Source organism: Sander lucioperca, chromosome 4, assembly GCF_008315115.2.
Source record: "Sander lucioperca isolate FBNREF2018 chromosome 4, SLUC_FBN_1.2, whole genome shotgun sequence".
In the NCBI taxonomy this organism is placed as follows: domain Eukaryota; kingdom Metazoa; phylum Chordata; class Actinopteri; order Perciformes; family Percidae; genus Sander; species Sander lucioperca.
In genome coordinates, this window is record NC_050176.1 from 30910176 (window position 1) to 30974249 (window position 64074).

The 64074-nt window shown below is 39.3% G+C and overlaps 4 protein-coding genes across 6 annotated transcripts; 3 read left to right on the forward strand and 1 right to left on the reverse strand.

Annotated features, from left to right (window-relative positions):
• The first annotated feature begins 956 nt into the window (after window positions 1–956).
• On the forward strand, window positions 957–8874 carry LOC116034395 (hydroperoxide isomerase ALOXE3-like). The gene is made up of 11 exons (XM_036000606.1): window positions 957–994; window positions 1258–1361; window positions 3077–3243; window positions 3358–3501; window positions 5667–5870; window positions 6041–6127; window positions 6215–6384; window positions 7297–7418; window positions 7547–7647; window positions 8338–8508; window positions 8680–8874. Exons 1-11 carry the CDS (start codon window positions 957–959, stop codon window positions 8857–8859), a joined length of 1488 nt encoding a protein of 495 aa, XP_035856499.1. The 3' UTR covers window positions 8860–8874.
• Window positions 8875–12072: 3198 nt separating this feature from the next.
• Window positions 12073–14785, forward strand: ccdc86 (coiled-coil domain containing 86). Its single transcript, XM_031277038.2, has 4 exons — window positions 12073–12696; window positions 13847–13976; window positions 14061–14135; window positions 14384–14785. The coding sequence occupies exons 1-4, from the start codon at window positions 12194–12196 to the stop codon at window positions 14534–14536; spliced, it is 861 nt and encodes a 286-aa protein (XP_031132898.1). The 5' UTR covers window positions 12073–12193; the 3' UTR covers window positions 14537–14785.
• A 3706-nt stretch (window positions 14786–18491) lies between these two features.
• Window positions 18492–20659, forward strand: LOC116034376 (antifreeze protein Maxi-like). Its single transcript, XM_031277059.2, has 3 exons — window positions 18492–18633; window positions 18821–18875; window positions 20082–20659. Exons 2-3 carry the CDS (start codon window positions 18839–18841, stop codon window positions 20504–20506), a joined length of 462 nt encoding a protein of 153 aa, XP_031132919.1. The 5' UTR covers window positions 18492–18633; window positions 18821–18838; the 3' UTR covers window positions 20507–20659.
• Window positions 20660–25927: 5268 nt separating this feature from the next.
• Window positions 25928–58743, reverse strand: rnf24 (ring finger protein 24). 3 transcript variants are annotated; one of them, XM_036000051.1, is made up of 7 exons: window positions 45243–45497; window positions 42082–42231; window positions 40491–40602; window positions 39063–39108; window positions 38120–38162; window positions 37517–37558; window positions 30951–31030 (listed from the first exon to the last, which is right to left on the reverse strand). In XM_036000051.1, the coding sequence occupies exons 1-6, from the start codon at window positions 45314–45316 to the stop codon at window positions 37528–37530; spliced, it is 456 nt and encodes a 151-aa protein (XP_035855944.1). In that variant the 5' UTR covers window positions 45317–45497; the 3' UTR covers window positions 30951–31030; window positions 37517–37527. The 3 variants fall into 3 exon arrangements, with proteins under 3 accessions (XP_035855945.1, XP_031132656.1, XP_035855944.1); XM_036000052.1 differs by lacking the exons at window positions 39063–39108; window positions 40491–40602; window positions 45243–45497 and adding exons at window positions 25928–27128; window positions 58191–58743; XM_031276796.2 differs by lacking the exons at window positions 39063–39108; window positions 40491–40602 and adding an exon at window positions 25928–27128 and having other exon boundaries at window positions 45243–45482.
• Window positions 58744–64074: the final 5331 nt, after the last annotated feature.

The following is a 64074-nucleotide window of genomic DNA, read 5'->3' on the forward strand; positions in this document are numbered from 1 at the left end:
AAACCTTCTTCACTCAGCTGGTTTTCCTGACCGTTAACTCCATGTGCCGAGAGAAAGAGAGAGAGAGAGAGAGAGAGAGAGAGGGGGAGAGAGAGAGAGAGAGAGAGAGAGAGAGAGAGAGAGAGAGAGAGGGGGAGAGAGAGAGAGAGGGGGAGAGAGAGAGAGAGAGAGAGAGAGAGATATATGCTATGAGTTCAGGAGTTAAAACTGGTTCAGGTTAAATCCTCTGTGTGTGAGGAATGAATAAATACAGCAAAAGAAAAACATTAAACTTTCTTTTATTGTCTAGTTTGATAGTCAGCCACAACTGAAAAATAACAGATATAAATCTAGGAATGAATAACAATTCATTTAAAAAGCCACAGTGAGTGTTTTCACACATAGGCCTACTGGTAGTATACAGTGATATGTTTGTTTTTTCACTCTGGTCCAAACGCCAGGGCCAGAGTGATAGAGAAAGACTATGGCTCTGGCCAGGGCTTCATGTTTCCATGACGACTGACCAGAAAAGACGCACGTGATGTGCGTTGCTATGGTACTGATAAACAAACCTGCTAATGCTAATTGGTTAGCTAGCAACAGACACCGAACTATTGACATTATACCGCTATATCACATTTAACCGACGTGACATGTCAACGTCCTGGGCAACTTTTCTCCACGCAGCAGCCTTTCTGTTTATATCTGTATAAGAGAGGTCAGAGAGAATCGGACATTCAGACACTTATCACTCGTTCTAGTCTCTCTGCCTTTTCAACGGTGTAGTACAACGTCCGCTGGGGCGTATTGCGTATTACGGAGCGGATTTCAACTGCCAGTGTGAAGGCGGCGTTATTATAGGTGTACACGTGATTCAGGTACTCACCGATATGGTTTGTGAGACACAGCTTTGGAGCAACTTAGTTGATTCACAACACTACATAACGGGTTCTCACTCTGCGTGTGTTTCGCGCTGGATGACGGTCGTGCTGAGCGGTGCAGGTACAGAGGAGAAGTAGAAGAAGAGAAGAGGATGATACCATTTGCTAAGCGGGGATGTTTTCATTTTCATCCTTAACACATACATTTTAAACCACAAACTACGGAGTATGTTTTGGACATTATTTAACCTTGTCAAAGACGAACAAAAATGTTAGAATAACAACATTTCTTACTCCAAGTTTTAGGGGTGCTGAGCTCCTTTTTAGGGGTGCTTCAGCACCCCTAAAAAGGGGCTAGCCTCGTCCTTGAAATGTACCATTTGCTCTTATTTTCTAGGTTTGTTGAGCTGCAACTGAAGAGACTGTCTAATTCCAAAAAGAACTGGCCTGATATTGATGCTATCAAGGGGGTGTTCTGTTGCAAACGAACTGACATATCAGGTATAGTAATTTATTGGAATACTTAATACTGTATACACGATGATGATAATTTAATACCATTATCAATAATAATAATAATAATAATAATAATAATAATAATAATAATAATAATAATAATAATAATACTTATTATTGTAACTTTTATTTATAGCACCTTTAAAACTAAGTAAAAAGTGTTTTGCAGGGCACCTGGCTAGCTGACCTGGTAGAGTGCGCGCCTATATACAGAGGCTGACCTGTGGTTCATTCCTTCTCTCTCTCCCCTTTCAAATCTAAGCTGTCCTATCAAAAATTAAGGCCTAAAAAAGAAAAGAAAATAAAGTGCTTTGCAAAAAAAAAAAAAAATTATAAAAGTAAATTATAACTGCTCTGCCGCAATGGGCCAAGCATTTTGGATGGAGAAGAGGAGAAAAATGGCATATAAAGGAAGATTCTGTCAAGTGCCAAACAGAGACATTCCTGCTCATCTTTATGAGTATCTCCAAGGAACAGGCCTATGGGTTGGTGATTGGTGCATAGGCAATTTGAACTCCAAACCTCTCGCTCTGAAAACCAGTACCAACCTGGTTGAGCTACATCTCCTCTAAGAAACCTATGTCTCCAATCCGCAAAGCATAATGCCAGAGTACACAGATGCATGTTAATCTAGGACACAAACTAATGAGCTGATCATTTTAGACAGGTGTGTTGATGCTCAGAAACATCTCAAATATGCAGGGAACATGTACCAACCACAATGGCTGATTAAGTATAGGATGATCACCTTGTAACTCCTGGGGATTGAAGTCACTATCTTTGGGTTTGAAGGAAGGTGCTGATCTCAGTAAGCTATTGTCCAGGTGACAGTACCTCTAGCTATTGGGGCTATATTTTATTGAGTCAGCTTGGGTTGACTCAATAGCCTGGGTTGGGTTGACTGATTGGTAATCTGAATCAGGTGTGTTAATGCAGACACATTTAAAATATGCAGGTCAGTTGTCTACAGCACAATGCCTGATTAGATACATGTATGATCATCTTGCAACACCAGGGGCTCTAACTCAGGCCCTTTGACACCCTAGGCTGGTGCTGAAAATGCAGAATTTTAAACTACTAAATACTACTAATAAAATTCATTTCTCACTAGAAAATCCTGAGAATTTGTTTACTTCGTTAAGACTACATAGAGATGCCTGTAGTTTTCACAAAGATCAATAAATGACAAACTGATGTTTAAAATTCTATTTTGCATTGGCTGCAATGGCGTAGATGAGGACACATCAACACTATATAGATGATTTGTTGCGAATTTTTAAAGTTTAGGATTTTAGATGGCTGCTGTAGCACCACCATTAGGACTATTAGCATACAAATTGGATTGATTAAGTTTGGCACAGGACTGTCAAGTTGTGTCACGCCATGTGTAGTGTTACAAGTGTAGCATACTTTGAGTTGTATGTTAGGCAAGTACAGGTAAGCCTATAGGAGCACCTCAGTGGCTTGTAGGTTGTTGTTTTTTAGTCAAGTAAATCCCTTATAGGGGGTCTGTAGATCAAAACACATACAATTTAATTCAGTGTCCAATCATGTCTTTGACACTGCATTCTTTGTAACACATTGTTTGCCGTTTTCCAGTTTCACATGCAGAGTGCAGTTAACCTTAGAACAGTGGCAGAGTAAGATTTTTTAGACCAGAGTTTGAAATTTAATTAAGTATAACTCTGTTCTTTTTCAAGACTATGTCCAGGAACATTGGAAGGAGGATGCGTTTTTTGGCTACCAGTATCTAAATGGTACTAACCCCATGTTGATCCGACGTTGTTCAGCTCTGCCTGATAACTTTCCTGTCACTGACGACATGGTCTTCCCCCGTGGTCAGGGTAGCTTGAGAAATGAAATGAAGGTGATTATCTTGACCTTTATTCAAAAGATTCATGTTTATTTAGTGTATGAAATATACGCACACTATATGCATGTGAAACAAAAAATTTCTCATCCTCACTAAAATTTGAAACAGAAAGGCAACATATTCCTGTGTGACTACAAGCTTTTGGATGGAGTGAAAGCAAACACCATCAATGAAAAACAGCAGTACTTGATGGCTCCACTCGTCCTGCTCCACAAAACACCTGATGATAAACTGATGCCAATTGCTATCCAGGTGAGATTACTCAAATACCAGACTGATCTCACAAAGTGGCGTATGTATGACACGTCAATTTGTATGCCGTTTTTGAGTGTTATCAAGATGCATTATCGTTTTTTAGCGTGTTTATCAACGCCGTTTGGTCTCCATTGACCTACGTTACATGTGAATTATCGACGTAGCGAGTAGTATGAAAGGATGGAGGTTGGTTGGGGAAAACACAGGACTTTCACCCAGAAGAGCTGGGATTGCGTCCTGCGTGTGGTGTTTATCAACTGTTTTTTTTTTGTTTTTTTTAATAATGCCTTTCCCAATGTTCTTTTCCTAAACCCAACCATTTATTGTTTTCTTAAGCATGTGACGTTGGTCACTGTCGTGTTTTTGTCGTTTTTTAGTGTTACTAAAGCCATCCCCAATGTTCTTTCCCTAAACCCAACCTTTTTTTTTTTTGTTACACGCGTGTGACGTTGTTCTCGCGATAGCACAGCATGTTCTCACGATAACACGCCACGTGGCGACGCCAGTATCTAGATGGCAGCTATGAAGTCTCTTTACTAGGAGAGGTAGTTTATTTCATCCTGCCTGAGGGAGGGTTGGGTGCAGAGATGTTCACAAGTCATTTTTTGGAAGTCCAAGTCGATTGTCAAGTCTTTGAGCTCGAGTCCAAGTCAAGTCTCAAGTCTTTGAGCTTGAGTCCAAGTCAAGTCTCAAGTCTTTGAGCTTGAGTCCAAGTCAAGTCTCAAGTCTTTGAGCTTGAGTCCAAGTCAAGTCTCAAGTCTTTGAGCTTGAGTCCAAGTCAAGTCTCAAGTCTTTGAGCTCGAGTCCAAGTCAAGTCTCAAGTCTTTGAGCTTGAGTCCAAGTCAAGTCTCAAGTCTTTGAGGGGCAAGTCCAAGTCAAGTCTCAAGTCTTTTGCCACGAGTCCAAGTCAAGTCTCAAGTCTCTGGCCATCTGATCTGTCCCTAACACTGTATTGTTAAATCTTATGAATTCAAAGCATGTCCTGTAGCTACCATCCATACAGTACAGTATCAAAATCAGTTGTAGGATAACTTTATGGGGTCTACTGCAATGTAATCTGAAGAAACACAAATTAAGAACTCTGTTACAATTACAAAACTGTATTTTTCAACATTTTGGTATCTGCACCAAATAATACATGTTTGTCTGTGTTACTAACTGGCTGTAAAGCCCAACCTCATCATGCATTACATTATTCAGTGTTCAAAGTTTGAGGGAAACATCTGTATTGAAAGTTAATACACCAACCATGGTCAAACATGTGAGAACTGATACTTTCTGTATTGCTATTTAACAACAACCTGGTGAAATATTAACTCTAGGTCTGTCACATCATATGGATACAACTATAAAGATACAATTTGCTTGTTCCCAGAATTAGCACAACACTTTGGTTAGCTTGTTACCTGTGACAATATACGCTAACCTTAATGTCGCTTTCACATTAGCAAGTGACTGACCTATTTGGGTGCGTTTTGAGATGCCTGATGAAGTTCAACGATGTTGATCCGGCATCATTTATCTTGGTGCCACACACCTTGCATGTTACGAAGTTATTGAAAGCAAAACTAATGACAAAAGGCACAATTCCGGGGGGATGTCGCCATAGTCAATTAATTTTTTGATATGCAAGTGTGCTCACATAGGCATAGCGCCTGCGTTACGTTGCACATTATGGCAAAGGGCAGGGGACATGCAGCTCGTCCCCAACGTAAATGCGCCAATAAAAGAAAATAGAAATACATGAATGAATTTAGATTTAAAAAGCAATAATTGATTGAAAACAGGTTGTTGACAAGTCTCGAAGCTCAAGTCCGAGTCAAGTCTGAAGTCTTTCGGGTCGAGTCGCAAGTCAAGTCTGAAGTCAGCTGTTTGTGGAACTTAAGTGCGACTTGAGTCCGAGTCTCACACTTGAGTCCCCATCTCTGGTTGGGTGATATATTGAACTTGGATTCAATGAAAATATTAATTTCCCCGTCAGAAATCAACTTATTTTCTGACTGAAAAGCAGATAAAACCTATAGTAAATAGGCAGACCCCTCGGGCAGACGATACAGGACAATTCAGTCACGCACAACAAGACGAAAAAACAGGGGTCTTCCCCCAAGCTGTTAAGACTCATGAACATGGCCTGAATCACATCCCCCTTCCTTCTCCTGCAGCTGAAGCAGACTCCAGCAGATGACAACCCCATCTTCTTTCCTACTGATTCTGAGTATGACTGGTTGATGGCCAAGATTTTTGTGAGAAGTGCAGATTTTAGTGAGCATCAACTCAATGTTCACCTGCTGCGCACTCATCTACTGGCTGAAGTGTTTGCAGTGTCACTGCTGCGCAACATGCCCATGGTGCATCCACTGTACAAGGTAACTGAAGGGATAATACTAAACTTACTGTAGTTGTAGTTCTATCAACTACCAAACTAGTTTATGAATCGTAATGTTTGGTATATCATTCTGCTTAATATAGAAGCATCAACATTTCTGACTTTGTTACATGTAATAATGTTCCTAACAGAGTTCCCTCTTTTCCTCAGCTCCTCATACCTCACACCCGCGACACTCTTGAAATCAACTTCTTTGCGCGACATTTTCTTATATCTAAGAATGGAATTTACCCAAAGGTACAAAGCGACCAACATGCTCAGAAGACCATTAGCTAAACAATATATATTTTTTAATATCATAAACAGTATTTGACTCCTTTCTAGATTGCAGCTTCTGGTAGAGAGGGTATGATGACAATCCTGAAGAGATCACTGTCCTCAATGACCTACAGCTCCCTCTGCATACCAGATGACATTGCTGAGCGTGGTGTGGAGGCTCTGCCGAACTTCTACTACAGGGATGATGGACTCAAGCTTTGGGATATCATCCAAAGGTAGTACGGCCCGGGTGTTCTGGTATAGTAACGGGAGTAAGGACAGGACAAAGGTCAACAAAGGTTGAAGGTCACCATCCATCAATTTTTGACATATGTCTTGTTAACATCTGTCTTTCTGGTAGAATACAATTTAATCCTCATTTAAATTGTCTTACAAAAGAGTGTCTCATTCATAGAAATGAAATGGTTAGAAAGAACAGTTTGCCCTTGTTATTGGACTAGTACAAAACAAAATGCCGATTGTTGTTAGTTGTCATGGTGACAAGACACGTCAGTGAGGCCGTAAAGTGTTTTGCGGTGTAATGGGAGGAGACAGGCCGGCATAGCTCGGGACACATTCTCCGGAGCGCCGGGGAGTGAAGACGAGGTACAGTTAGACCCAGCAGCAGCGGGTCAGCGGACCATATTAAGAACCAGTCCACTGTTCAGCTAATTTTCTGTAACCAAGGCAGCACGAAAGCACAGTGGAACCAGCCAGCCAGCTGATGGCTGGCTAGTTAGCTAGCTTGCTTGCTAACTCTGCCATGCCCCAATACCACACCGGTCAAAGAAAACAATCCAAACAAAGTTGTCACTCACCTGGCGATAGCAATGTGTTTTCCTACGCAGTGTGGAAAAAACATTAAGTTGTTAAATTTGACTCATTTAGCGGCTGGCTCTCTATGCTTTGTTACTTTACTACTCCACTACTAATTTGGCTATACGGCAAAACCTCACCTTTGCAACTTTCCGCAAGTCGATTTTTATGGAAGTTAGTCCTTCACTCAATCGCCGCCACTCTGACCATTCGACTGGATATACCCTTTCTATCCATTTTATTTCTATGGTCTCACAACTGCAGTGTGTATATAAAATGTATAATTCAACTAGGAATGTGTTTTACATTTTACTTATCCATGGTTCTCAAAGGTTTGTGCAGGGAGTGCTCAGCTACTACTACAAGAATGACACTGAGGTCCAGACAGACTCCGAACTGCAGAAGTGGATTTCGGACATTTTTGAACATGGATTCCTTTCCCAAGCAGGCACAGGTAAACTTTAATGAAAAGTTGAATCTTAATCATTATTAATGTGTACATAAATGTACCATTATATTATCGTAATGCAAACACAAATTAAACTGTAGTCATGCAGTTTATACTTTCTACAAACTTCTCAGGAATTCCAAAGAGCTTTACCACCTTGTCTGAGTTGGTCAAGTTTGTCACCATGGTGATCTTCACTTGCTCAGGACAGCACTCAGCTGTTAATACTGGACAGGTGAAGCATTTTACTTTACTGGGATGATCAATTATAATGTTGCTATTTTTGTGGAATGGGTTTATTTGGTGTTGCAGTTTTTTTCTGAACTAGAGAAAGAGACATAAACATACAGAGTCTACAGCCATGCTAACAGGTCTGTGAGGCTGCACTTAGGCACAGTGATGCTTTGAGCTAAATGCAACAAATGCTAAAATACTCACAATGACAACGCTAACGTGCTGACTTTTAGTATTTCTAATGGTTACCAAGATCACAATCTTAGTTCACCATGTTAACATGCAAACATTTGGTAGTTAGCACAAAACACAAAGAACAGCTGAGGCTGATAGGAAGGTTTTTAGTTATTCCAAACTAAAGGACAAATAAAATTGTGATCTGATGATGGCATTGGGTGAAAGGTCAGAGGATCACCAAAGTGATCCCAGTTCATCCTGAAGTCAACAAGAATGTCTGAACTAGATTTAATCACAATCTAGCAAATAATAAAGTTTTAAAGTTGAAAACCACAAAAGTTAACCTCATGATGGTCAGGGGATCACCAAAGTCATTAGGATGCATCCTCTGGGGACCATGAAGGTCCAATAGTTGTTGGAATAATTCAGTGTGGACCAAAGTAGTGGACCGACTGACACAGCATGGCTTCAAAGAGTATTAAGCAGTCATCTGTCAATCATTCATTCATTGCAGTATGACTATGGTGGCTGGATGCCCAACACTCCCTCCACCATGCAACTTCCTCCACCAACGACGAAGGGGACAACAAGCGAGGCCAGGATGCTGCAGACATTGCCTAACAAGGGCACAACAGCTAAGACAATGGCCGCCTTGTGGCTACTTAGCAAGGAGCCCTCTGACTTTGTAGGTGCCCAAAACCTCATGAAAATTACATAAATCACATTCATGTATTCATTAGAACAAAATACCCTGCTAAAAAACTGCTTACTTCCTACAACTTTACATAATATTGACAATAGTGTATTTGATTTACATTTAAATGTTTAAAAAAATATTTTTTTATGTATTGATCAGGTCCCTCTTGGCCAATACCCAGAGGACCATTTCAGTGAAAGAATCCCCTGTGGCCTGATAAAGGTTTTTAAAGGAGAGCTTGAAGTGTTAAGTGCGGTCATCAACATCAGAAACCAGAACCTGGATGTCCCATACACATACATGGATCCAATGAAGGTAGAAAACAGTGTGGCCCTTTGAATATTAAGTGTGACCTCCTCAGCTGATGGCCAAATTCAGCTTATTACCAAAAGTGAGAAAGGAAAGAACATGTTTCTGTTTTTATCTGACTATGGTGTAAGGAAACTACTGCATGTGATCGTTGTATGCTGAGCTGTGATTTTTATACAACCTGTTTGGTTCAACTGTGGTGAAATCATAATCCACATCTTATCTCTCTATAAAAATATTATTTTGCATTATGATTGTAACACTTTAGAAGTAAACTGTGCTTCATGACTTATTGTCATAATGAAGTATAAATAATTATCGGAATAATAATAATAATTAATAATCGCAACCGTTTTGCTGAATTTACTAAATGCTATGTAATGTATTTGTATGTTAGAAAAATAGGCAATTACTGAAAGGAAGACTAAACATCTGTGTGAACTCCGTGTCTGTTTCATCTTGTGTAAAAAACAAGTAGCCTACTTATCACACAGAAGGTAGTATGCTTAATTTCGTAGATTAAATGAGGTTTCTGTCACCAGAGCAAGAGGTATTGCTTCAATGGTCTTGTGTTGCATGAAGGAATTGTTTCTGTCTGTCCTGACTTGTTTTTCTCTCTCTATAAAAACTAATTTTCTTAGTCTCAGAGAGAAACTGCACTTTCATATTTGAGGTGTGTTCCTCCCATGCTGCATGCAATAAAAATGATTGGATATGAGTGTTTTTCTCTTTCTATAAAAGAATAATTTCCCCCACAATTATAAATCTAAAATACAAAATGTGAAGCTGCTGCATTGAGAAGTTTCTTACTATATAAACACATATCTTTTGCGAACACAATGTGACAATTTGCACTTGTCTGCATCAACTTTATGTGCCACATCAAAACAAACATGGTGCATGTGAATATAAATGTAATGTGGCTGATTTGTCATTTAATAATCACAGCAAAGCCCTGATTAAATACTGCCAAACAAACTTGAGTTAGCACATTTAAATTAAACATCTTAACAATTTGTCTCTATATTCTACACATTCTTCATATTATAGAAATACTTGAAGCTTATGTTGTTGTGTTAATTTGTGTGTGTGGATTTCTGCATTTAATACTTTCTCTGTGTGGTAATTTTTTATCTATACTGTAACAGTCACTTAAATATACTGTAAACTGTGACCAATTCCCTCACCAAAATAAAGTATTGCCAAGCCTACATAATGATGAGTGCCTGAGAGATTATTATTATCATCATTATTATCTAACTACATCATCTGTCAATGTTTTTCACTGTTTTTTAAAGATTACTTTTTGGGCATTTCCACCTTTAATCACCAAGAGAGCTCAGACATGGAAGGGTAGAGAGGAGGGGAAGACCATAGACTGTATATAAGTCTATGGCGCGCCCTCAACCAACTGAGCTACCCAGGCGCCCCTCTGGCCCCGTTTTGACCATTAAAGCGCCCATATTATGCTCATTTTCAGGTTCATAATTGTATTTTGAGGTTGTACCAGAATAGGTTTACATGGTTTAATTTTCAAAAAACACCATATTTTTGTTGTACTGCACATTGCTGCAGCTCCTCTTTTCACCCTGTGTGTTGAGCTCTCTGTTTTAGCTACAGAGTGAGACATCCCACTTCTGTACCATCTTTGGTGGGAGTCACACATGCGCAGTAGCTAGGTAAGGATCACATCAGCTAGCTATCTGTTTCTCCAGCTTCAGTCAGTACAAAGCAGGATTAGCCAGGAGACTTCTTCTAAACGAGGGCGCACTTCCAACTTTGCGTGGAATACCTGCAGAACAGGGACATGTAAGTATTTCTTTTGTAGATTATGGTGAACTCGTGTGTGTTGTAGCAGTGTTTTGCCATTGAGAACGAGGGGGCTAACCGCTAGCATGCGTTTCGGCTAGTGATGTAGAAAACCCTGCAGATTTTGAACAGCTCACCCGGAGACTGAAGGCAGGTTACATTCAGAAACCTGTATCTCACTCAAAACAGCATGGGTGTTTTTTTCCAAGTTTGTATGCGTGTGGAAGCACCAGATTTTGAATCACCAATTTGTGAAAATATTTGCCACAGTTAGGGGGGCCAGAGGGGGGGGTCGAGGCTTAATATTCGGGGCCACTGGCCACCCTTGGCCCCCCCTAGAACCACCACTGCTTCTCACTCATGCCTCCCAACTCTGCCACAGACACTCTCCTCTCTATTTTGTCGCTTCCTCTGGATTCTTTCTGTCCTCTTACTTTTCGGCAGGCTAGCCCGACCCCTCCAGCTCCATGGTTGTCTAACTCAGTAGCCCGGTTGACACCAGACCCTTCTTTTGGAATTGGAAATTGGAAATTGATTTATTTGAAACAGGGACAATGCACAAATAAACATTAAACTTGTTAAAACAAGAGAATATGTCTTGGGCCAGGTTATAGCAACAATTGCTAATTTCCACCTGTAGTCCCTGGGCAGGTATGACAAATTAAAAAACAATTAACAATTTTAAATATAAATTTCACAGGATTATAAATGACATGGTGTCCATAGTAATTAAAAACAGGCAGTTTAGCAAAAAACGGGTGCCATCAACCCACTCACTCTCTCTCTCCCCCCTCCCAGCTCACACACTCAAACAATTCAGCAGCAGCTTAGGCACATTGGAATACATTTGTAACTGAGCGAATTTACCGGAAGTTCGTCAGGGTTTTCCTAGGCTACTAACTCAGTGCATGCTGAGATGGGCAGCTGAAAGAAAATGGTGAAAGCCATTAATCATCAGTTGCCTAGACCACTGCAACTCACTACTGGTGGATGTGCCTGTATGTGCCATCCGACTTCTGCAGCTCATCCAGAACGCAGCAGCCTAGTTGGTCTTCTACCTACTGAAGTTCTCCCACACTACACTGCTCCTCCACATTCTGCACTGGCACCCAGTGGCTGCTTGAATCCAACTTGTATTATACTCTAAGTCTCTTAAATGTAAGAACACAAAATATGTACAAGTTACTAGAATATTTTTTACATCACCTCTGCTAACCTTGGTTTTATTTAATTTAATTGTATCCGTTTTCTCCATCTTGTGTTTTATGGGTCTTCTGCTGCTATTGTGCCTTATTTGGCTTGGAGTTGACTTCGGCGTTATGATTGTTTGCGTGATCTTGATGGTTCAATAAAGAAAGGCGGTGGTGGGAAGTTTGTGCAGCATCGAGTTTGCAGTTCGCACTCCGGACCAAGAGGCGGCGGTAACGCACTCCCACGTTGTTTACCATCCGTCATAGAAGCGGAAGTAAAGCAACGTACACATTAACGCTGGCGGTGATCACACGTGGGTACAGAAGTTTATCAGAGTAATGTGGTGTAGTCTTAATTAGGAAACATGTCGAAGAGGCAGGCAGCCATGTCAGAAGAAAGTACCGTTACTGAAGTGGTACTCGAGGAGGAGGATGTCCAGGAACCACCGCCAGAGACCAGACGGACCCGCAGCGGCCGCAAAGTGCGCACTCCTGCCGCACTGTTGGACTCACAACCCCCGGCGAGGACTCCCAGCAGGCGGACCAGGAGGTCTGTCCTCCAGGAGCTGCCGGCTGTAGAAGAGAAAAACACGGAGAATTCAGGGCAAAAACTCGAGAGTCTGCCTGCCGAACCGGAGCCGTGTAACGTGTCCGAGCCAGCGAAGCTGCACACGGAGGCTGCAGCAGATACAGACAGAGTGGACGTTAACGGTAACGGGCCTACACCGGTAGAAACTGCACCCTCGAGTTCCGAGGCCGTCCCAAAGAAGAAGCATCGTTCGGGTTCAAGTGGGAAACCATTAACTCCGGTCATTCCGCTGGGAAAACCCAAATCTGGGAGAGCGTGGAAGGACCGCAACAAGCAGAGGTGTGTGACAGTATAGTGAAGTAACTAAGTACATTTGACGTTACTCAAGTACTGTAATTAAGTAACTTACTTGTTTTTATTTTATACCATTTGTCCTTCCCTACATTTAAGAGAAATGTCGTTAGGAAGATCGCGGACAGAGAATGTGACATTCATTATGGAAAGCTGCAGCATGATAACAGTCATGAATCTGTAACGTTAAATGATGCTGATATTTAAATTAGGATTGAGTATCAAACCTCAGTACTTTGAATACTACTGACCGCATTGTGTCCTTATCAGCGCATGTCAAATCAGTCATCCGTATTGAAAGTTGGCTTCTTAAAATCTATTTCAATCATAATTGTGTCACCATTTAGGTAACGTGATTGTTTGGCAGTTAGTGTTACAGCAAAAGATGTAACACATGAAGCTTGGTTTATTTCACTGAATGAAAAATTATTTTAAAATGTTTATACTGAGCAGAGCAAACACTTTTTTGTATCAAAAGTCCACCAGTATTTAACATTTGTGTTTGTTCATCTCACTTCAATTTTATTGCTGCAAAATGGGATTGCCAAGCAGACAAACTGACCAACACGTATAATAATCGATCGATACTTGGCGTCTGTGTATCGATGCAGTATTGCCATGGAAATTAACCGCAATATATATCGATTGAGAACAATTTCACATTTGCAACAACGACCTGTCACATTCACACAGTTTCACAGTCTGATCTGCTGGCCACTGAGCAGCTCCACTGGAGCGGTTGGGGTTAAGGGCCTTGCTCAAGGGCACCTCACTAGTGGTCACTTTCCCCACCCAGATTTTATTCTGCCGGTCGGGGGATTGAACCGGCGACCTCCCGGTCCTTAACCCCCTAGGCCACCACTGCCCCTAATATTATGCTGTATAGATTTTTTCCCCCACCCCTATATAATAATTATGAAATTCAGTGTTTCTGTATCAATTACATTTGTCAGTCTTTACTGCCACCGCAGTCCCTAGCCTCATGTTCCTTACATGGAAATAATTGCAGTGATGTTTTGGGATTGAAAGAGTTGGATCGGTGCATCCCTACTTTCATGGGATGCTTTATGAATGAGACACTGTTACAATTTGTCTTGTATTATCTAAAAACCTGCTTTATGTGATTTTTGTCTTTTAGGTTCTCTGCAATGGTGAGAGATAAACCGCTGTGCTCTTCTTGGGAAAAGAAGATGGAGGCCAAGCGGGAGAAGGAGCTGGTGAAACAGTATACTTTGAAGCTTAAAGAGGACAAAGCCAGAGAGAAAGAGGTACAGCTGTGTGAGGATTTAACCCCTGTAATGTTTAAGTATTTGCACCTTTTTTCATTGATGCTATTTTTCCGTGCTTTATAGGAAAAGAGGAAAAGGAGAGAAGACAACTTGAAACGTCGCGCAGAGAACGAACGCAAATCAGAGATTGTGCAAGTGGTATGTCAACTGTTATTGTCTACACAAAAAGGTCTATAGGCATCTAGTAGGTTACATATGTTTTGTGACACATTTGAGTCGCATTAAAGTTATGGAGAAGAAAATTCTAAACTGCTTCAGAATTTCATTTGTGCAATAAAAAGAGCTTATCAAGTGAAAAGTTGTTAATTAGCAACGCAAGCACACACAATCTTTCCATCAGTGATTTGACCTTTTGTTCATATTCTCCCGTCTCTTTTGTATCACAGATCAAGAACACAGCAAAGATCAAGAGGATGAAGAAGAAACAACTCAGGAAGATTGAGAAGAGAGACACTCTGGCTCTGCTGCAGAAGTCACAGAAGCATCAAGTAAAAGCCAAAGGGCAAAAAAGTCACAAGGTTGACCAAGATTTGACCTAAAGACTGTGAGATAATAAAAATGCACCTGTTCAGTACTTTGCCTACATGTCTTATATTTGGATGTCTGAAATACAACAAACGCGTTTCTATGGGAGGACGTATTTCCACATTAAAAGACAACAATGAGCGCTAAAGTGATCATCAATAAACTGTTAAGATTCAACCTTTTCTGTTTTGTTTTTGGCGTTATAAGTATCCTATTTTGCTTTGCCTGTTTCTGTTAAATTCTCATAAAAGCCTGTAAAACATAACATATGACCGACTTTGTTTCACTTGCAGGATTTTATATTAAATAAAATTTAAATTCTTACTGTTCATCAAATTGTCACACTAATTGATGACCGGGAAAGCTGCACACAGGTTAAAAAAAAACGTACAATGAAGGTATGCTCAATTTTAAATATGCATCATTAGCACAACAATAAGTAGAATATGTACTTTTCCTTTTAAGTTGAGGTGCTCTGAGTATTGTGACATCTAAATTCCTTTTCATAAATGGCATGGAATGTAACCCGTAAAACGCAGAACTCAAAAGATTGATCAAAACGACAGGATGACGGTCCTGGCAGAAAAGGAATTTAGTGGTCAAAGGCAAATTCTCGGTTGCCGTTGTCACAACAGCCTCAGTGTTCGCATCAAATTTAAGATGGTCATCAAAAATAGGACCCAAATATGATGAAATGGGTGCTGAGAAATAAGAATTTTTAGTCAACTGAAAGGAAAATTAATCAGCAATTATTTTTGAAAATGTATTAATTGCTTTTCCGTTGATCATTTCAGTCATTCATCCAAATATGAGAGTGAAATACTCATTGGCACCAGCTTCTCAAATGTGAGGTTTTGGTCCTTTTTTATTTTATATGATAGTGAATATCTGAGTTTTTGACTGTACGTCTAACAAAACAAGCAATTTGAAGGTGTAGACCTGGGCTTTGGGAAATAATAGTAAATGAAGACTTATTTTTTAGATACTTCATAGACAAAACTATGTATCTGATAATCTAACCCTGGTTTAGATTATCAGATACATATACACGTCTTCAACGTTTTTTTAGGCCAAGGACCCCTTAGCTGAAAGAGACGGAGCAGGGACCCCATATTGTATAAAATTAATTGCAAATTAAACTGGGCCTACAATAACAAGTAGAGCCCTTACACATACCTTTTTATGGTACATGTATACAATACTAAGCTAGTAAAATAATTATTGACATTCATATATTTATACATCATGTTTTAATGTTAAACATGTGAATCCTTAAGCTTAACTGTATCTGTCGATGGCTACCTTACCTACAGACCAGTAACCTGTCATCAATGTTATGTAAATAAAAAATAAAATAAAAAAAACTAACACTAATAGGCCTACTTAACTTTGCTAATATGTTGGACTCATGTTTATGTATATTTTCAGACATTTTAACTAAAAAAAATGTTTGATTATTGAACAATTACTTGGTGGCAATGGTCAGTTTGTGTCATTATATGGCTTAAGCTGATATAAGTGTGTGGGAGGTTTGGGTGTGGACACTGTCTCTAATGTCAGATACACTGTTTTGTTTTTTTCCCGAAATGTTAAGCAAGAGGCTGCTGTCATGGGACCAGATGACGGTTCACAGAATTGCAGACACTCCGCAGTAACTCAATCTTGATGTTTAGGCTCTGTACTCCTCAGTTGGATTTCAAAGTAAACTACGACTATGAGATTAAAGTGAGACCATAAAGACTAAGTAACACAATCTAACTCATATAAAAAATTCCAGGTTAGTCTCACTGAGATATAAAATCTCTTTTTCAAGAGAGACCTGGCCAAGATAGCAGAACAAACATATACAACAATTTACAATCACAAAACAACTGAATTCGTTTCTAAGAATTTCAGCATGTCACATAAGATTCCAATGGTTTTATCTCAAACGCACAGTACCTTAGAAATAAATTCAATATTCCATTATCCTGTAATTGCCACCGGTGTTCAGCGAAAGTCACTCTGAAAGTGCTAATGCTTTAAAGGTACAAACGGTACCACATTTCGGTACCTGAGAGCACGTAAGCGCAAGTTTATCTGCAGGGTTGGGTAGTAACGGATTACATGTAATCTGGATTACGAAATCAGATTACAAAAATCAAGTAACTATAATCAGCCCAGATTACAATAAAAAAATGTGTAATCATATTACAGTTACATTGTTGAGGATTACCTGATTGCATCTTATCATGCAAACAATGCAACTTTTTTTTTTTTTTTTTAGTTAGATCACACCGGAATGCTTTAATGAGAGCAAAAAGATTTCTTAGATGTAATAAAATAATGAAGAGAAAAATAAAATGATAATTCACTGATCAATTCTGTGGCGGTGTCTTTTATTTAAGGTGCATATTTATTGAAATGATATAAGAGTAATCCTAAAGTAATCAGATTACATTACATGTTTTGGGTAATCCAACTGATTACGTTACTGATTACAAAAATGACCATGTAATTTGTAGTCAGTAATGGATTACATTTCAAAGTAATCTGACCTAACCCTGCTTATCTGACCTCTCTGCATATTGACAGAGAGCGGAGCTCCGACACACACACACACACACACACACACACACACACACACACACACACGTGCAGAGGTGCGGACGGAGTAAACTCGAGCAAACTCGAGCAAACTACGTCAGCTCTGCAGTTTTGTTGAAGTCACAGTGAGTCACGGCAATGCCGACAAAGTGGTTTCAAGTGTGGTTACAGTTTTTCAAAACTTCATACAGACAGCGTTTGCTGCGATATGATGTTAATGGAGATGCGAAAGTGGTCGCGGTGCTGTTGACGTTACACTTCCTCTGAGACAAGCAGGCACAACAGTGGTTTCTATGCCCTGGTGACTGACTGACAAGCTGAGGTTGTAAGGCAAGGCAACTTTATTTCTACAGCAACTTTCAGCAACAAGGCAATTCAAAGTGCTTTACATAAAACATTAAAGAGCAGTTAAAAACATTCATGATGAAAATAAAACTAAAAAAGAATAATATACAAATACAAGAATAAAAGTTACAGTGAGTAAGAAATGAATAATTATTCAATTTAACAGGTTGCAGGGATGGGTTTGGGAGGAGAGAGGGAGGGGTTTTATTTTTATGTTATGTTTGTTTAATTTCTTTAGAGTGTAAAATATTCTAAATAAATAACATAATGTTCTAAGTAAATAGGATAAATAGGTTTGGAATTATTTTCACAACTGAAATAATTGTTTTGTAAAAAAAAAAAAAAAATCCTAAAGGAAACACTGTTGACACATAAGTTTGAGTGACACATAACTTTTGTAACACAGCATCTACTTAAATGAATGCATCACAAGACTCTGGTTTCAATCCAAAACGGTGTTCACCCAGAATAACAGAGTAAATTTGAAGAGCAGGTTGCACACAGAGACCCTGCTTTTTCCCTCACATTTATTCTCGTTCCAGAGACTTTAACTGATATTCAACATTAAAGTAGACACTACGGTCTTTGTGTCACATTGAGAGACAACTCCTTCAGTTCGTCACCAACCTGTTTGCTTCGTAAATTCTTTCAGTTGCAGTAGAATAATCTGCCATCCTTCAAAACGCACGGATAAACAAAGCAATTTGTTTCACTGAGGTGACAGATGTGGAAGGAATGATCATCCTTCGAACACTTTGAAAGCTGGGTCTTTCACATCATTTTTCATGTAGGTCATTCATTGTATAAAGGCAGCGACAAACTCACTACGGTCTTTGTGTCACATTGAGAGACAACTCCTTCAGTTCGTCACCAACCCGTTTGCTTTGTAAATTCTTTCAGTTGCAGTAGAATAATCTGCCATCCTTCAAAACGCACGGATAAACGAAGCAATTTGTTTCACTGAGGTGACTGATGTGGAAGGAATGATCATCCTTCGAAGCTGGGTGTCTTTCACATCATTTTTCATGTAGGTCATTCATTGTATAAAGGCAGTGACAAACTCAGAGCTTAAGTGAGAGGTGCACATCTGAAGGTGAACTAATCAAAGTGCGAGCTGAGAGAAAGCAGTATTCACATCACAGCTAAGGGCAGCTACACAAGTCAAACCCAGATACGTTTTGTAAGTACAGTAATTTTCTGTCTTTTAGTGTACTGGTTTTATTGCATTATTCAGATTTATTTTTTAGTATGATCTTCTTTTTTTTAGAAATGTCTGATAGACTTAGTCTTAATAACTGCATGGTAAGTGGAAGGAACTGTTCTGTTTGATCACGTGAGAAAATATAATTTTTCTTTTTTTCTTTTAGATGTAACAGAGATTAAAAATGCTTCTGCTAGTTCTGATACAGCTCCTGCTCATCGGTAAGTCAATCATGTTTTTATTGTTGTTAAAGTGTAGGGCTGTATTGTTGTTACGATATGCACAAAATATCTAATTGCAATTATTTTGACTGATATTGCAATTGTGATATGATTTACGATATTGGAGGGAATGATTTTTGTATCATTATTTTAATTTTCATTGAAAAATATTAAAATAAAAATTATTATTGTGTGATTTTTGCGAGGATCTGTACCAGACAAAGAATTTTTCTTTAGTCTGTAGGATATGATTTGTATGTCGGGGTGGCTCTGCAGCACCACAATACTTAAGGGGTAACTACTGTTTTTTTTTCAAACCTGGACCCTATTTTCCTATGTTTTTGTGTCTAAGTGACTGATAGGAACAACAATCTTTGACATTGGTCCAGTATTAAGCAAGATCGCTGCAGTCGGCAGCGCCGAAACAAGCTACAATTAAAGTTAATAGGGCAATTGTGCAGCTTGTATTTACCTTTATAAAAGTGCTTGTTTTGCCACTGACAGGCTCAGATTAATATTCTAAGTGTCTGAAAACATTATGGAAAGGATTTCTAAGGAGGCCGACCTTTCTGTTAGAGTAAGATTCTTTTTTTTTAAACATAAAAACATCCGCGAAATTGCGTTCCCTTAAGCCACCAGACACCATGTAAATAAACAGTAATTTTTAGGAAAATACACTTCATTCAAAGTCGACAGAAACAAAATATACATACATGTGAAAATATGTTGGCCCTATACACACTAAAAGTATTGTTTCTTTAAATGAAGTCTGGTGGGTTTAGTTTAAACAGAAAAGTCTCAAAGAGGTTTTAAAAAGTCCTCTCTCTGTAGGGATCCTTTCCATAATGTTGTCAGACACTTAGAATATTAATCGGAGCATATCAGCGGCAAAATAAAGCACTTTGAGTGGACCAAATTGACGATGCACATTTGCCCCATAAGGTTTCATTGCAGCTTGGTCTGTGGCTGCCGGTTACAGCGTTCACGCTTAATACTGGACCAGTTTCAAAGATTGTTGTTCCTATCAACCACTTACACGCAAAAACAGGGAAATAGAGTCCAGGTGGAAACAAATGGTTGTTACCCTTTAATTCAGAATGGTTGATAAAATTGCGATTAATTGTGCAGCCCATTACAGTGCATTACAATTTTTGGAAAAGGGACACAGTCTTCTATTATATTAATGTATTATTTATTGATTAATAGCATCAGCAAATGCTCAGATTTCATCAACTGCAGAAGCCACAACTGCAGCAGCTACGACCGCCGTAGCCACCACAGCCGCAGCTACGACTGCAATAGCCACGACGGCCGCAGCCACCACCGCAGCCACAACGGCCGCAGCCACCACCGCCGCAGCCACGACGGCCGCAGCCACGACGGCCGCAGCCACCACCGCCGCAGCCACGACGGCCGCAGCCACGACGGCCGCAGCCACCACCGCCGCAGCCACGACCGCAGTAGCCACGACCGCCGCAGCTACAACTGCCGTAGCAACGAAGACAGCAGCGATAACGACAAACACCACTGCCACTAACACTGCTGCTGCACATGCTGGGATCACGTACATGAGCAGTCTGGTTGTGTGTCACTTCAGTGTCATTCTCTACAAGTTCCCATTTGCACTGTAACTTGGTTGTGTTGCCTTTATCTATTTTTACAGAATACAGTCATTTATGTTAATATATAACCTAATGGCCATGTTATGAAGCGCTCGTGTTGATAGGTTTAGAAAATCTAGATGATTCAGTGTGTTAAAATGTTAATAATAAATGTTTAGTAGAACTCGGAACATCTCGGTTTGTGTCTTTTTATTGTCATCACTTTTAAAGTCATTAAAAAATATTCAACTGTGATTTTTCAAAGCTTCTCTTGCACAGTTCACAGTCACTTTTGTCCCTTAAAAAACATGGTAAAATTAGTTGATATACCGACTTTTGAAAAAAAGTATATACAAAGTCTGTCTGCACAAAAGTTATCATCTGCATACTTTCATCCTCGCTCAGTAATTGCAAAATCAAATTTTCCACATTATACGTTTCTTCTAATGTCTGTTTTGACAATCAGGCAGTGAGAAAAGGCTTCTATAATTAATTACCTCAGAATGTACCCTGGGTGTGTCACCATCCATCACAATGAATTGTTGAGACTGAGACTATTTGCCAAAGTGACACCGTTTCAAAAAACAGGGCTCACCCACATTAAAAGAACAGAAAGAATGAAAATAATGTTTCCTTTAACACACACAAAGCAAATGCTTGTCTACATTACAAATGGGGTGAAGTGTGTAATGATCAAGGACAAGTCCTGGCTAACATGGTCAGATAAACCCACTAAGGGCCTTGAGTCAAAAATCTAATGTGGGCCCCTTAATTGCAGCTCAATTATATTCTGACTAGAGTCCCAGAAACAAATCAGTACTCCTGTGCTGAAATGGGTTAATGTTTGCTGTGTGTCAATTAGTTTGTGGTAATTTAAACCAAAGTGAATGCCAATGAATCCCTCAGAGAAGATGAATGGCTCTTGATTAATCACTTTATATAGGTCCCCAAAGGACGATTCGATTGGTAGGTCAGTGAAACAACCACAGGATATAGCTAAACATAAGACACAACGTAAACAATGAGTGCAAAATAAAAAAAAATTAAACATAGAGTATAGGTGGGTTAGAACTGACATGTTAGCTAAATTTCAGGGTCACTGAGAAACTCAGATACAGGAATCATGGTGTGAAACTACCTGCACAGGTACAGTAGGCTATATGTAATGGGTGGGCGGTGTCAATAATCCATGTGTGACTTGTATGAACCGTCAACAGAAATTAAAAAGGCACGTTTGAAAAATGGAAAATCTCTGGGGGTGTGACGTTAGAAAGAAGTGAGCTTACCAGACCCATAGATATACATAATAAAAGCCTTTATTATGTATATCTATGACCAGACCTCTGTGGCCCGCTCCTTATCTATGCTTGAGACTAGCAGCTCCAGGCTACATTAGCCGCCCGCTACTAGCACACCTGACCCAACTATCGGCGGTCGAGCTGCATTGTGGGTATAGTAGAGGCCAGGTTTTTTTGGAATAAGAAAAGATGATCTCTGGTTCTGCTGATTTGAATTTGATACAATTTGATATATATATATATATATAAAATGCCTCAGCATTATAAAGCATTACACGTGTCGTTATCGATATCATGACATATTATATATATATATATATATATATATATATATATATATATATATATATATATATATATATATATATATGTCGTTATCAAATGTGGTGAAACCATTAGGAAAATGTGAATAAGGTCTTCATGGAGGCCTACACCAGTAGGCTAATGCAGATAATTTGGACTAACGCCGTTTAACCACAGGGTGGCGGTATGGCACAATCTTTAAGGATGTCTCTGGTCAACAGTTTTAAATAAAGTCAAAGATAACTTCTGAGCACATTTGTGATATGGCCATAAATGAATCGGTACAACAAATCATTTGTGTAACTTGTATGAGTTAGAAATATAACAACAATTTTGCATCAAATGTATACCTGAAGTATTAGATAACTGGATCATATTCAGGGTAGAATTGTTTTTAACAGTGGCCGTGTTGGCTCAGTGGTAGAGCAGGCGCACATACACTGAGAGGTTTATTCCTCGACGCAGAGGTCCAGGGTTCAAATCTGACCTGTGACAATTTCCTGCATGTCTTCCCCACCTTTCTTACCTAGCTGTCCTGTCAAAAATGAAAGATGGAAAAGCGCCCCCCCCCTGAATTTTTTTTTTTTTTAATGAAAGACATTTTGACTGTGTATGCAAGGAAAACACTCAAATCTTTCCAAAACTTGGAAATTTTATTTACAGTTCAAGTCAGTCACATGCAACATTTTCTTCAAATGAATAAACATGAAATTAGCAAAAACAAGAAAAGGAAAAAAAAGCATATTATTTTCTTTTAAAATAGCAATATACAAAAATAGAGCTTACAAATACTGTACAGCAATTGTCTCCAAAAATATTCTGCTGCAGAATTCTTAGTTTTACAAACAATGTCTGTGAGAGTCCACAAACATAATCAGTGTTAACAAAAAGGGGTGTGAGGGTAGGGGAAAGTGTTGGAAGGGCACTACGAGAGCTCCAGAGGAATAAATAACACACAATAAGAACAAGAGGAAACTTCACTTCAGGGAGGCAGTGATAGAGATTAATAATCATTAATGGTCTGGTCGCTAAAACCAACCATGTAAATATAATGAAACCCCTCCTCTACAGAGGATGTGGGTACCACATTTTTTTTTTTTTTTTTTTTAATAACACAGTATTGTCATATTCTTCCAGAACACTGTCTGCCATCAAATATTGTGCCCTAAAGGGACAATCGTATAAATGTTTCTCTGATGCCATCATTCATTTGCTTTCTACTCTGAGTATCAGTATACTTTTAATGTGAAGCGTGTGTTCCTGACTGTCATATTTCATCTTGTCTATTTATAATTACAGTTCACTCAGAAGCAGCACGGACATCAATAGTTATTTCAGTGGCGGGAAGCCATTTATTACTATGGCTGGCTCAGTTTCCATTCTTTTTTGGCCATAATGTGACAGAGACTCTCCCCTATCTCGTTTACATTTACAACATCCTTTCTTATTGGCTGGGACTTTGATTTATAACAGTTCATTTTGGGTTGGCACTTTGTTTACAGTGGGATTAGGACGGCACACAGGGAGGAAACGGGGAAGTTCAGGTGGAAAGGCTAAAAGTGTTTACAATCAAACACTTACGATGGCCAAATGGCAGGAAGTGTTCAGCTGCCATTTAGTTTATATGAAGGGGCCTTTTGTTGTGCACCCTATGTATAAATACACTACTACTGATACTATGGTCTACATACATTTAATAATGGTGATATCAGTGGCAACTGGACTATGCAAAAAGGCATGCTTTCAAATTACATCTCCTCCTATTCTTGTCTTTCTCTTGTGAACCTTACATTCCAAGACAAAGCTTTAAGACTTGTTATTAGCACTGAGCTACAAAATATGTTGTCTTTTAGGGATAGTGGCAGACATACTTGCCCATGTACAGTATAGTTTATATAGACATTTTGGGAATAATGGTATGAAGGAGAATGTTGGTTCTCATATTGTAAAATGTGCAGTGAGATATAAGTTTAACCAAAGACTTAGAAGCAAAAAGGTACCAAACACTGTACATCACACACCATACTGAAGCTTACATTGCTGATTTTCCTCAACATAAAGCCACAACCTCTTCATTAACAGGCAATAAAAATTATTTTCTGATCACAAAGTTAATTGTTAATTTACTGTAGAGTGAAAAGGGTTGGGATAAGGCCAATTAAAAACAACCCTGGTCTGGGCACCTGGATAGCTCAGTTGGTAGAGCGGGTGTCCATATATAGACGCAGCGGGCCTGGGTTCGACTCTGACCTGTGGCCCTTTGCTGCATGTCATTATCCCTCTCTCTTTCATTTCTTCAGCTGTCCTGTCAATAAAGGCCTAAAAATGCCCAAAAAATAATCTTTAAAAAAAACAAAAAACAGCCCTGGTCTTTTATTTTGAAATTGTGGCAGTTTTTTTGTTCTAATAAGGCTAATGTGGATAATATATTTCATTGAAGTTGCTCTAAAACAGTTTCTCATCAGTGGTGGCATAGTGCTGCATTAATGTCAGAGGATTGGACCTGGATAAGGGCATGGAACAACCCACTAATACGCTACATACAGGATAGAGAAATCCTGACTGAGCTCTGCTGACATTCTCACCTTGCTGCACGCTCTGACTCAACCAAAAAGGTCATCACTGTGGGGTGTGGGCAGACATTCAGCAGAGATGAAACATTCAAACCACAGAGTAATCTGCCATAGAAGGTGAAACGCATTGTCACTTTGTAAAACCATCCATGTGTTGGGACCCTGTGCAACTCACTTGACAGTGTTTGGTGTTAGAGAATAAAGTCTAATTGGGAATTTTGTGTTGTTAAAGGCACAATCAATGTTTAATTTTAAGTATATACGCAAAGATATTTAAGTAAGATGAAAATTGTTTTTTCTAAACCAATCAGAATTGAAAATATAAGCCTGTTTAGTTATTTTTTCCATCAGTAATATTTGTAAACATTAAACATGTAAACAAACCTTTTACAGCACCAGAACACATTGTAAAATTAAATCTAAATGTCTAATGTATTTGTTGTGTTGTTTTTTTTACAGTGGGACTACTCTCGGGAAAATCTCCAATTTATCTTAGGTCCATCACTCTGACACACAGCTTTTTTTTGTTAAGCCACCCATTTAGATCAGCACAATTACCCACAACCCATTTACCAGATGCAGCCAACAAGGGATGAGGACAAAAAACATAACCACAAAAGCTGGCCAGGCTCAGAGTTACTGTATGTGTGGCACAAAACAAACAGCCCTCTGTACCGTACAGAAAGAGGGAGAGAGGCGAAAGCACCAGAATACTGCAGGCAAAAAGCAGAACTGCCCTTTATGCATGTATGTGTGTGCATGAATGAAAATGCTGCTTCATTACAACTTGCTGACCACTGACTCTCTGGCAGCCCAGGCCCCTCCCTGTGTGCATGTGTTTTACAAAGTAGTGGGTATCTTGACCAAAAGATGTGCTGATGATCTGCTGAGGACAGTCATTCTGATGATTCTGCTAACTCATTCACCTAATGCAGCTGTACCAAGAAAGTATAATAAATAAAAATAAAAAAATACAAACACTCTATTGGGCCAAAAGCAAAAATAACTGCAACTGTGTATGCAGCACATTTTTTAGTTAGGAGCATAACAGTGAAGAAGGCAAAAGTCTGCTTCATCCTGGTTTCTTCCTAAATTGAATTATCGATGGTTTTCTAGCAGGATATGTAATGCTAGATTAAGATACATCAACAGGACTGTTGGACATTTTTTTTGTGTCTCCTTAATGTGAAGCAAGCCACTGTAACATCCACACAGCTCAGCTTCAATACAATAAAATGATGCAGCAGCAGAGCAAAATAAAACTGGAACAACAAAGGTTTTAAAGATAAAGCACCAGGTTTTACACTAATACTGGTTTAGGTAATCACAGTAGTTGAATCAGTTACTTTGAAATGATCTGTTAGATAGGTTCTGAATAGTTTTTTCTGAGTAATGCATCGGGTGACAGCATATAGTCTGTGCTCGTGTATGGAGGATGTTACCCAGGAAATTTGTTTAATGAAAATATAATTTGTTCACTGTATCACCTTCCTGTATAGACAGAAGAATGAAAAGAGGATAATAACAACAGTCACATTGTAATGAATGAAAAAAACAGGCGATGAGGGAACAAATTCTATAGGCTTGGTTGGTGTGAAAAACACATTCAAACCCTTCACATTTAGTCAGACATAAAGTCTCAGGGTTGCTTTGAGCTTCATTTCTTGAGTGCGTTTAATTAAAACTAGAAGCATTGTCCAAATTTCCTGGCATCTCTCTACCGACATAGGTTTTGTTGTCCCTTTAAGATTTATTTATTTTTTGTTTTAAAATCAGAGTTTACTAAATAAAAATGAAAACCCATGTGGCTGGAAAAGTACATAGAAATAATAGTTAATGATAAAATATAAAACATAACCTTGCTACTAGGATCACAAGCAATTAAAGTTTGCCTTCTCGTAAAGTGCTTGTTAAAAAAATAAAGAAAATGTATATTTTAATGTATTGTAGTTCTTGGCTTTTTTGTTTCTCCCCCCCCCCTCCTGGTCTTTAGCTGGTGTCCCCAGAAAAGTACATTGGTTGAGAAAAAATTATCTACCACATAATGGCCAAGAAGGAAACTAAATCAACTCTTCTTCATTGTCCATGAAAAAAACAACATGAAAACAGTTGATTATCAGTTAGAACTGATATCAGGAAACCTTTTCGTGAACCAATGCAAGAATACGAGAGGTGACGATGGCTGCAGACACACAGTTTCTCACACAGTATCTGCGCATGAACTCCAGTTTATCCACAGACTCATACCAAAGGTGTAGCTGTACGGGTGAGAGTATGAGTGACGGGATGTGTGTTTGTGTGTCTTTAGTGTACTAAAAAGAGAGGGGTTGATTCTTCTACACCAGGTTCTCGATGCCGGGTAGAGGCTGCTGTATTGGCACGGGGGGGTCCGTGCTGCCGGCCTGCTGGGCGAGCTGCAAGACGGGCATGTTGCACAGCGGGCAGACTTTCCTCACCTCCAACCACTTAATGAGGCACCTGGAAACAAAGTAAAACCACTTAGCATATGGTTAGGGCCAGGAAGATGGAGCTGAATGGGTACAGTAAATGTAAATTTGGGTTAGCTTGGGTTCACTTGACACACAAAGGTTATTCAAAGTCACTTTTCTAGCCCATATATTAAGCCACAATTAACAATTGTTTTGACACAATTAACGTGTCGACACTTGCATCTGTTTATGAGCCTGGCAGGCTTCTGCTTAAAGGAGAATTCCGGTCGATTTCAACATGTAGCTCTGTGGTTTGTAAATTTGGAGTGCTGTCAGTAGCGCGAAAAACGAAAACAATCGGTGTTGCCTACACCGTGTTATCCTCATGCTAGCGTTAGCACCCAGGAGGCTGAAACCAGGCAAGTTTTAAACGTGCTTTAAGCCTCTTAACATGTTCAAAATGTCATTACAAGTGCCTACCCATGTGAAGTGATTCCTTCCAAGTGAACACAGTGAATCTGACTGCAGTAGATGTGAAAGAAATGCATAAAATTCAGCTCTGTTTAGTTCCGGTGTTGAGACGGCAAGACGAGTGCTTAGGGACCGTCTACAAAGTACAACACCGAAAAGAGATACAAACATATTTATTAATTTAATGATTAAATAAGGTAGTGTCTCCAAACTTACCTCAATTATAACTTGTCTCCTGCTAGTTGTACTACAGCACTTATGCCGCGTTCTATTTACCTCGGAACTCGGATTTTCCGAGGTCAAAGTCGAAAACACGCCCCCTGACCTCAGATTTCTGAGCTCGGAACTCGGACAACCTCGCAGTAGCCCGAGTTCAAAATCCAACATGGCTGCCCCTTGTATTAACAGTTGTGAAAGCTGCAGTAACATAAAGTTATAAGCACTTCTGTCTTATTTGTGTCACTAAATCAGTCGTTCACACAGGCATGTTCAACTTCTATCTGTGGACATGTTGTTACGCTGTTTGCATGCACAAAAAACGGCGTAATGCGTTGTTATCAACTGGTATTGCTAACAATAGCTAACCGGGCTAGAGCTAATGAAAACAATGAAAATCCGACTTTTAAATGGAACGCATTCAACTCGGGTACGATGTCATTCCCAGCTCCGGCTTAAAAAATAAGCATATGTCTATTTTTTAAAATATTTTTGTATCTCTTTTCGGTGTTGTACTTTGGAGACGGTCCCGAAGCACTCGTCTTGCCGTCTCAAACATTGACTGTAAAATTTGTGGACAGAGCATGTGTGACGTCACCCATTGGTTTGTGGAGATCTGCTATGAGTCGTCGAGTTTGCCGTTACGGGCGCAGCCATCCTGGTTGCGGATGTGACGATTTTAGACGAGAGGGAGGAGTGAGGGAGGAGCCCTTACACTCTTCATTACGTTACACACTTTCACTGGCAATCACATCATACCGATTTTAAAATCAACGAGAATATAATTCAAAAAATGAACATCATTCGGTGTTGCAGAAGACTTGAAACTAGCGATTGAGACCATAAACTCATTATGAAAATGTTTACTGAGGTAATAAATCAAGTGAGAAGTGGGTCACTTTCTCATAGACTTCTACAGAAACCAACCTCCTTTTGCAACTGCACGTGTTGCCCCCTACTGGAATTCAGACAGAATGCAGGTTTAAGGCACTTTAAACTTGCATTTGCAGCACTTTGCCGAACCGGATGCTTTGTCCACTAATATACAGTCTATGGTCTCAACACCTGAACTAAACAGAGCTGAATTAGCACACATTTTATACATTTCTTTCACATCTACTGCAGTCAGATTCACTGTGTTCACTGGGAAGGAATCACTTCACATGGGTAGGCACTTGTAATGACATTTTGAACATGTTAAGAGGCTAAAAGCACATTTAAAACTTGCCCGGTTTCAGCCTCCTGGGTGCTAACGCTAGCAGGAGGATAACACGATGTGGGCAACACCGATTGTTTTTGTTTTTCGCACTACTGACAGCACTCCAAATTTACAAACAACAGAACTACGTTGAAATCGACCGGAATTCTCCTTTAAGGGTTATATTTTGCCATAATATTATGTATAATAGTATGATCGGTTATTCAGGATGAATTTAGCTTATCATAAACATATTGTATTGGCACACATGCCGGTAAATAAGTAAAAAGAAATTACAGTAAAGAAATGGCAAATGCATGTTTGCAATAATTTAGAAAACGGTACAGCCATTACATAGTTTGTCCACCAGAGGGCACTGACAAATTAATCTTTCAAATGTAAGATGTCCAGCACACTCTTTTTTTAAACAAATTGAAGAGAACCTTTCAGAAGTGTCTGTTTATTTAAAAAATAATGAACATATATTAATATTGAATAGCAGATTTTTTTAAACTTCCCAATATTGATGTTGCCTAATAAAACAGATGGCTAGCAGAGAAGGGTTTTACATTGTAGGAGTGGTTTGATTTTCTTTGGCTGTTTAGACTTTTATTCACCATGAAAACGTGTTATTACAAGAATCCATTGTACATGTCAAGAATATAAGCTAACCACAGCCTCCATTCACTGTGAAGAAGCAAACTACAAACGTTTACAGCCACTATTCAATAACACAAGAGTGTGTCATAAAAAAGATTAGATTTTGTGAGGATGGTCAGTGGTATGTAAGCTCCTCTGCGCTGGCAGTTGGAGCCATTTACCCTGTAGTCCTCAGTGGCTCAGGGCTGCTTTCACTCTCCTCCCCCAAAAGAGTACTAAATCATGGGGTGAGGAGGAGACAGTATGTAGTAGCCATGTACATACTTTAGTTAAATATGTTCAACTCACACGTTTTCTTATGAACAAGTGTGACTCTCATTAATTGCATAAGGCCAAACATTTTGATTGTTTTGCTCTCTAGCTGTGGTGCTAGTGCTGTCAATCAGACAGAGGCAGGCGCTGTGCAGTTTTATTACATTATTCTCTATTCTGGTACTCCATTTTACAGTTTCACCTAACGGTTTATCTAGGAGTAACTTAAATGTGGAGCTGAAACAAGCAGTCAATTAACTTATTAAATGAATGTGAAGTGCAAAACATTTTTTTGTTCCAGCTTTACCAATGTGTAAATTTTCTGTTTTATATTATTGTTAATTACAGTAAATATCTGGTTTTTGGACTGTTAACCAGAAAAAAAGCTATTTAAAGATTGCCTTGGCCTCTGGCGAATTTTAATTGGTATGTTTCAATTTTTTCTGACATTTTTAGAGTAAACTATTGATCAAGTAGTTGCAAAAATAATGGGAAGATTAATCAATGATGAGAAGATAGCATGCTCTTCACCACTGAATGTTTTTGTTAATGGTCTGCTTGGAATGTGTGTTTTATTTGTATAACAGCATGGCTTTATTTGCACACACACACTAAAAGGAGTGTTTATACAGTGGATTCAGTGAGTGGTGACAACTCTTGCAGCAATGGGGCGACACTAGGCAAGGGAGGTGTCGTGCCGATGTAAACAACTCAGTTGAAATGGTCAGGGCGCGTGGGGAGGTGTGTGGGGTAAAGTTGGATCATGCAATATATCATGTCCTGTGTAGCTCCGCACTTCACACAACTGGCATTACTTTTATGTACAAAAATATTTAATTATTAACTTTTTGTTATCAACATGCTCTCTGTCCATGCAAACACATTTTTTTTATTTTACAACTGTTCACTGTGTCACGGTTAAAATGCCTAAGAGTAGGTAAAGATGCATTAAAATCTATCCTTTGTTAAGGAAATCTGTACTGATCGATGTGTCCTTGACTCTGTGTGTGTGTGTGTGTGTGTGTGTGCACTTTGTGTATGTGTCCATGAATGTCAACAAAACCTTATACTTACTTCCTATGAAAAGCATGTTTGCACGGACAAATCCCCAGCTCATCTTTCTGTTTGAACTCCTCCAAGCACACCGCACAAATCTGAAAGGGAGAGGGGGCGTTACAGATATTTTCTGAGGAGGGCATGCAACAATTTTGAATTTGTTGGTTGTTCTCTGGTGTTTGGTTCTTTCAGTCTTAAATCTGAACTTTGTGTTGGCAGATTGGAAACAAACTATCCAAACAACCAAGGTCAAGCACTCATGGAAAACGACAACCGTGGCCAACATCTGCAAAAAATTGACACAAACAACAGTGCAGCAACTGACCAACTGTGTTCTGTTATACAACTCTGAGAGAGAGGCTTACTTTAGCGGCAATGTTTCCAGGGTAAGAGACTTAGAAAGAAGAAAGACTAATTTGAAAGACAGACACGGCCATAAAAGTGGACCCACAACACAGCGGACAGGACAATCGGTGCATATATGAAGCTAATCTTTAAATTTTTTAATGGCTATCTAGCTCATGGCATTCTACCCGACTCTATGATTGTATGATCCCAGTGCTGTTTGATTTTGTAGGATAGAACAGGTAAATAGCAGTGATAACAGTAGACCTTTATCCGTGACTGGTGTCCTTGTAAAGGTGACTGAGGCAATCCTGATCACAGACACACAGACACACACACACACACACACACACACACACACACAGACACACACACACACACACACACACACACACACACACACACACACACACACACACACACACACACATTTAGAGGTAGCTGGGATATATAATGGCTGTTGAGGAGGCATCCTAATCAGAAGGCAGACCCACATCAACTGTCTCTTTAAAGCAAAGGAACAGAGGTTATCCTCCACGCTGTTGCCATATGTCAGAGCCTGTCACCCTGTTCTTACAGGTAAGCCCAGACACCCTGTCAGGGAAACTCATTTTGGCAATTTATAAAATAGGTGAGTGGCAACACCATATATAATGTAGGTAGCACAGGGCTGACTACACCCTCTCTAGACCAACATTAGAGTTGTAATGACAAGGACAACAAACAAATCTTAGTGAAATGGACATTTCAAATTGTGAGAAAATAGGCAAACGCCTGCAAAAACACAGCACAGCATTCCCATCACAAAACGTCATCCAACCAGTGGGTAACATTTCCATAAAAGAGGGTTTTACTTTGGCACATTTGGCTGTCTAACCCTGCAACTGTTACTCCTTTAGCCACACAGATTCTCTTTTTCCCAGCTCTACTTTATAGAGGTGGATGGATAAGGAAGGATGAAAGGAACAGCATGGTGGCTCTTAGCTTTCTCTTCTGATGCTTTTTGGACACAGAGATCCTCTGTTAAGATGTCTGCTTTGCTCTCTTGATTTGTGAATAGAACAACGTTTTTGTTCCTTTCAGTGCCTTGTCTATGGTGTCTCACTCTATAACTATAGAATCCACTGTGCCACACCGGACCAATAAACGCTCCGTAACGTAATGCGAGCATGACGAGCTGCTCCGCATTGACACAGAATGGAGGCCAGCTGCTAACAAATGATCTTGTATAATAATATAAAATCTTGTATAAGCTGAATTATGTTTCTGAAAACATTTTAGGCCAGAAATAGGCAATACAGTTAACAGCGCTGCCTTGTTCTACCGTTTCATCTGAGTTTGTTCAGCCTCCATTTTTGCAATACAGTAAAACAGTATGGCACTCACTTCCTGTTTCAATTGTATTTCAGCCAAACAGTGCACTAAAATATGTTTCTGAAAATATTTTGGCGAGAAATAGGCAATACAATACAGTGACCGAATCTTATATTTGATCAGCCCTGCCTAGTTTTACCGTTTAATCTGAGTTTGGTCTGAGTTTTTAAAAAAGAGAGAAAGGGGCGTCTCTCTCTCTCTCGATCCGCTTCTATACTCTTTGTGAAATCACATTAGTTTTGTGATGTTGACACATGGACAAACTATTGACCAAAACCCCTCATTAATGACAGAAAAGATACTAGTAAGGATAAATGGCGTACTGGACATCTAACTGGATTTGTACACAATAAAAACACATAATAAACTCTTCACAAAGCATCACTCTGAAAATAAATATCTAAAGTAGGCACTATTGTCAACATACAACATAGAGATACCAATATTTTGGCACAAATATTAAGAGGCCTTCAATTTAATCTAATACCCAAAGCACTGTAAACATTATCAAAATGAAAACAGCAATGAACTTTATAATGTCCGATACGACTACTTTAAGATAAGGTATAAAATGTGAAATAATTTCCTCTAGCCCATATGGACAGAAATAAAAAACAACGGGATACAATCCTGACTGGCAGATGGGATGGAGGGGTGCTGAGACCACTGCACCATACATCGGTATGTCTTATATGACTTTTTACGGCGCTTTCAAACTAGAGTTTGTTTGCCCTGCAGGTGAGAACGCGGCAATCACACTTGGGTGCGCACCAAAACGCGGATCAAATAAGCGTACTGAGACCTGCTTGACGAGGTGGTCTCGGTACTCTATCAATTGAACTCTGGAGCGGTTTGTTTGTGGCGAGAATGTGATCCGACCTTGAACCACACCAACTATATATACTCCGCAATCTGAGCTAATGTCTCCTGTAGTCAGGTGTGCTTAGCACAGAAACACACAGCAGTCAAGCTCGCCATCCGTCACTCACTCCGTGGTCAAACCAGCTGCCACTAAAGTTGGATACACCGGCAGAGCAGAGCGAAGTCTCGGTGACCAGAGCAGACGTAGTAACGTCACTCGCGAAATAATGTCTGGTTATTTAAATGAAATCAGCTGGTTTGACCATGGAGATGCATGAAATATGCACTAGTCCAGAACACAGGACCTTCTTCCTGTATTTACTTTCTTGCTCCCGCCCCAGACACATCTGACCAATAAGCGGAGTGAACATTCTTGCATGATTTGGACACATTTTGGTACGCTTGGATTTTTCCAGGTGTGAAACGAAATCGAACCAAGGGGAAATCATTTCAAGTTTACAAACTCATCAACTGATTCGAACTAAAGCAAACGAACTATAGGTGTGAAAACGCCCTTAAAGCTTGTTCAACCTACCGTTACTACCGTTATTACCTTACGAGCAATGTAGCATTTAAAAGGCTATTTTTTTTTAATAGGGGACTGGCAGAGTGATCACTCCACATTAAGCGCTACAATACATCACTTTCAGTAAACTTCACGGAGAACAACAAGGGCAAAACAACATCACCAATCTGCTGTAACCGTATATTCTCTGGTTGAGCCGTCTATGGGTCTAGCTCAGCTAAAAACACAGAATCCGTCAGCGCTGTGGAGATAGCTCTGGCAATGCGAGACTACCACTAGGCAAATGTTACCCACAATGTTATCTTCACTTCACCTGTTCACCGTTAAAATGACGTTTGCAGAACTAATGGGAGAATATATAGTAAGTGTGGTTAATTATAGGGATGCACGGATATGAACATATTGGCCGATACCAATAATCAATATAAACATTGCTAACTGATTTTACCAAAATGGATATGATATGTATAAAACAATGTTTCTATGATAATCATATTTTGTACCTACTGAAAAACATGCGTAAACACTGGGAATTTGAAAAAGTAATGGCTTTCTTTATTTGCAAAACATTTGAAAAAGTTCATAAATCATAGATTTACCGCTCATTTTTACCGTTTCCTCTCATATGGTAACAGGGCCACAATGAAAAACACAAGTAACTAACTAGTTTGTGGCTACTTTTATAACATGAAGCAAGAGCAAATCAATAACTAGGGATCATAAAATAAAATATCCTGTTTAGGTTTTATGACTTATCAGGGCTTTCCCTGGGTTGGCAAGGGAGAGATCACTGAAGCCAAACTTGACTTGTCACTAAAATGAGAATAGCTGGTCCACCTTAAAGCCAGCCCACCTTAAAGGTCCCACGGCATGAAAATTTCACTTTATGAGGTTTTTTAACATTAATATGAGTTCCCCAGTGGCTAGAAATGGAAAAAGGTGTAAACCGAGCCCTGGGTATCCTGCTCTGCCTTTGAGAAAATGAAAGCTCAGATGGGCCAATCTGGAATCTGCCCCTTATGAGGTCATAAGGAGCAAGGTTACCTCCATTTTTTTTTGCATTACATGTCATTTAGCTGACGCTTTTATCCAAAGCGACTTACAATTGCTATATACGTCAGAGGTCACACTCCTCTAGAGCAACTATCGCAGGGGGATTCGAACCCGGGTCTCCCACACCAAAGGCATGTGTCATATCCACTGCGCAATCACCTCCCCTTTCCCATGAGAAAGAGAGAGACATCATGGCTTGCAAACAAGCAAAGTGGCAGTTGGTCAAGGCCACACCCCCACCCCCACCCTCCACAGTGCCCCCCCTCACTCCTCCTCAATAGCATTTAAAGCTACAGACACAGAAATGGCACATCTTAAGTAAAGCTCATTGTGGGACTGGCTCTAGTGGCTGGAATTCTGCCCCAAGGCTGAATATCAGGAAAGAGACTTCAGATACAGTATTAGGGGACCGCTAAGGCCTATATAAAAGCATCCAAAAAAAAGCATGTCATAAGACTTTTAAGTTTGAGCCTCCTGTGCTGAACCTTTTTTTCCTTTAGTATTTTGTAAAACGATTTCTGCTGCATTAGCTATACAAACCTTTCTACAAATAGATAATAGAAAGTGTAATCATAATAGATACTGACATTTTTACATGTTATTATTTAATGTGTAGTGTCATCACACAGTCTAGTCTTAGTTGTTTGTTTTTGGATGTAATCACTTCTTTGCTGAGAATTTCTATTTCAACATAACCACATTTTGATTCTTTTTGAGCTTTTTTATCTACAATAGAAGTTAGTCCGAGAAGCCGATCACATAATGATTTCCTGCCTTAGTTAAACAGACACTAATTACACACAGATTGTGAGAGTGAAATGAATGAAAGGCAAGCCACAATATCACCCACAGAACATCACAATCAGTTGAGAACTACTGTCATCCTACAACCAATAGGTTTTACTTGGTTATTAGAGGGCTAGGGTAGGTCATTTGAGCACTCATTGCATATGCCGGCTGTTAGCTCACATGTACAGTAGGTAGATAGGTGTGTAACTGCAATTGTAAAAATAATAATAATAATAATAATAATAAAAAAAATAGGTGTTAGTTGGTGTTGCATTATGATTTTCTTTACAAGACCAGAGGCATACAGCAGTGTTACTTTAACACCATACGGAATGACATGTAACCTTTACATTAGGGTATTCTTTACACTCAACACATGGGACAGTTAAATGGAGAAAGGGGTCAATGTCATACAAAAAGGATAACTGATCAGGTTACACATCAAACAAACTTGAACATGACTTGGCCAATAAACTGATCCCATATTAGCACTCCTATTCTAGATATTCCATCAAAATGCTGGGTTGAATTTGTGCAACTCAGTGTATAACAGTGTCTTCAGCGTGATCCATTGGCGTGGGAGCCTTTAAAACTAGGTCATTCACCCAGGCTAGTGTGCGTGTGTGTGTGCGTGTGTGTATTATATTGTCCTTAAACAAAAACAGCTTGGTTATTTTGTCAGTCTTCACTCACATGACACCTCCTAATGCTTTCTCTCAGTTTCGAACAACATAAACAATACAAGCCTGAGGCCTGATGGACAGTTGGAAACTCCAACACTGATGACAAGAAACTGTGTTTAGCCACGTGTCAAAGCCCACATGAAGATGCTATTGTTAACATTTCATTTGTACTACAGTGTTAAAGGGATAGTGTTCCTGGCTGGGGATACCATTTTTTTTTCCACTGCAAAGCCACTGGTGCTGCTTTACACACTGACTGCTGCTTGCAATTTTCCAACCAACCTGAGCTGACATACAACATTACGTAATAGTACGTAAATGTAGGGGAAACACTCAGGACTTAACCAAAAGATTCCATTTTTTTTTTTACAGTGTGTCAAGACGGATGCACTGAATGTTAAATAACTAACTAGACTAAACCCAGAAAACTCTCAAAAGCAGATGAACAGAAATATAAAGCCAAGAGTACAGCTGTGCAGATAGCCAAAAAATCAGTGTCCTGATATGTTTAGACATGGCATATGTCTGCTCCTAATGCACATTACATAACAGGAGTTTGTACCATTTGGAACCATTTAATGTCCATCTCGAAGCGGAGGATGTTTATGTTCATAATGACAGCATGAATTGCCCCTAAGTCCCAGGCCTTAGCCCTTTATTTTAATTCAATGGAGAGCACAGTGCATCATGGCACAACCATCATAACTGCACAACCAAGAGGATCGAAGGATAGAAAGGATAATCGTAAATGAACAACATTGTGTCTAAAGCATTGTTAAAATTAAGTAGCACACGCCTGGTTAGTCCAAATTAGCTGATATAACAGTACAGTGTGTACTTGTCAGGTCACATTACACACATTAGAATGTTCTGTATACTAGATAGGCCAAGTTGTTAAAGAGAGCAATTTTTTTGGTGTTAAAATGTCATCAATCATCAAACGAAGTGCTTACCTCATGCAAATTTAGCTCTTTGACTTTTTCCTTCTGAATGACCTAAGAGGCATGATAAAAGACAAGGAAAGATTAGGAATCGGTTCCTCTGGAAATACAACGTCAAATGAGTGTGTAATGAAAAAACAAGCAGTCATGCTGAATAGTGACATAGAGATACTGTATGATGTACTATAATATAGTTTCTGTTTTACAGTAAATGCATGTGCACAAATGTGTGTGGGGGTTTGTGTGGGTTTCTATTGTATATGAGGTTGGTAGTCTTACATAACCCAAAAAGAAGATGGACAAATGAATATTTTTAGCTGGCAGGTAGTGAGGAGGCAAATTACAGAGTTAATGGTTACCATAGCATATACTTTTCCAGTGTGCGTGCGTGTGTTTAAGTTTGACATGTTTGGATGTTTCTGCATGCTCGTATTACATAATTTAAGGACATGAGAGTCATATTTATGTCCTCCATCTCTCTCCCTCTTATTAGCTTTGCAGGCTATTCTTTGCTGGAATGCTCAAGTACAATTCTGAATTTTTGGGAGTACAGTTGTGCTCGTCAAAAACCTGTGTGTGTGTGTGTGTGTGTGTGTGTGTGTCTGGAGTGCTTACTTGTTTGTATGCATATAGCTCTTTGTGCGCCTGGTGCCGTAACCTGGGGAGACGTAAAGACAAAACATCTTTTTGATTAGCAAGTGACCTTCAACTGACTACTTTAAATAGAGAGGAAATAATCATACATCCTGGAAAAAGAGAGAAATGACAAACATGGATGTAATTTCCTTATAAATACTTGCCTGCCAAGTGCCACTTGTCTGTTCTAGTGTATCACTGTGGTACCAAATGGGCGTAAAAACCTATTCTCAATTCATATAAGAATTGAGAATATAATAATAATTTGGCATACATACCGGCTCTAGATTTTATAAATGATATATCTCACAAAGAGACAGCCAAACAAAGGGAGAGCAGTTTTTCAGAGCAGATTTTTTCTCTTGGAGGTAAACATGTTTTGGTTGGGCATTTTCTGCACTAGTATTAACGAGATGATTCTGTCTCAGCCAGTCAGGTGAACCAATCATCAGACTTCTGACTGAAAACTCCCTGAACTCTGTTAAATATTTGTTTTGCTTAGTAATGCAATAGTAGGCCATTAGCAGATATCATTCTTAAAAGACCTGAGGCCTTAGTTTCTTGTCAAAACAAACACCCGACATTAAGTAACATATCAACTCACAATATCACCCAAAATACATTGGATCAGACATTAAAAGCATTACTGCAGGTTGTTGAGGAACTCTTGCAAAACTCCAAGTTAAAAGGAGAGTACCCACAGATACAACCAATGTTTAAGGTTTATATCAAACTCTTGGTGTAACTCTTAATAAACATTGCTCTTGTACATGAGAAAAAACAAAACAGCTCAAAACAAAGAGAGATCAGAAAGAGCACTGGATAAGAAGGAAATCTAGGTAATGACAATGAGAATTAAATACGTAGGAAAAAGGGGAAGAAAACAAGAGCAAGAGAGATAGGAAAAATTCATAGGTTTTACCTCCATTACAAGTAACCTTAACCTCTCGCAGCAGAGTGAGAGGGATCTGTAAAACAAGCAGCACAGTCTAGGAGAGAAACTGACATTTTGAAAGAGGTCAGCAGGAAAAGGTGCAGAGACTCCCAAGGATAGGGGACAACTGGTCGTGTGTTGGGGGGGGTCACTCATTTGGGTTGCTCAATGGCCTTTAAGTGCAATGTCAAAGTGGGCAAGGAGAAATTACCTGCTAAAAATTTTAAAACGCGTCCAAATTGACCTTCCTCTCAAAGCCATAATTATCATAATTTTCCTGCAGTCAATGAGCAACTTGGAATGTAAAATATGTGCGACAGCCTTTGTTATAGTGAATAACGGCTAAATGGTTTGGTCTACCTTGTGGTATGTCACTTCACTAAACACATTTACTGTTACAAAGATCTAGGTGCATTGCACATTCATAAACATGTAGGCCATGCTCATGAATTCAGCATTCAAGGCCTCCTGTCTCTTTGAGAAACACCCCATGCTCAAGAAATACTTGTCAATTCTTGTTATGTATGCTACATTGCATATTTCACTCGTTTTTGTGTGGACTGAAGACTCACTAATAGAGGTGGTTGAGTATTTCTATGAGTGTCTGCCTTGTGTCAAACTATGTGTGAGTGTTTGTCTTTGTTGGAATAATGACCCGTCGCTAGAGCTGGGCAATATATCGATATTATATCGATATCGTGATATGAGAATAGATATCATCTTAGATTTTGGACATTGTAATATCGCAATATGGCTTAAGTGTTGTCTTTCCCTGGTTTTAAAGGCTGCATTACAGTAAAGTTATGTCATTTTCCAGACTGTTCTATTATTTGCCTTTACCCACTTAGTCATTATATCCACATTACTGATGATTATTTATCAAAAATCTCATTGTGTAAATATTTTGTGAAAGCACCAATAGTCAACGCTACAATATCGCTGCGGTATCGATATCGAGGTATTTGGTAAAAAATATCGTGATATTTGATTTTCTCCATATCGCCCAGCACTACTCGTTGCACGTCAACTTTAACGTCAATTCCTTGGGGGTATCATTTACCTGTCAATGTAAACATGAGCAATGAAGCTTACTGCACAGACAGCATAGGATTCCCAAATTAAAGGCAGGATTTGAGGTATAACGAAGCTGTGGCCAATTTGTAAAAGAAGAATTTGCTTATAATGTAGCCGTAATGCATGCATGATGGTGCATATAATTTCAGTCATTTTGCAAGGGGTCCTTTGGGAGACTGCATCTTTAAACGCCTTTCATGGAGCAAAATCGCTCTTTTTAGTGACTAAACCTGGCAATCTTGACTTTCAGTATTGAATCATGGTACTGCATCAAAGTCAAAAAGTGTATTTTAACAGTTAGATGAGGAATTGTAGGAACACAGTATTAGTTAACCTACTTACCATTGGCCCTGCACTGACAGGGTGGCGAAGGGTGAATTTTGTTGGGAACTGCTGCATCACACTGTCTTGCTGGACATTATTTCTGTTCAGTTTGTTGCTGCCAGGAGAAACCCTTGCAGCAATAGCAGCCAGGACAATTTGATAAGACCCGTGGGGTTAAAAAGAGGGCCGAGGGAATGACTAGTAACCACCTCCACTTTTCCTTGGCAAACGATTACTGGATCACACTCAAGGCTAAATGCTTAAAAAGGGAGCTTTAACAAGATACAAGTTAATGGTTACAAGCAAGAGATTTAAACATCCAATTGCAAACTGATTAAATAACCAAAAGTAAATTTAATTAACGTAGGAATATGGTGAGGACATTAAGGAGGTAAAGTGGCTCTTGAGAAAAAGAGTTAAAACTAGTTTCTTTGACGCTAAGTGCCATGATCATAATAATGTAGACAAGCAGCTTTGGATCTCAGCATACTATTTCAGTTTTTTGTTTTTTTTTAATCAATTCAGATTATTAAGTCACCAATTGTAAAATCATAGCTACCTTCTCCAAACTGTGCTGTTCAAACATTTGCAAGACAAATACAAAAACACACATTTATAACAAAAAGGGAGAAAAGAATTTAAATTTTATTCAACCTAAACTAAAAGCCATAGTAACAAGTGCCATACAGTTTGTAGGATAGAAACTACACGGATATTAGATATTTCATTTAACTGTTGATTTGACTAGGTATAAACGTTTCCATTATCATTAGTACCTGTTCATATATCTTGTTTATGCATAGACATGGATACAGCTATAGTCAAGTAGTACATGAGGAAACTTATGAAAAAATGGATTCAAGTGACCTGAAATGTAACAATGTTATGGGGACAGTTATATAATGAAAGTCTGGGTGAATTAACATTCAGTTCTCATAATTTTCAAGTCTCACATAAGTAGAGATGCAGACAGTTTGCTAGTCAGAAGTGGTACACTTTGTTTCAAGCCATCATGGTCCTCAGGCTGCACAAAGGGTTTTCTGAACAAAGCTATGTAAATTATAAACTCACATGTAAATTCAAAACCTGATTAAAGGGTTGAGTGTGCAGGAATGGAAATATGCAATTGTTGGAGTTGGCTTTTTAATTTGAATGTGTAAACAAATTTGTAGGACAAGCATAGCTCTGCAAAAAAAAACACAGTCAACAGCCATTGTTCAATGCTGTTGTATTTGTGGAGGTTATCAATGTGTGCGGGTGATTTTTTTTGGTTTCTCAGGTTGACTGGTTTGAAAATGAGAACCTTGCAAGCCTAAAAACATGTTTCTTTAAAGGGATAAATACATATTTCTGTTTTGCATTATGGCTTTTTGGGAAGTCGCAATGCATAAGCAGGTGATACAACCCATGCAGTTCATTAAAATCTTAAAACAAATTGTGATGCACTACAACCGGATGAATGATTTGTTACACCCAGTAAATAGACAGTGTCGCCTAGCCAAAGAGACCCCTGTATGACACTTATTGCCACAAACTCGCACAGCAAAGCAATATCAAACACAATAAAAATTCTAGGCAAGTCCAGAGTTGAAGGGTGCACAGATCTTACCTTATTAAGTAGCAGCAGAAGAGGAGGCTGAGGATGAAGACAAAGATGGCTGTCCCAAACACCACAATGTAGATATTAAGAGGAAGATTCTGGAACCCTATATTTGGCATCCTGAAACTGTAGTGCGGGAAATCGGAGCTCATGGATATTCTGGATGGAGAGAGACAAATAATACAGAACATTAGTATTTCCACACACATTCAGAAAGTGGACAGAAAAAAAAAACTTGGACCAATAAGGGCACAGCATTACATGACTCAAAGTAAGACTGGAACTAAAGGTCATTTAGTTGCACTTTCAAATTAGTTTTACTTTCAGAATTACAGAAACCTATTCAGGGTTTGGTTTAATTTCTGTTTAGTTTTATTGTAAATGCAGGGTTTTTCCTACGTAGAGGGATTTTTGGCAGCCCCCCAAAGAGGTTTTAGCCAGCCCCTAAGGAAAATGACCAGCGCCAAAATGATAAGAATTAAGAGATAAAATAGCACTTAAATCCTCTCTGACTGTGTTGAATAGCAACTTACGAAACAACAGTTGAAAAAGCAGAACATAAACTTGAATAGGAGCGCTTATCTCAGTTTTACCGTCCAGAGTCAGGTTGTGCCGGACTCTCCCGGTGATTTTAACCCTGGTATTTTAATATTAATATTATTTTTTTAAGCAGCTTTGTTGATTGGGTTTTCATTTACTCAAGTGTAATAGACAATGCATATAGATTTCTGTCAAATAAGGTAACACAGACTCATTGCCTTTACTGTACGCAAACCGATCATGTCCAAATGTCCAAAAAGAGAATGCCCAGAATGACATTAAGAGGAAGAGTGACTCCATCCAGAGTCCACTATGTGTGTGCCCCATAATGTGCAACAGAAGACTTTAAATGACAGCATATGTGATATTGAAGCATCATAATATATTTTTTAACAAGCAACCAGACACAACATGAGGCAAAAAGATACCCCAGAGCTAAAGATACAATACAGTCCTGAATATCCTCTACTCACAGTAAATCTAGACTTTAAACTAATAGAATTATTCCAAAATACTTATAAACTCTATTTGTAATACATTTGAGGGGTGTACCCTCCTGCTGTGGCAGATGGTGCAACTGTTTCAACCGGTTCGAACATTTAAAAAAAAGAGTGCTTTAGTTCCTAGAAACACAAACACACTAAAAACATTAGAGGAATTCAATAAAAAGCCACAGTATGTTATGGATAAATAGGCACTCCCCCCACCCCCCACCCCACCAACTAATGAGCCAATGACCATTACTGCATGGCTGAATTATGACTCTCCTGCTCTAGGGTTTGCTTAAATTGGCCAGATGTCAAAACCTCAAAATCTACACTGAAAGTCTAACTAAAACAGCAGAGCTATGGTGCAATACTGTACCTACCACACTGTGACAATATAGGACACATTAAGTTCTCATTTACATATTCTACTGCTAACAGACAGCTAGAGCTTTGATCCTACAGTATTCTACAGCTCTCTTTATTTTTCATCCACTATCCAGAGAGAAAGACTTCTTTGTTTGGTTTTTATTATATGAAATACACTGTTTTAAAATACACACTGGTACGCAGTGCTAACACAGTCTTTTTTGTTACAAAACAAAAAAACAATGATTAGTGTGGCCGGGTTGGTTAGTGGGTAGAGCAGGCGCACATATACTGAGAGGCTTATGCCTCGACGCAGAGGACCAGGGTTCGAGCCCGACCTGTGACGATTTCCTGCATGTCTTCCCCCTTTCTCACCTAACTGTCCTGTCAAATAAAGGCGGAAAAGCCCAAAAATAATCTTTAAAAAAAAGAAAGGCTACATATTAACATTTATTTGACAACACTGTCTTAAGTATACCTAAAAAAATCTCTTCTGAAGAACTGATTCATAAAAGCTAAGGCAAACCAATAAGGAGCTATTGGTCTAGTGCTTTTACTCAATATACCAAAGGGACATGAGTAGACATGTCTACGCCTACACAGAGAAGAGGAGGAGGAGAGGACAGGAATAACTCTTTTGGCTCCTTTGGGAACCTGGTCTTGTGCCCCTCCCCTTCACTAAACACCAAGAGCTTGATTCCTCTATCCTTCTCTGGACTGTGGAAAGTTTTGTAGGTTTTGCTGAGGCCATATTATGATTACACCACATGTGTATCACAGTGAAACTTGTCCTCCATTATATAACCAAGGTGTCTCTGTATTGAGAACACTTTCTCAGCATTACCCTCAGAAGCCTCTATATAACATAACTCCAGCCAGTATTGGCAGTCATGATCGGCGCCTCAACCCAGAGCCACTCGTTTCCCCTATAAAAAAAGAGTTGGCACAGAGTCATCTGCAGTCCAAGATATGCTCACCTGTCTAGCTTTACACAAGAACAGTGTTCTTGGTAAGACACCTAGCTCATGATATTAGAGAACTGAGATAACAGGATTCATGTTTTTTTATACTTTCCAATAGTTTTCATTCCAACACATGTTTTAACGTCTCAACGGCATGCAGAAGAGGTAAATGGATGAGGGTAAATGCCCCCAAAATGGTCCTTGGGCACAAAGGCCAGATTAAGTCTGAGCTTCATCTTATTTAGTTGTCCCATGCAAATCTTTTGCCAAAGGATGGATGCCTTCAGTATAATTGATATTATAGGGGAGCCCAACGGTTATCAAATTAAATAGACCACTGCCATAAGCGTGGGCCATTTCATTCGAAATTTCAAAACAGCACAAGCCATTTTAGCTGGTGATTTTGCCACTTAACTATCAATCTGTTGTGGGCAATTCAATCAGCTGTAGATAAATAATGCAAAGACGTCATTTTGATGGTCAATTCTCTCTTACTCTTTCCCTCCAAACAAAGCCCAGACAACTTCCTCGCTTATCTGAACACACTGCTGCAGAGCTACATGCCTTTCACACAAACACCTCTACAAGCACTTCAGGAGATAGCTAGATGAAACCAATGAAAAAAATGATGTATAACTAGCCAACAACTTGTAAGCACACTATTACATTTATTATAAAGCTTAATGTTCTCCGGCTAGTTTAAAAAAAAGGAATGGTGTTGATCTTGCAAGACAACTAACAACAACATATATACCATCTCTTTTTTTTTTTTTTTTTTTTCTTGTAGACTTACAAATATATAGCACACACATACCCACATGGCGCCTTCATGCTGAAGAGCAAAAAATTATGCATAGATCTGTAACACAGGCTCTTGAGAAGTGACATAACTTGTCCTTGAGAGCCCTGTCAGTGGGTTGCCTCCTGTTGACTTATTTGGATCATAGCCCTTCTTTGCCCCGTTCATAATGGCTTCACGCCAAACTCAAGTCTCGCTTCACTCTCTGACTCTCTCTCCTGACTCTCGCTCTCTCAACAGGCACAACAACCCCCTGCTTATCTAAACACACACAAACAAACACCTCTGGAGAATGTTAGAGCAACACACTGAAAATTAGGTGAAAATAACTTGACATGTTTAGCCCTTTTTTGTTAGCAGATCAACTTTAAATATTGAGTTGTGGCTCACCACCCAAGCTGACATACACCCCCAGTGCTGCATGGAGTTTTCTCCTATGTGTTTCCGATGGTGGTAAACATTGTGGACAGTGAAGACATCATGAAATGTGAAGAAAGGTTCGGTAGTTATCTCCAGACATATTTTGTAATCTAGTAAAGCCATTACCATGGCAATCCTTGCAACGAAAGAGTGCACACACGAATAGTGACATTCATTTTGCAGCTATTCAAGGCTAACCTGACAGGCAACAAGACGACGTAAGTATCTTAATTTGTCATGTGCTAGTGGTTCATGCTTAACATTATTAATGATGTTTTTTCTTCAGTACACGTCACCTACGATTATGAGAAATATATTATTCACTCCTTTTGGGCTTCTTGACTGCTGATCAGCACAGCTTTACAGGTTGTTGTAAGCCAACATAACGAACAAAAATAACAGAAAATCTGACAACACAAAACAAATCTGCATAATTGTTAGATATTTATGAAAAAAAAAAAATCAAATTAACTGCTTCCAGCAAACACTACCGCAGTTTTCATGTAGCCTAAAAATGACATTAGCATGGTGGCTATGTCACTGCTAAATGCTACTGTTTAGTTAGAGCAAAACACAACTATTTATCCCCTTGCCAAATAGTGATAACATGATCTCAGGCTGTATGAAGTAAAATAAAATGCCAATTATTAGGCAAAAAACAAAGCAATCCTTCCAATCATTGAGGGAATGCTTTTTGGAGGAATGGTGTTAGTCTTTAAAGTTCAACAGACTTGCAGTATATGCCCACGCAGTCAGTTAATTTGTCACCCATCGGTTTGTTCCGTGAATTTTTACAGATCAAACGTCTGCCATGACATTAAAAACTAGTAGGCTTAGCACTTGCTGTGCTTCCTGTGCATCTAAAAATACCTTGTTGCCCCTCTCCCTTTTTGAAAGTGAAGGGCAAACTCTGGACCAAAGCCAAACTTGCACACCACACTGCGTATAAAACTAGTTGTGCAAAAAATGTGAATTTAGAGTGAAGAAGTGCTGAAATGGATTTTCCACTGGGCGGGTCTGTGCTGCGTTCCGGCTGCGCCACGGTTTTGTTTCGTCCTCCGCCACGCGCCATACTACACCAGGAGCATATCAGAAGCATAGGGTCTAGTCTGCCCAACTCAGATTTTATTGTCTCTACAAGTACTTGAAAGAACAATCACGTGTTTATTAAGCTAGTAATTACCTTCCACTCCAGGCACTCCTGCAATTTAACTTAATGCCTTCTCTTTTCTGGTGCTGTCCTAGGGTTGCACAATATTGATAAAATGTGATATTGCGATATCGATTATGAATATTATTAAACATATGTAAAATTACAAAAGTTATGGGAAAATGCATCAAAATAGATTCATAACAAATGCAACACAAGGTTTATTTCAACTGTCATATTGGACTGGTAAATAACGACCATGTCTACAGAACAGAACATGTTTTACTGGTTGGACAGTATAAAATAAATAAAGAGAACAGGACAAAACTTTTCTTTCGCTTCTCTGATTCGTTCCGTTTTGTTGTCTCTATCTATTTCTTCACTTACACTGTCACTCTCTCGAAATATGCACACATGTGGTACGCTACATAGGGTTTGTCACGTAGTGGACCCGTGCGCTGACGTGCACTAACATGTGCAAGTCGCACGTTAACTGGCCAATGAAATGATGATCATTATAGCTTTTTTCAAGCGGGCTTTAAATCAAACACAACTAAGCCACACAGCCAACGGACAGGACACAGCGCTCCACAAAATATTGCACACTTATCGCAACGCTTTCGATATAATATTGCGCAACGTGATATTGCGATAACGATATTGAGTCGATATATCATGCACCCCTACGCTGTCCTTAAAAAAAGGATCTGTGATCGTTTCTCTTCCTGCCCGGCTGTTTGAACACCCCGCGTGAAAATAGACCTGGCGTGTATCTTCAGCGGAGAGCCACTTTACGCACACTTCTGGGATGCGTCGAGACGCGGGTGGTGGAAAATCAAGCATTGACTTGAATGGCCGTGATTGCTCGCAGATGGGCAGATCTAGCTATGCACTGACTTATCGGCAGATATTCGCCTTGTTGACTGCTGTCGGCCTATCAGCAAATAAGATGACATTCACCGATGGCAGTGGCCCTTGTTTATCTGTTGTGTTGAAACAACCTTTTTGCTGGCTAAAGGTTGTGTTGGTTATTTGGAGTCAAACTTGAACAGTAGCTAGCATAGCTGCTACTGCAGCTGCTGATTCGGTGAAGCCACTGGGTGGCACAACTCTAGCATGACGTAAGGGTGCAACGAATGCCGTGTGCATGTGTGGTTAGTTAACAAATAAAAGTCGGCCATGTGAGTATAACCCCTTCTCTGTGAAAGATCAGCGACAAGAAAGTTGTATTCTGTATGAAAAACACAAGAGGTGACATTACATACATACATACATACATACATTCATACATACATACATACATACATTTGACTCATGTTTCACAAAACAAATGTTTTTGTTCGGCTATGTACTGAAAAATTCTTCTCATTAAGTAGGTAGTTGTATAACTGGTAAAAAAAAAAAGGCTTTTGAAGCAGTTATTTTTCAAAAAAAGAACCTTCATTTCAAACAAGATTATATTAAAGGAACATGCCAACTTATTGGGACTTTAGCTTATTCACCATATCCCCCAGAGTTAGATAAGTCCATACATCTTCACAACCTTCACATCTCCGTGTGTGTCGGAAGATTCTGGAGGTAACTGGCTCCATCTAGCCTACTGCTCCCAATAAGTGACAAAATAACGCCAACATTTTCCTATTTACATGTTGTGATTTGTATAGTCACAGCATGTACAAATAACAAGGTCACATGAGACACAGCTATCTTCTAACCGTATACATACTGGGAACTATATTCTCAGAAGGCGAAGCACTGCTACTTGGGCGGAGTGATTAGCGCAACACCTGAAAAGCACCGTTGTTACTCTCTGCTCCTCACCACCAAGAGGCGCCACTTTGACAGCGAAAAACTTTTAAAAAAACGTTTAAAGACTATTTGTCCATTGTTTATTTCTAAAGAAACACGACAATGTATAAAAGGCTCCATTACCTTGTATCTCACGTTATGGCTCCGTAGTATACGTTTTTGTAAAAATAGGCTAACGATTGTGTCATAACCACGCAACCTTCTGTCGCATAGTAGAGGAATTACCGTACAGTACAGGAGAAGCTCGCAGGCAGTTTTCGACTTACATTAGCCGTTTTAGTTTAATTACTAATGTTAACTAGCATTTTAGTTAGCAATAATTAGCCTGTGTCCATGTTATCTCCTTACATATACCTACACTCTCCGTCTCTGCAAGATTGGGAATGATTGAGATTTCTCTTGGCACAGCTACCAGAAGACTTACAACTTTCAGACGGGTTGCTCACGTCACATCTACGTCGGCAAGCTCAGTTTGCAGCTGCGCAGTAACGCTCAGCCATCATCGGAAAAGTGCTTCTAATAGACTTCACTGGTCTCCGTCAAAAACAACGGCGTCCCTTTGTCCATTTATTTTAATGCCTATGCTCACCACGGGGCTTCTCATGTGCTGCGAGCAAATCACTCCGCCCAAGTAGCAGCAAAAAAAGAGGGAATAACAACAAAAAAAACAAAATAACCAACAGCAAAGAAAATATCAGTATCTGCATCGGCCAAATTGTTATTTTAAACATCAGTATCGACCCAGAATTTTACAATCGGTGCATCCCTAGGCAGATGTGATATGCAACCTCTCACCTTATCCCACCATTTCTGCCACCAACTGCCTCTTTCACTCAGACATTTTCAGTGGCCTCACCCTGTTACATAACCAGCAACAAGACCACGCACAGCACACAGGCGGATTCCTTTGCAGCGGCCCAGGTGCGAATCCGACCAGCGGCCCTTTGCTACATGTCATCCCCTCTCTCTCTCCCCCCACTTTCCTGTCTATCCACTGTCACTATCTAATAAAGGGAAAAGCCCTGTTAAATTGTCAGTTCATCAAAATTATAAAAACAGACAGAAAATAAGAACATATTTTCTCCTATCTGTAGTGGTGTCTGGCCACAAAACGTTTGGTTTTATGTGCCAAGGGCAGTGTACCAACTAATCATACAAGCTAGATTCTGTTTTGGTCAGGATGAATTTCAACTGACACAGTATATTTTCATTTCCAGTAAAACTAAATAAAACAATGTAATGAGCTGCTGTTCCTCATGTGTGGGTAGTTTTACATGAGGAGAACATCACTCCCTAACTATGTGAAGCAAAGATCACACATCAGTATTACATTTTTCCCCTCCGTTGTTGGCTGGTAGGCCTAAATAGTTTCTCTATTAGACAGATTCTTCTGGACAAGTATTTATTAACCCAGTCTACAAGCAGAAACTATTTCCCACAATGCCAATGAGTCATCATCAATGAGGTACTATGAACCTTCCATTTGTGTCCTGAATAAAGTTATTATTATTATTATTATTGTATATTATAATCACTTATTTAGGTCACAAAATGGTTTCATTTTGACCTATGCTATGTCAAAACAAGCAAATAGACTTTCTTAAAACAATTACACATTACAGTACCTGCAGAGATACCAGTTTCACAGATTGATATCAAAATATTTAGATCAAAATCTGATTCAGGATAATGATTAGTTTACAGTAGGCCTAGTTAGTATAGGTATTTGTAGAGCATAGTGTAATTGATATGTTTTTAAGACCTTCTAAACCATACCGTATAAGACAACCATATAGCCCATTGGTAGTTTTATCTAGACTTGCCTTAAGCTAAGTTCCCACTACAAGACCCCAGTCTGCTGTACTATTCACACTACACAACTTGCTGTCTTCTTTTCACTATCTGACTGGCGACAGGGGCGCACCATAGATGTATAAAGAGAACTGGATACAACATTCGAGGCATAGCCTGAGCCTCCTTCATTCCTATGAGAGTTGATCAGTGTCGCATGAAACCAAAAACAGTCGTTATGACGTTAAAAAAAAAATGTATCCATTGATTTACAAACATCTCTTTTGACATGTAAGACTATGGGATTTTTGGATGGCCACCAGAAACAAGCATTCCAAGTTGTTGATGGCTAATTTGCAGCGATGAAACCAAGTAGAAAAAGAAAGATCAGACAGCGTGCTTTTAGGGGGTGTTGTCATTGCCTGTTTCCACACATCTTTACAGCCTGTTTTCTCTTCGTGCAACAACAACTTCGGTCTGTGTTACAAATGCAACACATACAGTAAAGTACGGGCAACCCCTCCCCCTGGTTTCCTCTCAACCTGTGTCTGGTGCTCTCATTGGCTGTAGCTCCCTGGCAGAGTTCCTGACAGCTCCAGATATTTAGCCAGCTAGATATCTGGAATGTGTCTGCGAGGCACCAGTGAGCCTCTCGTCTCGCATTTCTGAATAGTTCATCCATCGGTGCTTGCGGGCAAGCGCTCGAGCGCCGAACTAATGTCAAATTTGCCAATATGTCAATGTCAATATGGAGCTTTTGTTGGTAAGCTCCAAAAACGGTTGGCAAGCAGAAAATCAGGGCGAAAGTCCTGTAGGGGCACTTGCCATCACCAAACAAAATCTCTGATCATCAAGATCATTCTTGAACATCTGACTGAAGAACGATCCCTTTGTCCTTGCTAATCCGTTTACATAACTAATTTATCACACAATGGTATGACTGTACGCTTAATCAAACGTGCTGAAAAAACAAGTCTTCCATCCGTCAACTTCCCCAGCCCTCTTCCATATCTTTATTCCATATTACTCATAATCAATAGGGGCTGGACCATTAGTAGACACATCACATGGACGAATGATGACCTTTGGACCCATGATACTTCACATATTTGTCATGTGATGAAATATGTTTTAGGAAGCTAGTGAGTAATACTGCCATTTGGTTTGTTCCAAGGAAAATGTATCCAAATGCTTAACCAAAAACAGGTTAATTAAATGAACCTTTGTATTTTTCCAAAATGCCCTCTAATGCCCTAGTAATTTAGTGCATGTATCTTTGATACATTTCTTTTTTCCCCTTGTTTTATCGTATTATTAAATAGAAAATTCCCTTAAAAAACAACCCCAACACCTTAAGTCTGTTCAGTAGTTTCTTGTGATCAGCCCACAATATCACATTCACGAGATGCTGTCTGAATGAGAAATGGAAATTTCCACTAGCAGCCACAGCCGGCCATGAGATTTGCACATCTGAAACTTAATATGCCAAAGGGCAGCAACAAACACCAGGGCCTCAGAGGCAGAGCAAAAGGGCTCTTCAAAATGTGCTGGCTGTGGTAAGTGAAATGCCCATATTCAGATGATACTGAACTACCAATTTCTCAGCAATTTGAGTGGGGGGGATGTTGCGGGGCACTGGGCATTCACATATCTGACCATCCATCAAAACATTATTGCTCCCAGTTGAAATGTCTTTTTCTTTGTCCTTTCAGCAAGCGAGGAGGAAAAACAGATCAGTTACAAATCATGAAGATGCAGGCCAGGGATACAGCTGTCAGTAAGGGATGTAGAAAGCTTTAAAATATATCTTTCTCTGTTTAAACTGTCCGACAGTGTTACTTCCTGAGAGGAATGAAGATGATAATATTGATGGTCACGCAACCCCATTAATAATGGCAGTAGCCAACAGTGTTTCCACTTCGAGCCACAAAATATGCATTACAGAAAACTTGTTTTTCCAAAGTTGGGCCAAGTTCTACAGTAAGTACTAGGTCGCTGTAACTACAACTACAGTTATGGAGATGTGGGAGGTACAGGACTTGAGTGGAGCTGCCAAGGTCAACCTAATGCCGGCTGCTGATAGAAAATTTCAATTACTGGATTTACATCTAATGCCACTCCACGTGTGCGGACCTCACCCGTTGAGAAGTGTAAAACTCTTTTCGGTTCATTATGAAACTGTGGAGGGCCTACCTTAACTGTAGGTAATTAATGGGAAACACTAGATTAGTCATGAAAAAATTAGAACAGTGTGAGTTTTCCTTTTGTATGAAAGAGCAAAAAAATTGTAGCATGACATGTTTGAGTTAACTTGACATTGCACGTCCTGCGATGTTGCGCATGTGCACATCACAATGTCGATGCTGAAACGGTATATCGTGCAACCCTAATATGAATCCAAATGTCTGGGAACTAAAATCATCTGAATGGGACCAATATCTAAAAGTGTGTTATGACCTTTACTATATGCTCTTTTGCTCTCGCTCCCTCCTATTAAAGCCCATCATTCCTTAGTGACTCTGATAGTAACACAAGCTGACGCAAACAAGAGGAACTGACACACACAGCTGTCTCGTAGTACTCTTGTTGACTTTTGTCGAGTAGCCACATACACACCCCTTTAAATCAAGAGTGGTGAGTGATTTCGTTTGAAAATAAGCTTTTCAAAAAAATAGCACTGAACAAGATAATATTCAAATTGTAACAAGCATAATCCTATGCTATGCTTTTCACAGCTACCTACTTTAGAGAAACAGGACCCTTGGTCTGTCCCAGGCACTATAAATAAAACCTGTAGTCATGTGAGGGTGAGTAAGTCATGCTGAAACATAAAAACAGCCTGAACCCAATACAAGTCATATCAGTTCTCGGGGTTATCCACTACTAACCTGCAGGAAATAAACAAATAGTCTGAGACAAAATGTAGCATCCGAAACGTGTCACGTTCACACACTGTGACTAAATCTAAAATGTTATATGCTTACTCCATGAACCTACTTCTTAGTGAATCATTACTTTAGTCAATCTATTTAAGAAGAATTTGAGTTGGCCAAACGCCTTGTGCTTGAAGCCAAGAGAAACGAGGGACTAGGATTAGTGGATAAAACCAAACAGTAGCACAATAAATAGACATAATGTCAAAAAGGTAGCCACTAACTGCTCTGCATCAAGATAACACGGGAAGGGGCCAGTTATTGATCAACAATCAATGCACATGCAGGCTTTAGGCACAACTCTTCAGTTCCCCACTTACAAATAGATATTGCAACCTTTGCAATTTGCTGTGTTCTCTGACAGTGGGGTATCAATATGAATTCAATATGTAGTAGCATTCAGCCTTTTACCTACTCATATTTTTTGTTTTACTGTGCATGAGGCTATATAACACATACAGTATGTCAAATTATATAGCAAATTTTCAGCAAACCAGATTAACAATCGTGAGTTAAAGTAACAAGATGGTTTTTAAAAAGTATTAAAATAAATGTATCCGTTAAGGTGGACTATCCTGTTAGCAATAAGGGGCAACTTATTTGTTTTTGATTTGCGTATTTAGGGGTCTCATGCATAATTTGGTCAACAAAACCAAATCATGCATCACTTATTCATTACATGACTATATCACACAAACTGAATAACTTAATAATTGTAGGTCCAGCTTTGATTTGATTTATTATGTTTAAATAATAATACAAACTACTTTACTAGTCTTTGCAGGGGCTTATTATCATGGAAATAAACCTGGGCCACATCATCTTATTTACCTTTAAGTTCAGCTCATTACGTGCTACGCAATAGTTAAACACTGAAAGTAAAAGTCTGGCCTACTGATTAACCACACAAAAGGTATTTTAGTTTACTATGGTTTGACGACAAATTCAACAAGCTACATTTAGCCCCCAACTACAGGAGCTAAAGGCAATATTGTGTTATGTAAAATAAAATCCCCTTATGTTCTTTCCCACTAATTCTGCATATTGCACCTTCTTTATATGTTAAGCGCTGCAGCTACTGGCGAACACTGAGGGAGTCTGAAGGAGGCCTCTTGATCGCCCACTACTCAAATGCTACAGCAATGTGTATTTGGAACGTGTTGGACCAGCTCTAAGTGTTTAAGGAGACACCAGTCTGACTAAAATCTGTTATGTGATATTTGACTATTTAAGGTTTGCCCTCAATGTGAGGCACCAGTGCCCTCAAGTAAGTTCCCTACAAATAAAGTAACGCTCATTTCCTCTTAACCGGAAAATGGCATAACACATAGACAGTATGAAATGACATTCCTTATACTGCCATTGACGAGCAGGCTTTGTATTGGGATGTTCACAAGGTGTCCATCGTCAAAGTAAAATGAGTAATCCCTTTAATCGCACAAGTGTATTTTTATTTGGTAATATTGTGTGTCAACACACACATAGCTGACGACCACTTTTCTCAAACTGTCTAAAGACCCTTTATAGAAGCCACCTAAACACCAAAACATCCGTTTACAAAAATGAAGTCAGAGGAAGACCAGCACCTTGCTGTTACAGAAGCCCAGTGTTGCACTTACATGATCCATTGGAAAGGAAATTCACTCTATAAGTAAATGAGCTGGGCTCAACTAGTTCTCTTACACCAAGTCTCTTCAGGATTGGGTTGCACTAGCTATTCATAGGTAGTTGAGCTATTTTATTAATTGTGTCATTTCAGTTTGCCCTAAACTGTCTTATTGAAAAATGTTATCTGGCTTAACCTCTGGGTTAGGAACATTATAGTTATGCAAATGCTAAATGATTTAGGCCTACTAGATATTGCCATGTAATTCAAGAAAATCCAAGTATCCAAGAGCAGACACTACTAGAGGGGCATTTACATTTGTGCACCAATTCGTGCAGTGCAACGTTTAACCACTGCAACTCAAGATTAGAAGAGTGAAAATACTCACATTGGCAAGCATGTCTGATCTCTACCAATACTCAAAACTCATTCTCAAATTAAGGGGCCATCCACACGGAGACGGTTTTTGATGCAAACGCACATGTTTAGCATCGTTTGGGCAGCCCGTCCAAACAAATTCTGTAAACGCACTGCCTGAAAACGCACTTTTTTGAAACCTGGTCTCAGGGTGAAAAAATTCGAAAACGTCTCCCTTTTGGATTCGTTTGGACGGCGAATACGAATACGTCTGTATCGATGATGTCATCGCCACACCCCTCGACCTCTTACCCGCACTAGTGCACGGCCACACACAACTGCGGTAAAGCTAAGAGAGCATATCCCATCTCCATGGTCAAACCAGCTCACTTCATCTAAATACTTTGTCTCTGCTCCCTGACACTTCCCTCTGCCGGTCCTGGATTCTACACAAGATATATTGCTAACGTTATGTAGCTAACGTTAAATATCACTAAGATGACCACTCCAGCAGCAACGTAACGTTAGCTGCTATGGTTATCTATTTATAAAGTGGAAGTAGACAACTTATCAACTAGCTAGCTAATCGGTCTGCTTATCAACTCCTTGAACGGATTATAGTAACGTTTACCACGGCTTATTGTAGAAAGGCTACCGCAAGAAAAACGTGTAGATTATCAAAAAGACATTGGATCATTAATGTTTGTTTGACTGCCGATTTTAGCTAGCAGAGCTAACGTTAGCTCGCTGCTAGCGCGCTGCAATCATGTCCGATGGCAGACAGAATTGCAAAATAAAGAGCAATCCAACAGCACATTATACATTGTAAACAAAGACACGTTTTCTTGCAGCGGCCTTTATAAATTGAGCAGTGGTGAAAGTTATTATAGTCCATGGATGTATTAAGAGAACGCTATAGTCTAGCCATGTTATAATGTGAAGTGGAAGTGACTATGCTCTTCTGTTTTTTTGGCGAATTTCTGTAGCAGAAACAGCGCCGCCTATAGGCCTGGAATATGAAGTAGCGCATTGAGTCATTTACAAATGGATCCGTTTGGACGCAACTATTCTTGAAACGAATCCAAGGGAAGACGGGTAAAAAAAAAGATCGTTTTGGTACGTGAGGACGTGGCCTAAGCCTTTAGGACCTGAATGTTACATCTAAATGATGGCTTTCAGCCACTGTTTTCAACTGTAGTGTCTGTGTGCTTTTAAGACTTGTTTTGCTTAAAATTCAGAGAGACTACAAATCTATTTCTACTCTGTTTTGGACAGGTGGTACAGTACAGGGACGTCAATGGTATCACTTTCAGAGGTCAGTGCACAGAAGTTCAACTAATTTGAACTTTTGGTGCCGTCCACTGCATTGGTACAGGGATGTTGCCAGTCAAATAGCCCAAATTCAACACAATGCAGAGTAAGGCTAAAAAACAAATTGTTGTAATCTATATTCTTTCCCTACATGCTAGAAAAACTTCAGAATGTTGTAGGACATTGTACCATTGTTGTACAGCTGCTTCCACAGTAAGAAGTCACTATACAGAAATGTATGAACACATTTTCGAGCACTATCAGGGCTGCATTGTTCAGTGACAGTTGATAGTTCACTAACTCTACACATCAACTTTGCCACTGTTGGAGAATATGTGCAGTCATGCGTACAGGGATGTCAATCATTTGCATTAGTCAGTGCATAGAAAGTTGAACAAAGTGAAACCTTTTGTGTAGTGCACTATCCACAACATACTTAAGTGCAAGACTCTAGCCAGTCAACATACCTCCTTTCAACAAAATTTGCCTCAGAGGGCTTTACAGTCTGTACAGTATATAGGTATGACACCCTGGATCCTTTGACCATTGAACAGCAGAAGAAGGCTAAAAGGTATGTTTTTCAAAATTGTGATGTATATTCTGTCATCAGATTGCTATTAACATGACTGATTCTGGGGAGGACAACGTATCTCTGGTCACTTGACAGCTGCTTCCACAGTAAGTAGTCCTACAGTGAATATTTTCTGCCACTCTCAGGTCTGCATAGTTAAGAAAAAAAAACAGCTCTCATCTCATACAGAATTTTAATAGATTGGAGACCATACGTTCTCATTTGCTACTCCATATAACTTTTTTTTTTACAACAACAAAAAAAGTACATGATAGCATACACATAATCAAACGGTGTCATACTTGCACTGCTGCCAGCTAACCCACCAAAGGAAAAGCGTGCAATAGCTCATGCGTGTTACTGCCCATATGCCCACACAATGCTGTTAGTGTTGACGGAAACACAGAGAAAGCCCTACTGTTTCCCTGCCATGCGTTTTCACAAGGGTTATCACTGTTTAGCTAAAAGCAAGTTTAGGTTTAAACCTTGGCTTTATTATAATGAGCAATAAAAGTGCTATTGTCCCAGGTGATAGGACATAATTAAGCTGAGTTGACTTTTACCCAGTCATTGGGCGCTATGAGAGCTTAATGATTCCACTTGACGTTATATACATAAGCTATATATCAATGCATCTTTATGTTGCGGTTTGGTGTGGTTATTGTCCATTACAGAGCAGGAGACAGCTGGGCGTAGGCTCGCTAGCTAGCAGCGTTAACCTTAGCTACAAATGACATCGCGTTCCTTAACGTTATTTCCGAGTAGCATACAGTCCAAAATATCTAAACAATGGTAACGTTAAAAAGCGTTGACGTTATGTCAATTCAAAAACATTCACACACCCCTCTGCAAAGTCTGTATGATATAATATATTCACTAGTTAATAGACCACACGTTTGACTGGTCTTGAACTCCAAATATAACAGCATCAATGCTTCTTTCCAAGAGCAATACATTCAATATAACAGTAACGTTAAGCAGTTAGCAGCTAATGATAAGAGGACCATCCACTCACCAGCGGTTCCCACAGCCCCAGTAGTAGCGTCTTTCGTGTATTTCTTCACAGACTCGGGGTGCTAGGAGGCTTTAAAAGCCGACAAGTTGACCCGAACTGAAAGCGAAGAGTGTCCTAACAACAAAATCTTAGCGTAACCAAATCCCTGCTGCAGGGCGACCTCATCACACAGCCTCCGCCTGTGATGTGGACGATGGTGGCGGCTGTGGTTAACTAGAACTGCGCTGGGTCTGAGTGGGAAACAGAGGCAAAAGAAAAATGACGATAAATAACGGAAAGTGGTGGATTAATGTATGTCGCTGGCAGGGAGGGGAGGTTATCCCGCGAGGGGCTTTCTCGTAGTGATTTCCCCCAAAAGAATCCGTCGTTGGCAGCAATGACAATCGTGGTTTGCAATCTGCACGACTCGCACGTAACGTATACGTTAAGCCCACTTCCACCAGTAGCTAGATCCCACCTCCTCCCAGTCAACTCAGCATATAGAGGCCCATACAGACCGATGTGGGTAATGCACGGATTGCCGCTGGAGATTTTGAGGACAGCGTGTACGACGAGGGGAGTGATGCGAGCATGGGAGGGAGGGAGGGGATGCCGCAAATGGTCACGTAGCTAGCTGACTGCAAGGGATTTTAAAATAATGGTTAAAATAAGAACCAATACTGGTTCTGTAATGGTGATGCCATGAGATACAGGGGACCAGTTTATTAGTCATGTATAAAAAGTCAATGTACAGCATTGCAGCTGCATCAATCAAGTTATTCAGATATATAAAAATAACAATATAAAAGTAGCCTAGCAAATAAGACTAAAATAATAAGAAGTAGCCTAGCAAATAGACTAAAATAACAATTAAAAAGTGCCAAAATACTGTATAAGATAATATTAAAGAATGATGTACAATATACAATTACAAATTTAACAATACATTTAAAAAAGAAGAAGAAAAAAATAAATCAACTCATAGTGGGCCCATTCAGAGTAATAATTCTGTAATTGGTTAATTAAGACTGGTGCAGTATTTTACTGTGGTAGCTGGTTGAGGTGGAGCTTTTAAGTACTTTATGTTTCTTAGTGTAATCTATAACACACATCATATTTGAACATTGAACATACATTAACAACCTAAAGTAGTTGTTATAATGGTTAATATAGCATAAACCCTCTAAAGGGAGCCTTCCTAAAAAGTTAAATGGTACTAAGAAGGTTTGTAATGTATTGTGATAATGATCAAAATTGCTTAAATACCAAACACGGTTAAAGGGACAGTTCCCCCAAAAATGAAAAATACATTATTTTCCTCTTAGTGCTGCTGCTGTTGGCCATAAATACAAAAAAAAATTGATCCTGCATGAAACAGCTCATAGCCAGGTCTGTGGATTATCTTGAGTAGCCGGGTGATGATTTCTGGAAGGAGATATGCTGATGAGTTTTTCAAATTAATTTGTTGGCGCAATGAGCATCAGAAGCTGAGTGTCATCTACTTCCATTATATTTGAGAGAAGGCAGACATCTCTACACCCGATTTCTCAAACAATGGGGAACTCACACCAAAAATCTAGACTGATAAATAGCACTACAGGTAAGGGACTGTTCGTTATTTAATTGAGGGGCCACCGGAGGAGTTTTGTGGCCTCTAACCTAAAAAGACGTGACCCTCCCCTCGTCAGTAATAATTTTCCTATGACCCTCCAAAACGATTTGAAAAAAAGGAATGACCCTCCCCTCGCGTGCAAGTTTGCACTTAGCAAAGAAGTACAAATACCATTTGATTTTTATAGCCATAATGTACAGGAGTTAACCTCTGCATTCTCATCTTACACATCACACTCCTCTGTTATGGTGTGGTGGCCATTTCAGTAGGTTTACTCACTAACATTGTTGTGGAAACACAATAAGCATGGAAACTAAATGCACACTTCATGTATTACTGCATTCCTTCAAATACTAAGTTACTCCTCTAGTAAACTAGTATTCATATGAAATAGAACAATAAAACATTGAGACCATTCAGCAAACGACGCTGGGATATAACCAATTCACCACTAGTTGCTATGGACTCGTCACTATCGTCATTGTATATTTTAGCACATAGGTAAAGCTGCCGAAGCTGAACATTGTATTCCAAAACACATATGTTTATTTTTAAAGTTTTTAAGTTACATTGTAACAATTTAACAATTCGCCCTTATGAAATCCAATCGCGGCACGGCTGTTTTGGAACGCAATAGACAGACGGTTAAATTCAACTAAAATGCAACAGTGAACAATCAGTGTTGGACCTATAGTCTGTTGAGATGCCTCTCCAAACGCAGAAACCAAGTGCAGTCACACTATAAAACGTTAAGACACGTTGAGAAAAAAGATCTGCATTTTGCCGTAATCCAATGACACAAAAAAAAGTAATCCACAGCGATCAGGAGATCCACAAAAAGGTAAATGATACGGTGTATCCAGCAAGGCCGATATGAGCATCACACACGAGGCCTCTCCACTTCGCTGTTTAAACAAAGTGGAATAAACGTATAAAAGTCCAAATCTACACAAAACCCGCAATCAGTTAGTAAGCTGACATCACATTTATATACATGGCATTTAGGAAACCTTTATTGCAAGGTTGGCACGGCAAGATGTCCAGACTAGTGCAACAGTAACTTTCGTTTTTTGCGTCCTGCTGCTCCCATCGTCAGCCAGGTAATAATTTTTTTTACCAAAGCAGTATATGAAATCAGATGTATTACCTATCACCATTTAGTTGTTTTGTGTTATTTAAGATATTTATTTAATATCTGGTCATGCCAGATGTAATTATTCCACTATTTTTTTAAACAATGCAATTACCCGTTTGAGCCACCAGGGGGGCAGTGCTCCTCCTGCCCCCCCAGCAAACTCAGCGTATGCGGTCAGACCATCTGCTACGGGGCCGAGACTGAGAGCTACATGGATAAATATGCACCAAACAAGCCACTTTGAAATTTTGCTCTTTTCATGAATAAAAAAGTTGGGCGACCCCCCCACCCAGTCTAAAAAATGTTTGATGACCCTCCCCTCAGCAAAAAATAAAAAGATATGACCCTCCTCTATTTTCCTCCGGTGGTCCATTCCATAAATACCGAAAAAAGAGAAAAGAGAAAAAAATGTATTTTGGATTTGGGGGTGTACTGTCCCTTTAAGAACCATCCGAGTTAAAAACACTTACTTATACATGGTTTTTTAAGCACCAAACGCAAAACGATGTAGGTTAATTTCTTCACTATAAGGAACCACCCATGGTTCTAATTTGAGCCTTTATTTTTAAGAATAGCCTGCTATAGTGAACATGCTGTTGGTGTTTCTCAATGATGATGATGATAATGGTGATTCTTGCCTGATTCAGTAAGGGGTGGATAAGACTGGGAAAAATGTTGCCAAGCCAAAAAACAGTCACGCACCTAAAAATTGCCTGATTAAATGTTTTTGGACATCAGGGCTATTTCGAGCTATTTATAGGGCTATTTGTAGGGCTATTGTTTTTCTCATATGGTTTTGTTAATTACTATAACTATTGTACAATAAAGGCGGTGTGAATTTGTTCTGAGGAAATGCCCAAAAGGTAAATAAGCTGATCTGAGTTTCTGAGATTTTTTGATAGGCAATTCCGAAATTATTTAGGCACACCTCCTAATTGCTTATTTATTCTCTGCTGTAGGTGACAGTTCCATACAGCCTATTTCATATGAATAAAAAAAAAAAAATCAGTGTATTTTATAATAGCTAATTGTGAAATAGGTTCTAAATCTTGAGGAGTGGACCACTATATTGTGGACATTTCTGATGTTAAGATCAACTACAAAACCACAATCAGCTCTCGATATTGCCATCTCTGATGCAAAAACAATGCCTATATCTGGCAACATGTTGCCCTATTCAAGTTATCAGTTATGAAGATTTATTGCTAGATTAGATTTGTCCATGATAAATTACACCGAGTGCATACAAATGTATGTCAGCTTTGAAATACTGTGGAAAAATCTAAGTTGCCTGGCCTATGTAGACGCTTCCATGTGCAGACTGAGTAACATTTATCAACTTTGAACTATTTTGAACTCTTGAGCTCTGAGCTCATCACATGTCACTCTTTACCCTAAAACTGTCACTTTATCAACAACTTAATTACCAATGGTTTTCACCTCTGTATATTTATATTACTTCTCATTATGTATATATATAATATTTACATTCATGTTTACATTCATCTTTTTCATTCGCAATTACTGTCTTCCACACATTTATTTATCTAAATTTTAACTTGCACTATTATATGTCGTATGTCTTGGATTGTCATGTAGTTTTTTTAACTTGTTGACAACTATTTCTTCTGTAATTGTTGTGGATCTGACAATAAATAACTTCAATAACTACAATATGCAATATATAGCCTAGCACTAACATTTAAAGTCTTTTTTCATAGTAACATTCAAACAGTCCTCCTTTACATGTTGTTAGCAAGACTACTGTTGTTTAACATTTATAATATACAGAACATTTTCTCATGGTAACTGACAGTTAAAGGTGTGGGAGTTTGGTGTGACACATTTGCTGAAACTCATCGCCAATTCCCAGCGCACACCCACACACACAACTGTGTCAGCACTTCCTCCTGAGTCCTAAGAAATATGAACACCGTATCCAGGAAGCCACACTTTGGCCACCCAGCCCGGCACTTCATTTCCTTTAAAAGTAAAGGAGGAGCACGACCATTCCCCAATGCACATCACTATGAGCGCATGTCAATGAGGTGCGAATGACAGGGCTGCATTGTGAGATGGGTGCAGAGTGGGAGTGCCATGTGACACTCCTGAATGGGCTGCCGGGGGTTGGCTGGGGGGAAGGATGGCAGCAACCACAAAGGCCCATTGAGGGATGGCAGACTAGGTACAAGACTGGCACTAGTCCTCCTTCCCTTCCATGGGATGGCAGGAGGAGGCTGCTGCTTGGTACTGACTGAATGGAGGAATTATTTCAGAAGAATAGGAGAGAGGAGGTTTATTATCACCATGTTACACTTCCTTTAGTCTGTTGATAGCCTTTATGTCCACTTCTGCACATACACCATGTCTTGTGAGATTTACCACTGCGTTTTGTTCATACAGCCAACAATAGACTGTTGTGTTTTCAGCACCACAAAAGCATCATCAAATTACACCAAATGAGAGTAATGAAATAAAAGTTCCCCCCCTGGCATCAAAATAACTATACAGTCCATTCGAAAGGCCGTACTTTTCACAGTCTTTTGAAGAATATTAGATTTTCAAAAAAATGCATTATCAAAGGTTTCAGTCCATAAGAGAGCATGGTATGACTCTATGAATGCTACCAAACCTACAAGAAAGGCACATGTCACATGTGGTGTACAACATTTTAGAAAACAACCCACAATTCTGCCAGAATTACAATTAACACAAACTATGTGCATCTAGTCATGGAGATGATAGTGGTGGTTCAGGTTCAATGGCAATAAAATTACTTTAAATATGCAAAACACCAGAGATTGAAGAATAGTGTAACAATCTGAAGTTTTAGATGTTATCGAAAGCAAAGATTTTCTGGTGAGTGGTTTACTATGTTTTGTCTAGTTGGTATACTGTTTGTAAAATGACATCAAGACTCGTGTTTTAGCGTAGGAAGAAGACTGTGATAAAAGTGCACTAAATCTCAAAAGCAGAAGGACTATGTTCAGTATATTCCTCAGGAACACTTACTGTAACAACACTATAACACAATCAAATAGGCATAGCGCAGAATACAAACCAAAAGAAAAGAGTACACACTATACATCTATTATATATTTTTACCTTACACTAAACAGAAATGCATGACATATGGTTGTTAGTTTGCATTTTATTAC

Excerpts from the sequence above, each read along its gene's own strand:
- rnf24 (XM_031276796.2), bottom strand. The coding sequence starts at position 45,316 with ATGTCACTTCTCAAGAGCCTGTGTTACAGATCTATGCATAATTTTTTG. Across the intron at positions 42,232-45,242 it reads AGCATGAAGGCGCCATGTGG|AATATCCATGAGCTCCGATT; the intron begins GTATGTGTGTGC and ends CTCTCCATCCAG. Across the intron at positions 37,559-38,119 it reads AGCTATATGCATACAAACAA|GTCATTCAGAAGGAAAAAGT; the intron begins GTAAGCACTCCA and ends CATGCCTCTTAG.
- LOC116034376 (XM_031277059.2), top strand. The coding sequence starts at position 18,839 with ATGCTTCTGCTAGTTCTGATACAGCTCCTGCTCATCG. Across the intron at positions 18,876-20,081 it reads GATACAGCTCCTGCTCATCG|CATCAGCAAATGCTCAGATT; the intron begins GTAAGTCAATCA and ends ATTGATTAATAG.
- ccdc86 (XM_031277038.2), top strand. The coding sequence starts at position 12,194 with ATGTCGAAGAGGCAGGCAGCCATGTCAGAAGAAAGTACCGTTACTGAA. Across the intron at positions 12,697-13,846 it reads AAGGACCGCAACAAGCAGAG|GTTCTCTGCAATGGTGAGAG; the intron begins GTGTGTGACAGT and ends TTTGTCTTTTAG. Across the intron at positions 13,977-14,060 it reads ACAAAGCCAGAGAGAAAGAG|GAAAAGAGGAAAAGGAGAGA; the intron begins GTACAGCTGTGT and ends CGTGCTTTATAG.
- LOC116034395 (XM_036000606.1), top strand. The coding sequence starts at position 957 with ATGACGGTCGTGCTGAGCGGTGCAGGTACAGAGGAGAA. Across the intron at positions 1,362-3,076 it reads CAAACGAACTGACATATCAG|ACTATGTCCAGGAACATTGG; the intron begins GTATAGTAATTT and ends TTCTTTTTCAAG. Across the intron at positions 6,128-6,214 it reads AGAATGGAATTTACCCAAAG|ATTGCAGCTTCTGGTAGAGA; the intron begins GTACAAAGCGAC and ends ACTCCTTTCTAG.